This window comes from Crocuta crocuta, unplaced genomic scaffold (assembly GCF_008692635.1).
Source record: "Crocuta crocuta isolate KB4526 unplaced genomic scaffold, BGI_CrCroc_1.0 scaffold148, whole genome shotgun sequence".
Lineage (NCBI taxonomy): Eukaryota > Metazoa > Chordata > Mammalia > Carnivora > Hyaenidae > Crocuta > Crocuta crocuta.
The window spans coordinates 90,077-162,165 of NW_027532416.1; the positions used below are offsets into that span (position 1 = coordinate 90,077).

General features: G+C 36.3%; 1 long non-coding RNA gene across 1 annotated transcript; it reads right to left on the reverse strand.

Annotated features, from left to right (window-relative positions):
* Positions 1–20,486: 20,486 nt before the first annotated feature.
* Positions 20,487–37,629, reverse strand: LOC144243839 (uncharacterized). The gene is made up of 2 exons (XR_013338789.1): positions 37,579–37,629; positions 20,487–20,652 (listed from the first exon to the last, which is right to left on the reverse strand). It is a non-coding gene; the product is annotated as an uncharacterized LOC144243839 (long non-coding RNA).
* Between the last annotated feature and the right edge of the window lie 34,460 nt (positions 37,630–72,089).

Consider the following 72,089-nt stretch of genomic DNA (forward strand, 5'->3'; position numbering starts at 1 on the left):
TTGTTGTTTTCTCACGAGGATAATGATACCAGGATCCAAGCGAGATGTATCCTATTTTTCTGGGAAAGATGCCTCTTAAATGAACTAAAGGAAGCTCAGGGAAGATTGTAGGATGGGCCTATAGAGATGGCACAGCCATGATGGTAGAGCAGCCAAGCAGTCTGGACCACTCTGCCCAGACTGGAGAGAAATTCTCTTCAAGATGCCCTTCTAGCACCTTCTAAATCTGTCCCTTTCTTCTGATGATGTTAAAGCATTTCCCAAGACATTTCAGTCATTGCCATCCAACCTAGATCTGTTCAGCAAAATTTCCTGGTTCATGGTCATTTAAGGCCCAGGGTAGACATTGGATTCAAACTTGGTCATCTGAACTTGAGACATGCCTCTGCAATTTGGCCCTTGAGCTAAGAGTCAAGTAGACACAGTGTTCCTTGTTCATATCCTCTTGATGCTCCAGTTACACAGTAAGGCAGATACCGATGCTCTTCTCCACCTCCACTTCACATTGTTCAAATGCCCCACCTTTTCCTCTTTACTTCCCTTCCTCTTTTGCTTATAGCAAAAGGAGATATTGCTTCTTCTATTAGAGAACACATATACACTTCATTTTCGTTATCACTCAAGAGTTTAAAAACACAGAATTATAGGGGCTTTTTGTGTATGAGCTAAGGAAAAGGTTATAGATGTCAAACATTCTTAATATACTTGTTAATTGAACACATACATTCCCCCGAATCATCAAAGCTAACAGAAGGGACTGGTACTATATGTAATCCAAATACAATTTCTGTTTGGCTTTGAAAATTGTTCTGTTCTGACATTTGAATACTTGTGTACCTGAAGTTTGGGGAATTTAAAACAGGGAAGCAGCCATATGATACCTGGTGGTCAATGGCCTGTGGAAGACCAAATGATTTCTCAATCCCACCTCTTGCTACATGCCTCCCAGGGATGAGCAGAAATGCCTCCCACCCCAGGGCACAGCACCAGCTGGCCTGAAGCTATATCTACATTCTGTCATCAAATATGGCTCTCTCTCTGCTCATACTGAGCAGGACAGAAAATACAATGAGAGGGTCTCAACCAGAAAGAGAAAACCCAAACCATCTTGCACCTTCTATCCTCACTTCCATTCTTTCCTTAGTAACATGCATTAAATTCTCTTTGGGGGCATGAAGGTCATGGATGCTTACGATATTATCCCTGCCTTTAAAGATTTTGTTGTGTTTATTATCTATTTGATGTTTCAAAAATGAAAATTAATTACAACTCTACCCAAAATAATTTTCCAAATGCTTATTTGAAATGATCATTTGAATGATTCTTTGAAAAGGTTCAATCACTTTCCCAAGGCTGCACAAAGAGCAAAAGAGTAGCAGAAAGAGTTTAAGGACAGATAAAATCACCTAAAATTCAACTCTTATTCAGGCTGGCTTAAGTAATTATGGTGTATTCTTAGTAGAGAAAGGTTTAAGGGCTTTAATAAGAATGAGATATACATGTGCACATGAAAATATTCACATGCTATATTGTAGAAAGGAAAATACTGGTTATAATATCGTGTGTATGGCATTAGGTCTCTAACTAGTTTACTAACTAACTGAGACAATGTTATAACAGTGTGGGGAAAAAAGTCTGGTAGGAAGCCTGCCTCATTTTTAACAGTGGTCACCTCTGCAGGGGAATTGGTAGGTAGAGATGAGGAGCTTTTACTTTTTATCTTACTGCATTCAAAAAATAGTAGAGAAATGAATGATTTTTTGTTACTCCTTGTTTTTACTTTAATATTAAGAAGTAGAGGTTTTCTGCAACTCTTTGTGGTCTTATTATTTGAAAGTTTAAGATTTTTTTAAGGTCAAGTCATCGAAAACACATCTTTCTACTGTTAAGTTCCTAATAACTATCACATTCATAGTACTTCAATGAATAGGAGAGTTGTTTTGTATCCTGTGTTTTACTTCTTTTAGCTTTGCTCACTTAAAATTATTTTTGGAAGTTTGTACTGATGGCATTTACTTTAAATCTTTAAATTATTTTAATTTAGATTGAATTACATTTAAACACATTTTTAAGATACATTTAATAGCTACATAAGTCATGCAAAATAAGGCTGAAATTAAATTCATTAGGTTATAAGAAATGTGTATCACTGGGAGACTAAATTCAGAAGAACTTTCGGATTTGTAACTAACTTTAAGACAGGCGGCTGGGTGGCTCAGTCAGTTTAGCAACTGACTTCACATCAGGTCATGACCTCACGGTTGGTGAGTTCAAGCCCTGCATCAGGCTCTTTCTGGGCTTTCAGCACAGAGCCTGGAGCCTGCTCGAATTCTGTGCTCCCTCTCTCTCTGCCCCTCTCCTGCTGACATTCTGTTTCTCTCTCTCTCTCAAAAATAAACAAACATGAAACAAATTTTAAAAAAAAAACAACATGTGACAGGTAAAGTGACTTTTTGCAAGGATTTTCATATCGTATAAACTAGTCTTCAGAGGAATTGATTAAAAGGTTTTTTAATTGAGACCATTTTTAGAGCAGTTTTAGGTTCACAGCAAAACAGAGGGAAAGGTACAGAGATTTCCTATATTCACCTTTGGAATTGGATTTTTAAATAAGCTAATTTTATCAAAATGCCATTTCCAAAAGTATAACATAAAAAAGGGTGGAAAAGTATTGCTACAAATAATAGTTAAAACTTTTCCCTGGAGGTGCCTGGGTGGCTCAGTCGGTTAAGCGTCCGACTTCGGCTCAGGTGATAATCTCACGGTTTGTGGGTTGGAGCCCCGCATCGGTCTCTGTGCTGACAGCCAGCTCAGAGCCTAGAGGTTGTTTCAGATTCTGTATCTGCCTCTCTGACCCTCCCCTGCTCATGCTCGCTCACTCTCTCTGCCTCTCTCTCTCTCAGAAATAAATAAAACATTAAAAAAATAATAAAAAAAACTTTTCCCTGAAACCAATACTACATTATATGTTAACTAACTTGAATTTAAATTAAATTTTGGAAGAAAAAAACAAAACAAAACAACAAAAAGAAGACAAAACAAAAAAGTTGTTGAACACGTTATTTGGCAAGTACTGTTTTGAGTACATTTATTAACTATTTAATCCCCCACTATAAAACTATTATAATTCCTATTACCCTTCTATTGCAGATGAGAAAACAGGAACAGAAAAGTTAACTTCTCTAAGGATTCACAGCATAGCAAGGTTGTAGCAGGAAGAGATTTAAAGACTGATGAGATTGTAGATAGATTTATGAACCACGAGCCACTGGAAACTAAGAAGGGGAGGCCAACCACCCCCAGGGAATCCAGGAAAGTTCCTTAGACTAGATGCTGCCTTGTACCATGTGGGCTCTATGGTTAAGAGATGAACAAATGGATTTGCTATTTAGGCAGAGGAGGAGATTCCATTTAGAAAACTGAAGTGCAAGAAGATGGGCCACACCACAGGCAACCCACTTGAAGATAAAAACTGAAGTACAATATTATGGGTACTTCTGAAAAGAGAGAATGTTATTTATATTCAAACAGTTTTAAAATAAAAATTATTCTCAACTTTTCCTTTGTCTGTCAAGCCTATATTGAAGACCAGCTCTATCAGCAGCACTCTGTTCTGAATGCTGGGAGTTAGTGACGTATTCCACACAATCCCTGCCTACAAGTAGCTCACAGTGTAGGGATGGATAGTTGAGAATCTTAGAATAATGTTGTATAGTCATAGGTATTGTTATACATTAATAACAATGTGAGAGGTCTCTACCTGAGCAATAACTACCTGAAGTTGTTGTTTATAAATCTCCTGGGATAGATAGAACATATGCAGATATATTGGCTCATTCTGTTAAGCATCAGACTCGATATATGCTCAGGTCATGATCTTATCTTTTGGTTCATGAGATCAGGCCCTGCATCAGGATCTGTGCTTATAGTGTAGAGCCTGCTTGGAGTGCTCTCCCTACCTTCTCTCTCTCTGCCCCTCCCCTACTCATGTACATGTGCACTCTCTCTCTCGCTCTCTCACTCTCTTGCTCTCTCTCAAAATAAACTTTAAAAAAAAGTTGCAGAATTAACAGCTGAGACGGTACAGCCCAAATCTGTTTGTACTTTGTTATGCAGTTTCAAGTGCACATAGCATCATGTTACCTGTCTCCTTTCTTCTGAGCAACCTCTCTGCACAGTTGGATCCACCTCCTCTGCTGCTACTGTCACTGCTGCTGCTCTCAAATAGATAAAACTAGGCCAGACAGGGCTCCCAGGGGAAACAGATGAGCTTGTGTAAAGGAAGCCTAGGTAGAAGCCCGAGCTGTAGCTCAGTGCTGCAATCAGCCCAGCATTGATGGATGAGCATTTCTTTACAGCTTGGCCAGTGGGGCCCTGTGAGGAAAGTTCACCCTTTACTCACCACCATGTTATAAAGCCCAGCTCCTCTGCAGCACCAACCCCAGGCTGTCACCTGCCAGCATAGTTTGCTTCCCCTAATCCTCATTTAGGCTGATCTGCAATAATTTATCAGCTCTCTTGGGTACTCAGGCTTTCTTATATTATTTCAGTGGGTAAAATTGCAGGCAGACAAAAGAAATAATAGTATTTGATTTATTTAAAGTACAGTTGGAAAATTCTTGAGAGATTGTTTAAGTCAGTCTTCTCATTTTATAGATGAGACCCAGAAAGGTTAGCTGACTGTCATAAATTCACACAGCTTTTTGGTGGCTGAGTTCATGGTAGTCAAGTGATAGCTTCAGGGTCACTAATTTTCTACTGTATTTTAACTAACAATAATTTAGTAAAATTTTATGATTTTTTAAATTTTATGAAATAGGATAATTTTTCTGAAATTTCAGAACATAACTTAATAAGGACCATAGGTTTGGGACTTTTGAAACACAGGTGTGAGGGAAATTAGGCTGGGAAGGACCTGAGGATGGAAACCCGAGGTTAGTACCTGTGACAGCAAAGGGGCTATTAGAGATTCTTTCATTATTTGGACTTCTCTGCTCATACCATGGGTGATGAACTCTGTACTCAGAGTCAGGTATAGGACATAGGTCAACAGAATGGTCCCTTCTCAAGGCTGCATTAAGCTTACGTGAGTGGAGTCTGGATGGGTAGTGCTGTGGGGGTATTGACACGAACTCTCCTTTCCTGTTTCACATAAGGCCTAATACAATTGCTATTCCCCTTCATAAAGTCTTCCTGATCATAGGGTGGCAGATATTGATGTTAAAAGATATAAATCAATGTTAAATAAACATGGAAAATCATACCAGATTACTCCAGACAAAGGCATATTTACTTAAAGTGAGTTATTTCCAGAGACAGCCCATTCTGCAGCTGGATAATGTAATAGGAAGACATTAGCATGGTGGTCTGGCTCCTATAATGCTGACACGTGGCTCCCTCCAGGATGTAGTAGACCACCCATTGGAACTCTGAGCTCAGGACCTAGGAGTAGCTAGCCAAGAACATCTCTATTTGAAATCATTGGTCCTTTCTCTGAGTGCCTTCACCAAACAAACATTTATTATACACATACTCTATGTCCAGACTATCTTCAAACTAAGCATACTGAGCAGTTAAGAGATTTTGTTCACAACACCGTTATTTTAGAAAAATAATTATAGTGCAATATGATCAGTGATGGGCATTATAAAAAGGAAATAAAATAATTTTTAAAATGCTTAACAATGCCTTGTGCATGGTAGTTGCTCAATAAATACTTGTAGGAAAATTCTTGGTGAGGAGAGCGTAATTAGAAAAGCTTTGGGATGAGTTGGCATTTGAATTAAGCCAACTAATTAAAGCTAAGTATTTATGACCTACACCAATTAAAAGGCACCAAGCCGAACTCAATTTTATCTTTTTAGTGTACTGGGATCTTGGTTAAATGAAGCTAAGTTTGATGAATTTTTAAGACAAGGGTTACATCCCTTTCTTCTGCTTTTCCAGTGACCCTAGTGGGAGAGATGAGCCATCACCAACAGCAGGCCCTGTTGGCTGTCCTCAGTTAGGATGTCATTATCTCTACCTCCCTAGCACATCCAACTCCACTCAGTCCATTCCTGTCATTCACTCAGTGTGCATATACTTGGGAGGAAACAAAAAGCATTTTCCTTTCAAAAGCTGAGCTCTACTGTAGCCTACAGCATTGATCTTATATGTCATTATGAAACATTTGCCCTCCCTCACCTACACACCCTATAGGTGGGTGTGTATATACACACATACATACAATGGAATATTACTCATTGATCAAAAAGAATGAAACTTGCCATTTGCAACAATGTGGATAAGCTAGAATGTTTTATGCTAAGCAAAATAAGTCAGTCAGAGAAAGATAAAGAAAACAGATAAATACAGGAGAAGGAAAAGAAAAATAAATGAAAACAGAGAGGGATGCAAACCCCAAGCGACTCTTAAATACAGAGAACAGAGTTGCTGGCGGGGTGTAGGGTGGGGGGTTAGGTTAAATGAGTAATGGGCACTAAGGAGGCACTTGCTGGGATGAACACTGGGTGTTATACATAACTGATGAATTACCAAATTCTCCTGAAACCATTAGTATACTATATGTTAACTAACTTGAATTTAAATCTGATCTTTAAAATGCAAAAGAGTAAAAAGAGAGTTCCCACCCACAAGCTGTGAAAAAGATTATCTGAGAGCATATATGTAAAATGTTTCCTCTCTGAGATAGGAGAAGGCTTGCTTTTACCTCTTAAAATATGTAACCTGGTGGCATGGAGGAGGTGCCCCTCACTGATGATGCACATGAGAATTAGCTCCTCTCCCGCCATTGGGTTATTAAAGCAAATCAAAGATTTGCCCAACAGGAAAAAGGACACTAGTTAATGATCCAGTTTATGATCTCAAGGACTATTTTGCAAGCCACTTCACATTTCCTCATAAATGCTACTTCAGCTCAGATATTTTATTGTGATTTGCCATTGACTTCAAGGCTATGTCTTACTTATCTTTGCAACACATCAAGTGCCCTGAACTTGCAAAGTGTTTTTACTCAGCAGGTGCTTTGCAAGTGTTTGCTGAACACAGAAGGTCAGTGTGACATGGAAAAGGGATACAGTCATATGTATTCCTGAATTCAAATACATATTCCCTCACTTGCCAGGGAATTGGGCAATTTAAGTTCCCAAACTTTCCTTATCAGTCAAATAAGGGAAGCAATGTCAGACATTGACAACAGTGTCAATGTCAGATGATTAATTAAAATACATCAGCAAAGACATTATTAACAGCAATGCCAGGCACCTCATATAAGGCGAGTGTGTGTGTGTGTGTGTGTGTGTGTGTGTGTGTGTCTGTCTGTATGTTTACCCTTAGCTCATTTTTGTTTTGTCCTCTGAGATGAAAGAAGACCTTGAGATGTTTTGTTTTTTTCTTTTTGATCTCACTTGTCCTCAGTCACTCTCTGAAGTTGAACATGATATGAAAAGGCATCAGCTAGAATCTTCAGAAAATTTAACTATTTTCTCTGAGGCTATAATTCCTCAACTTCAAGATTGTGATGCAAATACTAATTTCACAGTGTTGCCGTGAGAATTAAATGAGATGGCATCTATGTTGTGACTCGCTCAGAGCAGTTGTTTAATTAATGGTAGCAATGATTATTAATGTTATCATTAAATGCATCTATGGCACTAACCCACCTCTTTCTTGATACAACTCTAGAATTGCTTGTCCGCATGAGAAATAATACTACCTCTTTTTAAAACTTGTCTGTTTTAGGCTGTCAAACACACACACACGCACGCATGCACAGAGAGAGAGAGAGAGATTTTTGCTTATTGGAGCAAGATTCAAATATCTTTTATTCTCTTGTGTTTGTTTATGTGCTCCACCTAATGAGTTACATTTATGCCCAAGGGCAAAATAAATGAAGAAATTTCTAACTCAAACATCAGAATCTGAGAAAACTTAAGAAGTACCCTGCTGTTTCCTGAATAAATACTCTGGAAAATAGAAAAAAGGACAAAAGTAGTCTCTTTCTCTAGGGTTTCCACTTAGCTACAGTATTTGGGAATGTCATCCTCTCTTGATTTCATCCTCAAAGGAGGTACTGTTAATACTAATAAAATAGGAAATATTTCTACTTCCATCATCCCAACATGGGGTCACTATGTCTAAAATTCAGGTATAATTAGTTACTTTTTTGTTATTTGTTATCTAGAAGGGAAACAGCTACAGCCATTATCAGTTGTTCAGGTACAGCTTAAAGTCAAAATTAGTCAACCAATTACATAATAGCCATGACCTTTCCTCTCTCCTACCTTCCTTCCTTCCCCTCTCTCTCCCATCCCATCCCATCCCATCCCATCCCCCCTCTCCCTCTTCTCTCACCCTTCTCTCCTGTTTGTATTTCTCTCCTCTCAGCCTCCCTTATTTTCCCCTCCCTCTCTCTCTCTCCTTTTTTTCTTCTCTGCTTTCCCTCCCTCCTTTTTTTTTCTTCAGTCTCTTCCATTCTCCTTTCTTCATTCTTCATTTCCTTTAAAATATGTACTGATTGTGACTATTTCAGCCTCTGTATAAGGTTGTTGGGATAAAAAGATAAGTACCCACAAAATTTCCACATACCATTAACCTTTTACAGTATCTATGAAGCACAATCAAGTAAAACACAATAAAATGAGCCATGCCTGCACTGAAAATTTGTTCAGTGCTTTGGAAAAAACAAATTAGAAGGAATTTTTTCTCCTTCATTTTAAGAGTGAAAGAGATTTCTGTAAGCTAGAAACAAGTATCTTTTTTTCTGATAAGAAAACAGACTCAGGAACTTACATGACTTGTCTGATAAGAATATGACAAGGTAATTAAGCCTTGCCCTTTATCAAAAGAATGAAAAGAAATAAGTGGGGAAATGATATATTTAAAAACACTTCACATGAAAAAGCAAGATCTCTATGATTGATACAAATATTTGTTCCCTAGGAGTTATCCTGTGCCTCAATATTTAAAATAGGTAATTTTTTTAAAAAAAAGAATATTAAATGAAGATTATCCTAGAAATAATAGAATTCTTCTCTTCAGAGGGTGTGCACTGTGGGGGTGGATGACAAATTTACCAGTATATTCTTTCTACTTTTGAGGCTGCACAATCTGTCTCCCTAATGCAATATAATTACCATCTAAAGTGACACACTGCATGAAGCATCTTGGCACGGAAGTGGAGCTTATTGTGTTCTGGAAATATTTACAGTCATATAAGTTAGATGCTGTCATGAACCAGTCTAAAACACTGTTTCAAATCCTCACACAGAATGTATTTAAAGCATTCCTTTTGGAACAAAGGACCCAGATGCCTTTGAGAACATACATCTGAGGTAGCAGATACCCTTGGTTGTCTACCTGACAGCCATTTTGCTCTTTCTTCATGGCTGACAGAACCCTCACTTTGCTTAGATTCAACCCTATATTCATGTGTTTCAATGGCTTTAGAGACGAAGTTCATCTCCTCATTAGTTTTTATTGAAGATGCTGATTCAAAAATGGGATGTATAGATATGTAGTAAACTTCCTGCTATCTGAGGAGAAAAAGAATCTACTTACCAGTATTTTTATTCAATCATTTATTTTAAAATGTTTACTGAAGGCTTACTATGTGTAGTTATGTACTAGGGCCTGAGGATGCAGGATGAATAAAACCAATCTCTAAGCACAAGTAGCTGATGGCTGGTAAAAAAGATAAAAATCAAAAGACACTTCTAATACAAAGAAAATAGCGTTATAGTGTGTTTTATATATACATATACTCTTTGTTATGTAGTGTTATATATATGCATATGTACTATATAGTTTATATTGTATATATATGTAAAATACTACATAACAAAGAGTATGTGTATATATAACATTATATATTATATAGCATTATATGTTATATATAATTCTATAACATATATATAAAACATTATATAACAAAGAGTATATGTATATATAAAACACACTATATGTGTGTGTGTGTATATATATATGTATATATATATAACACATCATATATGTGTTATAACACTGCTAGAGCAGCTCTTGAGAAGGGTATTTGACCTTGCCTTGGGGTTCAGGAAGAAGATGATTCCTGAGCTGAGAAATGAGAGTCCATTTTGGAATCATAGACTGTGTCAACTTTTATCAATTAGTAGTACTGGAAATACAATACTAAAAAGTATTCTAAGATTTATAGATTACGTTTCCAAACAAGATAGAGTAACAAGAAGTAGATTTAGCCCCTTAACTGAAAAACTAAAAGAATACAAAATATAGGAAATGACAGTTCTGAAAGGAGATATCTGTTAATGAAGGACAGCAATCTATAAGAAATAGGAAACAAATGAAACTAGTCCCACAATTGCCCCAGCTTCTACCTTGAGCGTGTGATCAGGTCATGAGGCATGGAAGGGGAAAACCCAGGCAATAATTTCCCAGAGGTGAGCAGATGGAGCTGGCAGTGTGGGAAAGAACAAGACCTGGGAAGGCAGAACTGGGAAGACAGAGCTTCAGGGAGAAAAAACTTCTTAGATCTGCAGAGGGATTCCCTGGAGCAGTCAATCGAGTACTGATCAGCTTATATGTGTGAGGAACTACCCAGGCCAGCGCACTAGGGTAATAACAAAAAAAAAAAAGAAAGAAAGAAATACTGCCTAGACTTCACTAGGCTAGAAAAAGTACTATTCCCCACAACCAGAATGGGAAAAGCTCATAATTCAGAGAATAACAGTTAAAGTACAAAGTCTTCTTTTGATAGCAGCAAAAAACTAGCCTAAGATTAAATACTGCTTGGACCCTAGCTAACAAAACCTAAATGCAAAACCTAAAAGAATTCAATTGTTCTGAAATCACTTTAACCACTAACCCAGATTAAAAAAAAAAAAAAACACTCAAGAATATATCTAGAAATTTAAAAAATATATTTATCTACCTCCTGATAAGATAGAATCCATAATGTCTAACATCCAATAAAAAACCACCATCTGGCAAAAAGAAAAATCGAGAAAATAAAACTCACAATGAGAAAAATCAATTGAAACTGACACAGAAATGATGCTTAGAGCAGTAGACAAAGACATTACAACTGTTAATATGATTTCATTCCACACGTCCAAGTAGCGAAAAGAAGGATTAAGCATGTTAAGTGTAGAAAATAAACCTGTAGGGATGAAATCTACATGTCTGGGATGAAAACACTCTGGATGGAGTTAATGGTCAATAGATATTGCCATAGATAGATACTGTGCAATAGATATTGCACAAGAAAAGGTCATTAGTGAACTTATTTTCATAGTAATTCAAACTATCCAGATTGAAATACACAGAGGAAAAAGCTGAAAGAAGAAAATAGAATAGTACATAAGCTAACTGGGAGGTAGTTGCCTATAATTAGTGTGTCTGAATAGGACAAAATAGTTTGGAGAAATAATGGCTATAAATTTTCCAAATTTAATAAAATGGTTCCCTCATATCCAAGAAGCTCAACAAACCCCAATCACAAAAAAATAAGGAAGGAAGGAAGGAAGGAAGGATGGAAGGAAGGAAGGAAGAAGGAAGGAAGGAAGGAAAGAAAACCATGAAGAAAACTTCACCAGGGAATGTGATAATCAAATTGCTTAAATGAATCATATAGAAAAAAATGTGAGAAGGGGATACTGAATAAAAGACAAATTATATTCAAGGAAATAAAGATAGTACTAAATTTCTTAACAGGAAAAAAAGCACAAGCTAGAACACAGTGGAATAGCGTCATTAAGATATGGAAAGAACAATTAAAACTGTGAACCCAGAATTTTTTACCCAATGAAAATATCTTTCAAAAACAAAGAAAATTAACATATTTTCAGATACAAAAAAGCTGAAGAGTTCATCATAAGAAGACACACACCACAAGGAATCTTGAATATAATACTTGAAGCAAAAGCACCATAATATCAGCTAGAAATCTGGGTTTACATAAAGGAAAGGTGATCACCGAAATGTAAGTATGTAAATATGATGATGACTTTTACATGTTATTTAAATATATTTAAGAAATAATGAAATGTTTAAAATAATATATTGTGGAGCTTATAGCATACACAAAAATAAAATGTGTGGCAACAATACAACAGTGGTTGGGAAGGAAAAGAGACATATTGTTGTCAGTTTCTTTTACTCCAGATGATATTGTGTAATATCACTGAAACGTAGACCATGATAAGTTAAAGATGTATACACACCCTAAAGCAACTGTTAAAGTAACACAACAGAGTTATAGCTAATAAGCCAACAAGGAGAAAACATCCAGAATCATAAAGCAAAGCAAAACCAAACAAAAAGAAGCAAATTAAAAAAACCCACAATTCCCAAAAAGTAAGGAACACAAAAAGAAGAGCAATTGGGACAAATAAAAAACAAATAGCAAAATGGCAAATTTAAACCCAACCATGTTAACAATCACATCAAATGCAAGTAGTGTAAACACCCCAATTAAAAGTCAGAGAGAGGGACTGGCTTTTAAAAACAAAAAAATAAAAACAAGATCCAACTACATGTTGCCTGCAAGACATTGCCTTTAATGTATAGAGACAAAAAAAAAAAAAAGTTAAAAGAAAACAGGAGGGAAAGATGTGCCAGGCTGCAACTAATGAGAGAAAACTAGAATGACTATATTAGTATCAGACAGATAACTCATAGCAAAAAATATTACCGGGGATGTAGAGGATGCAATGGGAGTCAATTAATCTGGTGGTAGACAACAGTCCTAAATTTTTATGCACCTAATAACAGAACTTCAAAATACTTGGGAAATAACTTGATAAAACTGCAAGGAGAAATAAATCTACAATTAAAAGTGAAGATAAATCCACAATTAAAATTGAAGATTTCAACACTACTCCATGAACAAGTAGACAGATAATTGATCAACTGGATAGAATATCAGTAAGCATATAGAAGATTTAGAAAACACTATAAACTAACTTGAATTACTTGACATTTATAGAACACTCCACCCCAAAACAGAATATGCATGATTTTCAAGTATAAATGAAACATTTATCAAAAAAGATTATATTCTGACCATAAAGCAAATCTCAATAAAATTAAAAGATTAATGTCATTCAAAGTATTTTAACTATGATGGAATTAAACTAAAAATGAATAATAGAAAGATAGCTGGAAAATTCACAAACATTGGGAAAGTAAACACACTTCTAAGAAAAGAATGAGTCAAAGAAGAAATCTAAAGGCAGATTCCAAAGTATTTTGAACTAAAAATGACAATGAAAATGCAACGTTATCAAAATCTTGGGATTCCCTAATGCAGTACTTGAAGGAAATATTGTAGTACTGACTATCTATAATGAATAGAAGAAAGCTTTCAAATCACCAATCTTAACTTCCACCTTAAAGAACCAGAAAAAGAGGGACACCTGGGTGGCTCAGTCAGTTAAGACTCCCACCTCGGCTCAGGTCATGATCTCGTGGTTTGTGGGTTCGAGTTCCGCATCAGGTTCTGTGCAGTCAGCTCAGAGCCTGGAGCCTGTTTCAGATTCTGTGTCTCCCTCTCTCTCTGCCCCTCCCCCACTCGTGCTCTGTCTCTGTTTCAAAAATAAGCAAAAACTATAATTAGAAAAAGAAGAGAAAAATCTTTAAATCTAAAGTACAAAAAAAGTCAAAGTAGATATCAATTAAATAAAGAAAAGCAATAGAGAAAATTCATGAAACCAAAAGCTAGTCTTTTAAGATCAATAAGGCCAGATATTATTCTGATACCCAAATCAGACAAAAGACATTAAATGAAAAGAAGCATTCTTTGTATATTTTTGATAGACTCTTTATCAAATATGTAATTTGTGAAGTAAAAAGTAATAAGTATTTGGTTACACATAGCAATATGGATGAATTTTAAAATAATTATGCTGAATAACAGAAGCTGGGGTGGGGGCGGGGGGGGTGGGGGCACAGNGGGGTGGGGGCGGGGGGGGGGGTGGCACAGAAGAAAAGAGTATCCACAATATATCCTAACAACAAATAAGGGTTAAGAGGGCAGAAGGAAAGACTAGTATGAGGAAATATTTGTGTTTGGCAAATATATTTATCATATTGATTTTAGTCATGGTTTCATGGTCATGTGGAAAACTCTGTCAAATTGTACAATTTGAACATATATATTATATAAATACATAATATGTTTATACCTCAATAAAAATGTTAAGAAACAATGAGGACTTTGAGGCTCCAAATGATTTTTAAATACAATAATGTTAGAAGCAAGTGGATATGTTTGAGTACCAAGATCTATAATGTATTATGTTGACCCTGAGGAATTGGAATACACTGAAGCATCCGTTGCTTCAGTAAGGTTAAATCATTTTCATTAGTTTTCAGTTGTGAGAATTTTGATGCATTCCTCTTTTTTCCAAGACGGCAATCCATACATGGTAAATTTTCTGATAAAACAGACATCTTAAAATGCTCCAGTCTTTTTAACATTATGGATAAGAAAGAGCTCAGCATCTTAATTAAGGCAATGTTGTCCCTGATTAACATGAATACGTAAGATGAGATCCTCATTATCTGCCTACATGTTATAAATTGCAAACTTCCCAAACATTTTCTTTAATTGAATCAATATGGGTTTGTGTGTTAGCATTTAAAAACCACACAAACTGCAACTCCGTTGAATCTAAAGAAATTATTTTTCCAGCAGATTGCTATATGACAGGCACAGTGCTAGGCACTAAAGAAATAAATGGGAGAAAAACACAGTCCCTAGAATTGAGAAAAAGGGAGATTATATTTGATTAAGAGTAAGAATGTGGGCCTAATTTTTCTTTGCTAACCACAGAAGTCAGTGTGCTCTGCTGAACACCAATTTAATGGAATTAAAAATTTGTTTGAAGCCTGAAATTTTCATAGAGTTACCAATTTAGTCACCATGGGAGTATTCATCCATATTAAGAGAAGGTGGAATGTGACCTGAATTTTGCATTCTGATGACACTATCTTAAGTACAAAACCCTCTCTGTGAGGTCAAGATTAGAAAGAGTAAGGGCACAGAACAATTTTTCTTACAAGAGCAAGCTCTAGGCTTCTAGGTCTGCTTGATAACAAGGCTTTGATCTTTCTCATTTTGTTAATCTGTAAATCCAATCACACTCCTTTGAGCACACAAATCTCATTCCCTCTCATGAGCATGGCATCTCTCTGAACTGCTATATGTCTAGGCAGAAACATTCCCTAAAAGAATTCATGTTAAGTCTCATGACTTGGATTTATTGTTACAAACTGCATTTTAATGTTAAAAGAAGACAGCCAGAATACGATAGCTACTGCAAATTTTGTGTATAATTTAGATAGACTATTTGAATCAGTAAATCACATATTTTTCCTTAACATAGCATATCATTCTATATATGTATGTGCATTCATGTTATTAACATTTCCACCAAGAAACAAATGTTGTCAAATTTAACCCACTGTATTATATTTATAAAGGTTTCCAGAATTATAGCAGAGCAGAAACACAGCATTTACAATGGAAAATAGAAACAAATCATTGAACTGGATTTCCAATTAGTTATTAAGGAAATGGACTTATTCAAATGACATTGATTCAACTTACTAGCTTTTTAAAAACAATATTACTTCAGTCATTATACAAAAATATATTGCCTGTGAAAAAAATTAAAATGTTGGAAATTTGAAAAGTGTCATATTGGAAATTTTACCATGTCAGAAATTGCCTGAAGGATAATCTTTAAATTATAGTGGAATAAGAGGAAAGAGCATAGAAAAATGAGTATCATAGTGGAAATTATTGAAAATATTGTCCGTATAAAAATTTAAACCTTTGAATAGAAGTAAATGTCTGAAAGAAAATCAAATAAAACAACATAATGGACCAAAAAATAAGCTTCTATCTAAAAAATGTCAATAATATTTGCAATATGCAACAACTAATTTCTTAATTGTAACCTAAAAAGTCTTGCAAATCAGTAAGAAAAAGACAAACCAACTAAAAAGAAATAGGAAAGAGGCCAAGATTAAGAATAGGCAGTTTACATAGAAAGAAACACAAATAACTCATAAACAAATGATATTCTACTTTAGACATAGTAAAAGAAATAGAGATTAAAATATTAAGATTCTGTCTTTCACATATCAGATGGGAAAGACTTGAAGTTTTGATAATACACAGTGTTGAAAATGATGTGGAGAAATAAGTGCCGTTTGTGGAAGTGCAAATAGAGAAGTTCTTTGGAAGAAAACAGCTGTACTGACTAAAACATAAAACTATACATAACTATTTAACAATCTTAGTTTTAGAAATTTACCTAGACATGTTCATACATACAGAAAGATATATGTAAAAATGATTATTAGAGCTATATTTTAAAAAACAAATCTGAAAATAAAATTGCTTCTATAAATCCGGGAGTATTTACAGAAATTGTGTTACATCTATATAAAGCAATATGATGCAGCTATTAATGAGGTATATCTGTAGGTGTTAAAATGAGCAGAACTCAAGACATATCATTGAATGAATAAAATCAAAGTAGAGAAAAACATGTATAAAACATTTTTATTTGCATGAACATAAAGAGGCTCCAGACACTTATATCTATACAGCCATGACAAAATTTTGGAAGAATACATCAGAAACTATTGATGGCCCTACCTCTCAAAAGATTGATTGGAGCTCTAAGATGGCAGGAAGGCATCTCCTTTTGTAGAACTTTCTATACTACTTGGATTCTTTTTCTTATATGTATGTTGTGTTTTTAGAATATAATTTAATAATTTAAATTTAACATATAATGAAAATATGTTTAAAGTATCACCGCATTGAAGATTTTAACTTTTGATGTCAGAATAATGATATCCATTGGTTAAGTGCTTGTTGTGTCAAACACTGTTATGTTGTTTTTTTTTTTTTTTATTCATTTTCTGACAGACAGAGAGAGACAGCACAAGGAGGGGCACAGAGAGAGAGAGAGAGAAACACAGGATCTGAAGCAGGCTCCAGCTTCTGAGCCATCAGCACAGAGCCCGACGTGGGGCTCAAACCCACAAACTATTAGATCATCACCTGAGATGAAGTCAGATGTTTAACCAACGGAGCCACCCAGGTGCCCCTGTTATGTGGGTTAAAATCACTATTTCTAGACTTCACAACAACTATGAGGTAGCAGTTATTTCCATCTTCACTAAATGTCTCATAAAAATTCACATAACTGATAAGTGCTATGCATTTACTCCATCCAAAAGTGTCATTAACCGAATGAGCTGGAAGTTTGAATTTTTAAAGGCCAGTGCTAGGATCTAGCACATTTGTGCAAATAGGAATAATTTGCTATATTCCTGAAGCTTTATTGGTTCATTTATTTGATTTTTAAAATGTTCATTGGAGGGAGAGGACACCTAATTCTAGTATGATGCCATAGCTGGTAATGGTCTAGTCCTCCTGTCGTGAACAACTATAACACTGGATAAAACATATGAAATATTTTTTTCAGAAATTGTGCAATAGGCAGCACAAATCCAAGATCACCAACAAAGGGAAACAAATGACCTGAACCTCACAGTTGTCCAAGTGTTCTCAGAAGCATGTTCTTGTCCTTAGCACTTGGAGCAAGAGACCAAGAAGGGCACAGTTATCTTGCTGAGCTAGAGAAATGGAGATACTGTGGGAGACTGGAATTTGCAGGCAGAGTATCATCAAGGAGACAACTGTGCAGAAAAAGGGAGCTCTAGATGATTGCATAAGACTCCCATTTATGCAGCATTATGACTGCATAAGACTCCTCTTGGCTGAATACAAAGCTATGCAGCATAGGGTGAGACTGAGAAAGGCCAAACAGAGAACAGTTACCAGGAAGCTAAGAAGTCAATGGATATTTCAAAATATAGACATGATTAGAGACATTTGAGTTCCAACTACCCAGAGTAGTAAGACTTTGTTGAATACTTCAGATAATTGACTCTTTGGAAAGGCCACATCTCAAGATTAGCTCCTTTACCCTAACCTTAACAAATCTTACAGACAAGTCTCAAAATGGTCAAGCTGATAAACAAGTAAATTAAGAGCCTGCAAGCAAAAAACTTAACTCTCTTTAAGACAAAAATACAGTGTCTACAACATCTAGAATTAAATAAAATATCAACAGGCATTCAGAGAAACAGGAAAATGTGACCCCAAATCAGGAGAAAAATCAATGACATAAGGAAATGCAGAAATGACAAAGAAGATGGAATTAGCTGACCAGGACAAAACAGCTACTATAAATATGTTCAGAAATACATGAGCATAAGAAATAATGGTTGAATTTTTTTCAGTTTCCATGAAAGATAAAAATGAATGGATGCAAGATCCAGCAAGCCCCAAACAATATAACCAAGAAAGCCACACCAATGTGTGTCATAATCAAAATGTTACAAAGCAATAAGAAAAAGCAATAATAAAAAAGTAACAAGCAAGGAGAAAGGAAATAATAAAGATAACAGCAAAAAATCCATAAACAGAAAATAGAGAAAATTAACATAGCCAAAGTTGGTTCTTTGAAAATAATAATGAACTAATAAACTTTTTCTTAGAGAAACTAAGAAAAGACAAAATGGATTAACAATATAAGAAATGGACAAAAGCACATCACTATATATATGGTACAGACATTAAAAGACATGTTAACAGAATTCCTGAAAAATTTAATGCCAATAAATTTGGTAACTTAGATAAAACGGGTAAAAGTTCTTTAAAAACATAAGCTATCAAATCCTACCCCAAAAGAAAGAAAATATGAATAACATTTATCTATTAAAGAAATTAAATTTATAGTTCTACATAAATTGCCCACAAAGAAACTTATAGGTCCAGATTTATTTGTTGGTAAATTCTAACTAATATTTAAGGAATAGAGTAATCTTACACAAAATCTTTCAGAAAATAGAACACGAGGAAACATTTTCCATCTCATTTTATGAGGCTTCATTGCCTGATACCAAAATCAAATAAAGAATTTATAGGTAAAATCTGTCACAGATCAATATCGTCAAGAATATAGGTAATAATCCTTTACAAAATATGAACAAATAGAGACCCAAATAGAAGGTAATAACTCAAAACTCAAAAACAACTTAAAATTTTCCCAGGTCTGCAAGCTTGATTTACAGTAAAGAAAAAAATAACAGCATAACTCAGTCTATCAAAATAAAAGGGGAAAAACTCATATAGCCAGTTCCAAATTAAAAAAAAGAAAAATTAGAAGGTTAAAAAGGCAAAATTTCATATTCACTTATGAAAAGACTCAATACACTAGACATAAAAATAAACTTTCTAAAGCTGATAAAGAGCATGTACAAAAAAATCACAATTATCATCATTTTTAAAGATTTTACTTAAATTCCAGTTAATATACAATGTAATGTTAGTTTCAGGTATACAACATAGTGACTCAACACTTCCATATAACACCTGGTGCTCATCACAAAAAGTGCACTTCTTAATCTCCACCATCTATTTCACCTATCCCCTCACCCACCTCTCCTCTGGTACTCATCACTTTGTTCTCAATAGATAAGGTTCATTTCTTGGTTGTCCTCTCTCTTTTTGTTTTTCCTTTTGCTCATTTGTTTCTTAAATTCCACATGTGAGTGAAATCATATGGTATTTGTCTTTCTCTGACTGACTTATTTTGCTTAGCATAATACTCTCTAGCCCCGAACACATCATTGCAAATGGCAAGATTTCATTCTTTTTTAATGGCTAATATTCCATTGTCTGTGTGTGTGTGTGTGTGTACCACTTCTTTTCTTAAAAAGTTTATTTGATTTATTTTGAGAGAGTTCACACTCATGTGACCAGGGAATGGGACAGAGAGACAGGGAGAGAGAATCCCAAGCAGGCTCTGCAGTCTCAGTGGAGAGCCCCATGCCAACCCACAAACCATGAGATCATGACCCATGCAAAATCAATAGTTATTGTCTCAATCGACTGAGCCACCAGGCACCCCTATACCACTTTTTAATCTATTCATCAGTGTTGATGGACACTTGGGCTGTTTCCATAATTTGGCAATTGTAAATAATGCTCCTATACGTATTGGAGTGTGTATCCCTTTCATTTAGTCTTTTTGTATTCTTTGGCATTAGTATCATCCTTAACAGTGGAAGACTGAATGCTTTCCTATAAGATAGGGAATAAAGCAAGGATATCCATTTTATGTTTATCCAACATGGCATTAGAGATTCCAACTAATGCAATTAGTCAAGAAAAAGAAAGACATAATATTTGAAAAGATGAATAAAATCATCTTTATTCACAAACTACATCTTGTTCATGTAGGATATCTTAAGGGATCTATTGAAAAAAATCCCTCTCAGAATTATTAAATTGTAATCAATTATTAAAGTGTGTATAAATTATAAATGATATTTAGAATGATTTAAATAAATAATTATTAAGTGTATTGAGAATTACTAAAGTATAAATGGGAAAGTCATAGAATACAAAATTAATAAAATTTGTGTACATACACATAGATGATATATATATATTGTGATCAAACAAATTATTCATGTATTTTCCCATGGTCCAATCTTCACGCTTTCTTTGGTTGATGGCTTTGTTGAAATCTCTCTTCTCTTTGCATTACATTCCTCACATGCCTGGAGGTAAAAAAGGAAAAATCAGCAAAACACAGTAACATATTCAATGTAGTAAGTGATTTTAGACACTACATAAGCCAAATTCTACAGCGTTAATATGGTTTTAGTCAAACTGTGAGTGAACTGAAAGACTTTCCTGTTTGGTTATAATTACTAATGTCCCAAAGTCCTCTTCATAATAGAATGATACTTTTAAGATTCTTAGAGTAATTACATTGTTCTAGTATGATTTACTTTTAAGCTGAATATGTGAAAACTGTCCCTCTCTTAGAATCCCTGATCTTATGTGCCTATTTATTAACTTCCTTGCAAGTCAGCATATCTGCTGTTCTGTTGAGTGGAGGAGAATGAATTGTTTAGCAGCCTTGGGAAATATGCTTCCCTGTGTTTACAGGCTGATGCTTAGAGTTGTGGTTGATAAAAGTTGAATGAGACTAGCGGAAGGATAAAAGTCTTTAGGGAAAACATTTTACACTTTCCTTATGGGATGCTGAGCTACAAATTCTCCAAAACAATCTAGAAAAGGAAATTAGAGCCCCATTAATCTTTGTGGAGTCTGGGAATTAAATAGCCTTGTAATTTTTGAGCATTTAACTGAGACTGTATTATATGCCAGCCCTGTGCAAAGATCAGAAAAACATAGATGCATAATATAAAAACCTTTTTCTGAAGTTATTTCATCTATACTGGTCTTCAGTCCTTGGTACATGTTAATCACTTGGGAAGTTTAATAAATATTTATGAAGAGGACACATCCTACATGAAATAAACCCTTATCTCTGGGAACAAGGATCAAGTATCTACAATTTTTTAAAAGTGTTTTTGTTTGTTTGTTTTGAGAGAGCGGGGAGCAGAGAGAGAGGGAGAGAGAGAGCACACGCGAGAGCGAGCAGGGGAGGAACAGAGAGAGAAGGAGACACAGAATCCAAACCAGGCTCCAGGCTCTGAGATGTCAGCAGAGAGCACAACACGGGGCTCAAACTCACAAACTGAGATAATGACCTGAGCCAATGTCAGACAGTTAACCCACTGAGCCACCCAGGTGCTCCCAAGCATCTACAGTCTTAAAAGCATCTCTGTTCAGAATGGCTGCACCAGTTTACATTCCCACCAACATTCTAATGTGCAAACAGGATGGCTAAGGGGGAAAGTACAGGCAGGCTAGAGGAAATAGGACTAGAGCCCTTCCAAAAAAAACAAAAACAAAAGCTGTGTTAGTTGATGTAGAGAAAGATTCTGCATGAATTTTGAAGGCTCACAGAAGTCAGGTAAAAACGAAATGAGAGTTCTAGAGAGTATACCATAAAGGATTTGGATGGGAATTAATAAAAGACAGGTATTTGGATAATATGCATGAGAAAAGAAGATAAAAGATGAGAAAGGAGAAAATGCCAGAGATTCTCCAGCACCCCCACTGCCATTTTTTTCCTCTTTTTTCCCCTGTTGGTAACAGAGAACGTAGGAGAGATTAAAATTAGATGAATATTGGGAACAGCGAATTCTAGCTAATGTATCAGACAGAAGGTAACATTTAGAGCAAGAAAACTTGCTGGTAAAGATGAGTATTCAGGAAGGGAACAATACCGTCTTTAGGCACTTGCTGAAATGTTATTTGTTGTTTTCTGAGCAAGCTTATTGGTATAGTGCATTATGGCCTGTTAAGACAATAAGTGCTCTTAAAATTTTGTTTCCTATCCAGATTGGTGGGGGCGGGGTCTTGGAGAGCCTGTGAAGTTTTGTCTTGTCTGTATCAATTTTTACACCATGAGAGGGTTAGCTGAGGACAAGGATAGGCTTTGGGACCTTAGCATATGCTGTGTTCTTTCTCTAGAAAGTTTTAGCTTACTCCCACTTCACAGTCTTCTTTCCCCCAGGTAACTCCAATCTGTCATAACTCCTCTCAATTTTCCTGTCCTTCAAGTAGATCATTCCTAACTCACCTGACCAGGTTGATTACTCAGTTATTCAGTGCCAGTCTCCTGTATCCCTTTCCTTCTTATCTCTGTTGCCACTGCCATTTGACTTTTATTTTTAAGATACCTTTTTTTTTTTTTTAATTATAAGCACTTCTGCATGGGTGAAAGTTTCATGGTATAGTGACCATGTCTGTTTTCCTCACCATAATACCTCTACATCTAGCTCAATATTTCTACAAGGACTCAATAAATGCTTGTTGAATGAATGAATAGATATTGGCCATTGGGAAGAAGAGGAGTAGAAAGAGAGACACGCCTGTTGCAGTGGTGTGCCAACTGCGATACTGCCAGGGAAAAAAGAGTTTTGCTTTGACATTGTTTTCAAATGTTCGCTCTTTACATGAGGGAGCCTAACCAAATCATACGACCAACATCATGACTTTGGGCAGTTATATCCTATGTAAACTTTTTTTCCCCACTGTGAGAAGTTGCAGTGGAGAGTTTATGCTCTGGTGTCTTAGGAGAGAAACTATCTATGATGGAACCTCAGGGGAATCCAAGTGCCCTGGATGAGTCAATCCTATCTCTCCCACAAAGGACATAGGGGTAGGGAGGGATGGCAGTGCCCCTTCTCAGATGCTAGTTGTCCTAAAAGTTTCCTTCCAACCAAACTATATAGCAATGAAGATACAGGAGTTTTCTTAAAATAATAGTAGTAAAAAAAACATGTACATAGAACATATACATAGTGTAATATAGTTCGTATAAAATGTTACAGCTGTTCTTTTTTTAAAAAATTATTTCAAAGCTTTTCAAATAGCCATTATTAAGAAATGGAAACCAGCTTAGGGAAGTTAAGTTTTTCCAAAGTTATTTAGCTAGCAAATGTCATTTTTCATACATGTACAGGACTTCCACCTGTGCGTTTCCTCTGCATTTGAAAGGCATTCTTTCCATGTCATCAGAGTGTCAAAAACTCATAGCATCTTATAGAGATGTTTCTTGATTCTTAGGGGCCATGCCCCCATCTCTGTACCCAGTACAGTAATCCCCAACACAGTGTTGCTCACTAGTAAGCATCCTGCTTTATTTGAGTATCAGCAGCAATAGGCACTTTATTCTTTCCTCAGGCTGCGTATTCATTTTTATGGGGTTTAATTATTATCTGCCTCCATACAAATGTCTAGTATCAGCAAATGTTGGTAACCCAATTCCTGTCTAAGTGTTAGTGGCAGGCATCATTCCTGTGCGTATTTTCATTAAAAAAAACCAACAACTTCCAGAAAAAANTATATATTTATATATTTAATATTTAATATAAATATATTTAATATTTATATATTTATATATATATAAACGTGATAGCAGGAATCAGTAAGGGTTATATTTGGGTCATGCTGCCCTCTGGAGACTCTCAGTTCTTACTACATGAGGAAACTCCTATCTGTCATGTGGCTGCATCCTTGGCACCTTCTCCTGGCACCTGTCTTAGATATAATCTCACCATGGTGGAATGTAGTAACAGAAATTATACCATAACTATTAAGACAAGGATGTCTTAAAACACCTACACGTGTAATTGGGATCTAGTAAGAAACTAACATTCCCCATCTCACTAAGTTTTAAAAAACGGCAGCAAGACAAAAATAGTATGCCTTCTTAAAACTTTTGTTTTTTAGTTTATTTTTGACAGAGCATGAGTGGGGGAGGGGCAGAGAGAGAGGGAGACACAGAATAGGAAACAGGCTCCAGGCTCTGAGCTGTCAGCACAGAGCCCGATGTGGGACTTGAACCCACTAACCGTGAGATCTGACCTGAATCGAAGTCAGACGCTTAACCGACTGAGCCACCCAGATGCCCCTTAAAACTCTTGAAATAAGATGGAAGAACAAACTGAGAGTTGATGATGGGAGGTAGGTGGGAGATGGGCTAGATGGCGTTGAACATTAAGGAGCGTACTTATTATGGTTTTCCCTGCGTATTGTATATAAGTGATGAATCACTGAATTCTATTCCTGAAACCAGTATTGTGCTATAACTAGATTTAAAAAAAAAAATTGAAAAGAGGGGTGCCTGGGTGGCTCAGTTGGTTGAGCGTCTGGCTTCACCATGATCTCATGGTTCGTGGGTTCGAGTCCCGCATTGGGCACTATGCTGACAGCTTAGAGCATGGAGCCTGTCTTTGGATTCTGTGTCTTCCCCTCTCTCTGACCCTCCCTTGCTCATGCTGTCTCTCTCTCAAAAAAAATTTTTTTTTTAATTTTAAAAAATTGAAAAGAAAAATAGATACAGCTGTTTACTCATTGATTTAGTCCTTCAACAAATATTTCTTAAGCATGTAATACATGCCACATGTTAAGCATGGTGCTGAGGATATAGTAATGAGCAAAACCAGTCATACATCTGCAGTTGTATAGTCCATAGTCTAGAAGGGAGCCAGATACTCATTTTAAAGACTGGAAGTAAGTGTGAAATTATACCTGAGGTTTATAGTCTCAAAGATTGATTTTGCATGTTGAAGTTATTCAGGAAAAGTGACTCTGAGGAGTTGATTGGTCTGAGATGTGAAGAAGACTAGAAACATATCAAGGCAAAAGTAGAGAACAAGGGTAAGAGAAAGCTTTTCCCTCCATAAAGGTAGCAGCATGTGCAAAGGCCCTGTGGTTGGTCAGAACATGATACATTCCGGAAATGAAAGAGTAGTGCATTTGAAGAATGGGAATTGAATGGGATCATACTGCCTGATGAAGCCTTTTCCTGGTGAAGGTCGGGTATTCATTTCAGCTTGGTCCAAGTTTTTACTGTCTCTACTGAGTTGGTAACTTGGAGGTTTTTCATATATCCAGTTGAATAGTTGGGATATTTCTCTGTGTCTCTCTCTCTCTTCTCTATGTGTCTCTCTCTTCACTCTCTGTCTATCTCTCTGTCTCTCCCTGTGTGTGCGTCTGTCTCTCTTTACCTCTGGGAACTATAACATAGGTCCATAGATTAAAAAAATTAAAGATCATTCAATTCTGAGATAGAAAATAGAGATTATTTTTAGTTCTAGTCCTTATAGATTCATGGTGGCTGCTTGTAATCACATTAAAACAAAGATTCTGAGTCATGTCTTTGCCAAATCCCATCTTCCCCCTTCCTGTCTCTAACTCAGTTCTAGTGTTTGACTACCCTCCTTTCCTGCCTTTGTTTTGGAAAGTAAGAAAAGCTATTTTCTACTGCTGCTGAAAAGTACTTTGAGATCCCCTTTCCTCTTGTACATTAACAGTGGATGAGGACACCATATATGGCATTTACACTGACAGGTAATTCTGCCTTGAGTGAATTCTAGAGCTATTTCTTCTTTTTCAGCTCTTAAAAACAATTGCATATGGATGAGTGCTTTGCAAATATATACACAATTTAGGCAAATGTGTACATTTAGGAATTTAGAAATTTGAAAGGAAACCCTTCCATTTATCAACATTTCTGTTGTTTTTCAGTTTCATTAAAAGACAACAGCAACAATAAACCTACAGAAGAATTTTTAAAAAAACACCTACCTTAACACTATTCAATATTAACTTCAGATTTTTACGTTCTGGAAATCTGGTAGCAGAACTTGATTTCATCTATGGCATGCTACCCAAGAAAATAAAATATTGAGAAGCTGGAGATTGCTAGAGGCATGAAAAATACCAGTGTTTGCAAAAACTTACAATAGTGAAATATTTATAATCTTCCCAAATGGAATATTAATACAGGTATGAGCAGGTAGAGCTTTGGGGTCAGATCTGAAGGCATATTGGCTGTTCCATGATTTTTGACATATGGGAGAAGTTACAAGAATGATGCCAATTTTTGTGATTTACATCAGTCTTTGGGCAAGTTTGAAGAATTATTTCACATGCATATTGACATATGTTCATTCTATTCACTTTAAAATTATTGAACTTCCCAATTGATTAAAAAAATATATACTCTTCTAAGCTATCTAGTTACTCAGATGTCTGCATTTAAAAGGCAAAAGGAAAGGGCTCCTGAGTGGCCCAGTTGGTTAAGCATCTGGCTTCAGCTCAGGTCATGATCTCACAGTTCATGGGTTTGAGCCCCACATTGGGCTCTGTGCTGACAGCTAGCTCAGAGCCTGGAGCCTGTTTCTGATTCTGTGTCTCCCTCTCTTTCTGACCCTCCCCTGCTCACACTGTCTCTTTCTCTCAGAAATAAATAAAACATTTTAAAAAATTTAAAAACGACAGAAGGAAGATCAGTAAGATTGTCTTCAAATAAAAGATATATATGGAGTCTTTCCACAAGCAAGTAAACTATTAATGAATTATGATAGTGCCTGAAACAGAGTGGATAAAGCCAACCTAGATACACACAGAAGAATATGCTAGCTCTATTGAGTGCCTAATATGTGCTGGGCAATTTGCTGCATACTTTGTACATATTAGCCTCTTTGATATTCACAAAGAAACTGCACACATAATATCCCAGCCTGGATTACAAAGGAGGAAATTGAAGGTCAGTAGGATAAGTCACTTGTGTGACATGCATATCTGAGATTTGAACCCATGTCTGTCTGACTTAAAGATGTCTTCTCTGTTTTCCATAGCCTGTAAATATTGGTTGAAGAGACGACTAATTCTCTGTACTTTTTCTGTTTCCTAGCTCAATACACACAGGAGAATTTTGCTTTAGATATTTTTCAGCAACTGTGTTTTGAGCTTAATGGAGAATTTGGGGCTCAAACTCTTCTGTCATAGTTCTCAGCAGAGAGCAATATGTTTGATGTAATGTGTCTGCACCCAATTTGAAACGGTTTTCTTTCTCCTAGATGTGTTGACCCAAATTCCAGCAAACATTCCCTCCTGATTTCAAATTAGATTTTTCCTCCTCATAATGTACTACTTTGGGTACAGACATCTTGTGGTCTAGCGTATGAGAGACTCTTACAAAAGGTGTCCAGAGAAGGATTTAATGGTCCCTTGGCATAGTCTCCTTTTAAATGTCTGGGTGGAAATGGTGGGCCAGAGATCTCATGGCCAGCAGTGCTCCTGCAGCTGGTACCTGACTGCACCAGGGTTTTAATTCAGGTCTGTCTGACTTTAATCTCTCACTCTCTTTTGCCAATTCCTAATGACTAGGACTCAGTCTTGTATTTTGATATATCTTCCTAAGTATTTGGTACAGGCTTGATTACATGACATTTATCTAAATAAATAGCATTTAAAATTTTTTTTTGATTTTTTTTTTTTTATTTCTGAGAGAGAGAGAGAGCATAAATGGGGGAGGGTCAGAGAGAGAGGGAGACACAGAATCTGAAACAGACTCCTGGCTCTGAGCTGGCTGTCAGCACAGAGCCTGACACGGGGCTTGGACCCACAAACTGTGAGATCATGACCTGAGCTGAAGTCAGACGCTTAACCAACTGAGCCACCCAGGTGCCCCATAAATAGCATTTTAAAAAAGCCATCTGAATGATTAACTGACTCTCAAAATAATAAGCAGGCTTAAATAATTTAGAAGGCAAGGGGGGAAGAAAATAACATGTACAGAGACACAGATAGGTATGAGGACATAGTTTGTGCAAGATGTCTTTTTTGAAAACTTCATTTGTACCTTAATTTATAGCACTCATCATAATCTGCTTTGCCTCTACAATAAGTGCAAGTCTGCCTTCTTAACTAGGTTGTCAGCATGCTCCATGTTTCATTTCTGTGTAGCTCAAGTGACCAGCACAAACTAGGCTTTCTCACTGTGCTTATTGCATGGGTTAGAATTACAGATGTAGGGCAAAACAGAGCAGTTCACACTGCCCTTTCCTGAAGATAAGTGGTGTAGTAGAAGGAGGATGAGCTTTGCAGTTAGGGAGATTCTCCATCGTCTAGCTGTGTGCCATTGTCTAGTTGCTCATCTGTGTAACGAAGTTACTAATACTTGTTTTGCTGAGAGGTTGAGAGAACTAAATGAAAAACTTGACAGGGTTTCCCATCAGAAAGTTGAATTGAAATAGATTTCAGTGCTCCCTGCCATACCCTCTTCTCTGGCTCCTCAGAGCAAAGGCCTAAGGAGTCCGGCTATCAGTGAGCCAGATTTTCCTCTCAGCACTCCATGCAAGGACTGCAGGCCTGCATTTCCTTCAGTTATTTTTCAGCTCCCAATTGTCTACTGCATTTGACTACAAGAATAGAGCTATTTTAAAGTCTTCATCCCCCCCAGCTCCCATCCCATCATTTGTGCTATGTTTGACTCTCATCTAATATGGACAGGAGTGTTTCATGCCTTCATTTTAGCAACCACCCTCTTAAGGCAAACAAGCTGGTTTCTTTCCAAGTCCCTGCTAGAGCAATTCACCCCTGATTCATACCTGGGGGTGCTTTTATTCTTCTCTTTAAACAAACTCATTCTATTCTCCAAGCACCCATTTCATTTGAACTCCATCAGCCCTACAAAACAGGGCCAGAGGGTGCTAGCAAAATGGCACATTTCTTTTGCAAAAATTGAAATGACTTAATACATTGATAACTGGAGCCTGCTCCAGGAGGCTCATTTGTAATCAGAGCTATAATTCACTCTTCTTTCCAGAGAAAAGAAATGAAATATGTTTATAGTTCTAGCTCTTTAACAGTACTAAACATTTTATCTACGTGACCTTCTCAACTACTATGGTGAGTAAGATATACATATGAATATACACATTACATATGTAATATATACACATATGTATGTATACATGTGTGTATGTGTGTATATATTATATATATTCACACATAAAAATGTAATTTTATATATGTTATTCAACATGTTTCACACACAATAGCAGACGTACTTAATATTTTTTAATATCAAGAAAACATATGTTAACACTTAACATTATTTATTTTGAGACAGAGAAAGAGTGCATGTGTGAGTGGGGGAGGGCCAGAGAACAGGAAAAGTGAGAATCACAAGCAGGCCCTCCACTGTTAGTGCATAGCCCAAAATGGGGTTGATCCCATGACTTAGATCATGACCTGAAACAAAACCAAGAGTCAGATGCTTAACTGACTGAGCCACCCAGGTGTCTTCCCTGTTATTATTTTAACACTGTTGCCCCAAACTTGAATATTTGAATATGAAATGAGCATAATCACTGCCAGAGAAGACAATAAGGTACTGAGGGTATTTCTTTAACCAACAGAGCAGAAATATGTTCATATAATCATGGTACATCTATCTCCAAGTGATCCTTTTAAGAGGCAGCACATTTGATACAATAGTTTTACCATGCATCCATAATATGTTAGATTTATTTATAGCGAATCTGCTGCATTATCATTATTATAAGAATTACCATTAAAGTGGCTGGTACAGTAAATACCTATTGGTTTGGGCTGTCACACAAAACTCCTTTACTCTGAGAATAGCATGTCCTTTCTCTGCAGAACTGTTTCTTCCTCCCTCACACCCCACCACTCACCCTCATTGGCCCTCCTGTGTTAGAAGTAGGATTATCTTGTTATCAACACTCTGCCTCCTGACCACAATTGATTGGTCCAACAAAGGGCTAAGCTAGGCCCTCCTGACCTTAGCTAGGCCAATCAAATCCCTTCCCCACATACTTTTTTAAAAACTAGAACTGGAAAAAGGACTAAGTCACCTTTAGTAACTAAAACTCTAAGAATTACAAGATTTTGAAGCTGCCGGTGTGGTATTTCCTGACTTATGAAATAATTGATCTTCAGTAAGAGAGAAGTAGAGTAGAGCACTGAGAAAAGATGAAAAGTGCACTGGTACCTAAGAGCTAGCTGCATCTCTGCCACTAATACCTCCATCAACATTACAGAACAGCAGGTTATATACGGAGCATCTGTAGAGCAGCATACTAAGTGTTTTATGCTCATCAGCTCATGATGTAAGATTACAAATCTTACACCATGGTCTTTAACTTCCATAAGTATGCCAGGATGATTGAACATGGAAACAGATAATTTCAATAATATTTATAAGATATGTTAGAGTTTTATAATACTGAGCAAAGGTGAGAAATATTGGGCTGACTTAGTGGAGACATTGATCAGGACTTTCTTGAAGGAAATGTTATCCAAGCTAAGTCTTAAAGGATGAATAGAACTGAATTCAACAAAGAAATGGGGATATAAGATGTCCTTGAATAATGCATGAAGTCAAGAAACAGTGCCAAGAATTGCCAAAGATTTCACCAAGAAGTGAGATAGTGGGATCCGAGTCAAAGCGGGATTAGTTCAGAAGAGCCTGACTGGCCATGTTCTGAGTAGATTCCGCTAGTAATTAACTAACTTCTAAAAGGCTTCTGAGTAGGCAAATAACATGTTAGCTTTTCAGTTTAAGTTGATTACTACCATATTATTATTATGGTGAAGTATGAATTTAAGGGACACAAAAGTAAGGAAAACCAGTGGGACAGATGTTACAACAGTCCAGGAGAAATATTAACAGACTTATAAATAGGATAGTGATAGTAAAAATGGTAAAGTAAACGTTTAAGACCCAGTAATTAGTTAGATGAGGGGAAGAGGTTAATAGTGAGGAAATTAAAAAGTCAGATTCCAAGATGTCACAGAGGTTCAGCCAAGATCCCGCTCCCTCCTCAGAGACTGAGCTGGTCTTATTATTCCCAGGTCCATGGTCATCAGGGTGGTCATACTGCGCATGGAAGTTCAAGCATTTCCTGGATGCCCATTGCTATTGTTTCTTCCCACCCAAGTATTCTTTATTAAATACATATTAATAATCTACTATGTAGGTACCAGGGATATGAGGTGTGTAAATTATGACTCCTGCCTTTAAGGAGCTCAAAAATGGGAGACAAGTAGGCAGACAAAGTATCATACGACAGAAGATATTATTCAGATGTGTACAAAAGGCTGTGAGAAAAGAAAAAATATATCATTGTATTATAAAGGCTTTATAAATGAAAGAATGTTTGATAGCCTAGATTCTAAGTTTTAGTGGGGCAAGAAATTGTATTCTTTCTGTTTACTCCTACATTCTTGGTGCTTAGCTATACTATTTTCTAACAAGTGCTTCAAAACATTAATATACATATAACATACAGACTCAGAATCTTGGATTATTCATTTGAACATCTGGGTAGCACATTCACTGGGTTAAGAAGACCTTTGTAACCAGAAAAATTGTCCCAATTTATAGTTTAAATATACAATGGAAATGCTTAGCAAAAGATAAGAAAACAGGACTGTTCTAATCTCCAGAAGCTTTTTGTTCTCATATTGTGCTTAAATATCACTTACTTTTAGCTAGTAAGTAAAGCAAAGCACAAAACCCAATTCAGCTTGTTCACCACTACATAATCTCCCTGATTAATTAGCAGATGGTGAGCAACCATGTTGAGTGGTATTCATTCTTCCTCTATGCCTCTAATAAATATGGCAAAAAACTATTGGAATCAAGGTCAGGATTATAAATCTATATATTTTCTTGGTACCAAAGCACCAGACTGAATTTCCTCCTTTTGTCTGCATTCTTGGGGATATCTGATAGATGTCTGGTAACTTGGCAATGATGAAGTGCAATAAAAGAATGAAACAAGGATAAATGCAAATGTTCTATGGCTATCTCAAGCCAAGAACTTCCCTAACTGACACTCCTAGCATTCCTGCTTAATGATTTTTCCTTAAAGGAAGTAAAAGTTTAGGGTTTTTACTCTTTCCTGCTAGACACACAGTAAACAAACAGTCTAGATGAGAGAGAGAGAGCAGATCAGGGCTGGCTTCATAGGCATGTGATCTGTGCAACTGACTTAGAAGGACCCCACTCTTGGTTTAACATTTTGCTGTACTCCTAGAAGGCAGGTAATTTTTCATCTTCACTTTTCTGTATCTAATACCTAGAATAGTGTCTTGTACATACAAGGTCTTTAACAAATATTTGTTAGATGAATGAAAATAGAACATTGTATCATTTATAATTTATATAAATTTCATATAGTTATTATAACCAATACTCATTGTGCTTTTAATATTATGAAGTTTTCTCAGTTACTGGAATTATAAAGGAAAGGTATGATATCTGCCGTTAAATATTCTGGCAACAAAAATAATAGAAAGACGAATATATATATGCACACAATCACACACAGAGTACAGAATGGTGTCATTTATGAAGGTAATATGATATAAAAGAAAGAGTATAAGCTTCAGATTAGTGCCTAGGTGGCTCAGTCAGTTAAGCATCCAACTCTTGATTTTGGCTCAGGTCATGATCTCACAGTTCATGGGTTCAAGCCCCACAGCTCCATGCTGATGGTGTGGAACCTGCTTGGAATCCTCTTTCTCTCCTTCTCTCTGCCTTTCCCCCACTCATACGCACACTCTCGCTCTCTTTCTCTCTCTTTCAAAATAAATAAACGAACTTAAAAAAGAATATGAGCTTTAGAATCAGAAGAATCTGGGTTCAAATCCAGGCCCTACTTCTTAGCTACTGTGTCAGCTTGGAAAGCTTATTTGGCTTCTGTGTGCTTTTACAAAATTAGAGATCATACTTTTGTTTCAGAAATGTTATGAGGCTTATATAATAAATGCAAACAACCTCACACATTGTAGGTGCTCACAATTCTATCATTATTAATATTATTATCAATGTAGGGGCATCTGGGTGGCCCAGTCAATTAAATGTCTGACTCCTGGTTTTGGCTCAGGTTATGATCTTGCAGTTTGTGAGTTCAAGCCCTGCATTGATCTCTGGGCTGATGGTGTGGAGCCTGCTTGGAATTCTCTCTCTCCCCCTCTCTCCACCCCTCTCCTGCTCCCACTGTCTCTGTGTCTTTCAAAATAAGCAAATAAATAAACCTAAAAAATGTCCTTATCAATGTACACACATATGGGAAAAAATTTGGGTTGAACAAATGAGGAGCAGCTTTTCAGATTACTTGATCTTGATCTGATTCTTGAAAAATGAGAAGAAATAAGGTGGGCAAAAATAGCAAATAATTAATCCTGAGCAGAGGAAAAAGGATGTGTGCTTGGTAGGTTATGGATGTTCATGTCAAGTAGTTCTGTTTGGCTCCAGCAAAGTAGAAGCCACGTGCAGGAGTCAGTCAGCAAGCAGACGGAGGATGGACTGAGCTAAGGGACTCCTCTGCCTGTGCCTTCTTTCTTCTTTTGTACTGCCTGGGCAGGGGGCACTTCAGTGATTTCCTTACCTAATAACCAACAATTCTTTCATTTGGAGAAAAACATGAGGTGATATTCTTTTTCACGCCCATATTTTCAAACTTTAAAAACAATTGTTGGCAAGAGGAAAACAAAGCTATTAGTGAGTGTACTTTCCCTTTAGAGATACATGAGAGCTAATATGGGAGAAATCCTTTCCTTGAAGTAGTGTTATCTGCTCTGAGCAGATACTTGCAGACAGCACTAATTATCTGTTGCATCTCCTCCTCGGAAGTCTCTCCCATGCTTTCATTGTCCTTATGTTCTATCAGTCAGATGGTACAGTACTTAGTTCCACCTTTTAGGCAACCAATACATTGGAATAAATATATGAGAAGTTAGTTATAATATTTAGGACAAAAAAATTCTTGAAATAATCCAAGTCTCTTTTCCCCTCCTCCCCTTATAGCAGTGGTAGGCCTGACTCATTGCATGATGCCAGGAGCGAGGAAGGAGTAGGTAGGGAAGTCTTTTCTCTAAACACCTTGCTCTTGAAGGTTTATCAGAAGGCAACTGATGAAGAAAAGATGAAAATTAGGGTATCAATGATACTTTTACATATACAATGGTTCATTCCTCCTAATCCCTCAAGGAGTACATTATTATCCTTATTCAACAAAGAGAAAACTGAGGCTCTGAGAAACTATGCTTAATGCAAAGTCACAGAGATAGGGGTAGGACAGGCATTTAGACACAAGTTTGTTTAACTCTAAAGCTGATGTTCTTTTCATTATCACAGTGTTCTCTCATTTCCCTGGATGTTCAAAGCTTACTGTATTTCATCAATTCCAAAACACTTTTTTTAACATTATGAGTCTATATGAAAAGGGAATACATAATGTTTTACAATTTCTGTTAGCAAAAGAGAGTTTTAACTGTATGTTATTGTCTATGTGTGCACAACCTTGCATGTTGTTGTTAAGACATCATTTGATAATTGCAGTCCCTTGATGCTTTTACCAACAAGTCATTTAAGGGACATTTAATGAAGGAATATGAGTTTTATTTGTTTGCTGAAACCCTTCTTGATGCATGATAAAATCAAGAAATTGCTACCATTAACACATGCAGAATGAGAGTCTGGGGCTTGGGAGAAAATCTCACAGAAAATATTAGTGCACTTTTCAGAAACACTGCATGGCCAATGCCATTGATAGCACAAGAATATTCTACAGAAAAGCAGTAATTAAAACATTCTTAGGCCAAACTTATTCAGAATAGTCAAACTGGTTTTGCTTATATTGTCATTGTATTTTGGCTTATATTTCCATTTTCCTTTATTTTCATATTATGTAAGACTGCTATATGATAAAAATCTATGTTCAAAACACTCCACAAGGTCCCTAGGTCTATTCCTGAGTTTGTTGTCTGCCTTTAGTCAGGTGTGTTTCAAAGAAAAAAGGTCTGGCTATGACAAGACTAGCCACCATGTTTTTGAGATCCTATTGTGTTTCAAGTATTGTGCTTCAGCATAAATTATATCTTTTAATCCTAACAACAGTTTTGTCAAGTAGTTATTATCATCCTGATTTTACAGAAGAGGAAATAAGAATTAGAGTGGTATGTAATTTGCCCACATTCATACCACGTGGATTTTTAACCCAGGGTTTTCATCCTCAGCAATCTTGTTGTTAAACATCACCTTCTTTACTTTTCAAGTAGTTTCTGGGCATGACATTAGAGGTATAGCACTTAGCAGAGTACATGCAAATACTAGTCAATTTCTGGCTAATTAAGTAACAAGTTTCTATTTTGCCTACTGAAGGAAGAAGGCAAGCATGCCCAGAGGAACAGTGAATGACTGACTGAAGACTCCCAATTTTTTCTTGGTATAGCACAGTGGGATCAGGCAGACTTTAGAGGCAAACATACCCAAGGTTTGAATCTCTAATAAGCCACTCATGGACTGCAAGAACTTGGCAAGTCATGTAGCCTCTCAGAGTCTCATTTTTATGTAAAAAGTGTATGATAATCACAAGTCAGCAGGGTTTTTGATTGCCTTAGAGGAGATGATGAATGTGATTTTGTCCCACTTAGCACACTGACTAGCACAAAGTCGCCACGGGAAGACAATTCTCTTTTCCCATTTCACAGAGTTAGTTTTGGGCTGAATATCTAGTCTAATTTTAGCCCTGTTCATTTTTTCAAGAAAGTTAAACTAGCTAAGGAAAATTATTTTCTATTTCTTCTGCTCCAAAACTGGCAGCACATGTAATCTTTTATTTATTCAACACATATCCATTCAGCACAGTAATGCACCACACAGTGTGCCAGCCGTCAGTATAAAAAGAAAAACAACAGGAGTTTGGACATCAGGATAACTTCTGAGAGCCCTGGCTCCACTACATGGTATGATCTTGGACAATCAGCTCATGTTGCTGAACCTCACCTGGTTTATATAAAGTGAATAACAATATCATTTCCCCAGGGCAGTTATCAGAATGAGAGGAGATCATCATAACAAAAGTGTTTTTCACTAGGAAGGAGTTGGTGTAGTAGCTAGTTCCTCTGACCCTGTTAGTCTTGAGTAGAATCAAATACCAGTTAGAATCAAACTCTTTTGACTAGTTGCAAACTAAATGATGGTTATGTTGGCAAATGCTTCACAATGGGTTCTTTGGGTAGGATAGGGGGAATCTTTGGTGTAGCATTTGATGATTTCCATGATGTAAATCTTTACAGGCTGCTCCAGCCCACCACTGACAAATGTTTCTCTTGCCTAGCCTTAACAGCACGCAGGCCCATCGCTTGATTTCCCATGTAAAGTAGCATATTCACAGGTCCTAAGGATTTGGGTGTGGACATCTTTAGGGGAGCGTTTTCTCACCTATCACAAATGGCAATCATTTATTATGCTTTCTGTGTATTACCTTGTCCTCTCAGCAATATCACTTTATACAGCCTCATCCCCATTTTGCAGATGAGGAAACTGTGGCTCAGAGAGATGAACTTGCCAAAAGTGGCCTAGGCAGCCAGTGTCATACTGAGATTTGAACTGAAGTCATTTGATTCCTGAGTCTGAGTTTTTATCCACCACCCTCTGCTGTCTCCCCTGTCAAGGATTCAGTAAACCGGCTCCCTGGTTTAGCAGAGAATTTCCATGGAAACAGTTGGGTTGCTGTGGTGGTGGTGGAGGGGGGTTTATTCTGAGGTGCATGACATGATTTAGAGTGGATGCTAAAAGTAAAAACTGCTTTGGGTGGCATATCCAGCCAGTGGTGACCTCCTGCAGCAATCAGAGTAAAATCCACTAAGTGTTTCTAGGCTTTAGCTAGGGTGATTTCATGAAGCTTTGTCCACCACAGTCACACATAGAGAAACAAATGTAAACAAACAAACAAACTGGAAATTAAATGAGTCTTCTCTAAATAGCTGTACTGGAGCTTCAAACTGTCTTACGAAGCAATAAAAACAGGGAAAAATAGAGTATATTCCACCTTTAATCTCAGCCAGATTTATTATCATCTTAGGAAGAAAGGGAAAGCTTAGAAAAACAATGTCTCATAAAGCTATTTTCTGAAAAATAACCTAGACACTCCTTAAGGAAACAGGTTACCTGAGTTTCCATGATAATTGTCCATGATACTGAGATTCTATGGCCAAAAGGAAAAAGCGGCCATGGGAGAGAGACGAAAATGAGCACAGCTGTAGAAATGTCTTGTTTCAAGATCATATCCTATTCTAATTGTCCGTTTACAGTTCAGACCTCACTCCCCATTACGTTTTGAGGACAGGATCTAACTTACTCAGTTTGTATACATATCATGTAGCCTAATGTTTAGCAAGAAGTAGGTGCTTCATCAATGTTGGTAGACTGCAGTTGAATACTATATTACCTTGGTACAGTGGTTCTCAAATGCAATCTCTGGGTAGGTAGACCTAGAATCACCGGAGGGGATCTGAAAAATATAAGTTACCTATGTTTATCATAAAGATTCTCAAATATAAGATCTACAATGGAGTCCAGATGTTTGCATTTTTATAAAGCCATGCAGGGGGTTCCAAAGTGCACCCAAGTTTTTAGAACCACAGTTATTTCTACACAAATCCACAGGCAGCATGCTAAGACTCATATTTGTCAAAAGCTATACTTTATCCCTTACCAAAAAGCATAAGAATAACTGTTTTCACTCATCATGGGCCTCCTATGTGCCCCAAACTGGGTCAGGGGAAGTCAGGAATACCAGAATGATGACTTTATCTCTGAAACATAAAATTATTTTAGAAAACTAAAGATATCGGGGCGCCTGGGTGGCTTAGTCGGTTAAGCGTCCGACTTTCACTTAGGTCATGATCTCACGGTTCGTGGGTTCGAGCCCCGCGTCGGGCTCTGTGCTGACTGCCGGCTCAGAGCCTGGAGCCTGTTTCAGTCTGTGACTCCCTCTCTCTCTGACCCTCCCCTGCTCACGCTGTCTCTCTCTCTCTCCTAGAAATAAATAAAAAACATTAAAAAAAATTTTTTTAAAAAGAAAACTAAAGATATCTTTACAATTCAAATCCATTTCATTGTCTGATGGACTGGTAAGTAACTAAGGAAATGTCAAGTAATAACCTCTGTTAAAGGGGAAGGATGAAAGAGTATTGATTTGACTCCAGAACAATGGAAACTTATGGCAGGGAAGGAAGATTAGTATCAGTTCCTGCTGAAGGTAGTGCTGCCTGATCAGACCCCGTCCAGCAGCAGTGTTCTCGCTATGGACACAGGGGCATGAGCGGCAACATGAGCACCACTCACAGGATTTGGCTGTTATTTTAGCAGGGGAGAAATATGGTTCTGGCTTTTATTATTGAAGTGACAAGAATGTGACCACAAAGCCAGAACAGAAAATGGGGGAAAACAGAAGAAAAAAAACTTGATGGCAAAACTTGGAGCTCATAAGAGACAACCCACTAATAATTCTTAAATACCTGCAACCAGAGAGATATTGTTGTCATTATGGACCTATTCTTACTCATAGCATGGCTAAAGAAACATTGGTTATACTTTATAGATATAAAGAAAAGAATAATATGTGACAAGATGTAGTCTCTAAATTCAGTGTGTATTTGTGCCCAGAAGATAAGGACAAAAATAAAAATAATATGAAATGAATAAAAAATTAAAGTAGAAAGATGAAAAGGCAATGTAAGATCCAGAATTACTAACAAGTGGATAAGCATCCAATACCTTAGTGCCTAGTCTGGAATCTGTCTCTTTCTTTTAAAGTTTAATTATTTATTTTCAGAGAGAGAGAACGAGCAGGGGAGGGGCAGAGAAAGGCAGAGACAGAATTCCAAGCAGTCTCCATACTGTCAGTGCAGAGCCCAATGTGGGACTTGATGCAGAGCTCAAGCTCACAAACTGTGAGGTCATGATTTGCACTGAGATCAAAACCTGAATGCTTAACTGACTGAGCCACCCATGTGACCCTGGAGTCTGTCTTTTAAGTCAACACTCTATCCACAAAATATGGCTCAGTAAATGTCCTGAGCTCTGAAATGAGGCCATAAGGGACAGCGATTCCCCCCACAGAGCCCACATTGTTTCCTTCCCTCCAGCATCTTCTATGTGCCAGTGTTCTTATGTATTGAGGATACCATTAAAATAAGACAACATCCCTGCTTTACTTTTCACCATAGCACTCAATGATAGTTGGTGTTTTATTTTAAATTTGTTATTTTAAATTTTCTGCAGTATATGCCCCTTACAAAAATAAACTCCTTGAGGGAAAGGACCTTTCTTGTTCACCACTGAATTTTTTTTCTCATATCTTTTTTTTTTTTTTACAAATAGTTTATTGTCAAATTAGTTTCCACATAACACCCAGTGCTCCTCCCCACAAGTGCCTTCCTCCATGCCCCTCTCCCCCCCTCCCCCCCCACATCCATCAGTCCTCAGTTTTTGTCAGCATTCAAGAGTGTCTCATGTTTTACCTCTCTCCCTTTCCCCACCATTTCCCCTCTTCTTCTCCCCCATGGTCCTCAGTTAAGCTCCTCCTAATCCTCCTATACGTGCAAACATATGATATTTGTCCTTCTCTGCCTGACTTATTTCGCTCAGCATAACACCCTCAAGGTCCATCCATGTTGCTACACATGGCCAGATTTCATTGTTTCTCATTGCCATGTAGTATTCCATGGTATANTCAGTGTCTTGTTCACCACTGAATTCTTGATGCCTTTTGTAAACACTACTTTCAACTATTATTTTAATAGATGAAGAAATCGCAGAGTAAGTGAACAATATATGTGGGCATAAAGTGAATAAACAGGAAACTTTGAGATTCTTTTCAACTACTATCATGGGGGATAGCTTATCAAGCATAAAACATAGAATTGCTGGTCATATAAGATATATATTTTCTCTTTTCTTTTTTTTTAAAATAGTTTATTGTCAAGTTGGTTTCCATATAACACCCAGTGCTCATCCCCACAAGTGCACTCCTCNTTTTTATTTTCATACCAAACAGAAAATGACTCTTCACACCAAAATGGAATCTCCCATCTTAAAATAATGTATTAGTCAGTATAGTCTAGGAAAAATGTAGTAAAAATGAACTTGACAATTTAGTCACTTAACACAATAAAGTATAACTTGTTTTCATATCTCTGTCCCTTGAGCGGTTCTCCTATAAGCTGTGACTTGGGGATCTAAACTGTTTTCATATGTGTCCCCATCATCTTGAACTCTTTTCAAAGCTTTAAAATGCAAATATATAGGGGCACCTTGCTGGTTCACTTAAGCCTCCAACTCTTGATTTCTGCACAGGTCATGATCTCACGATTTTTGAGTTTGAGCCCCACATTGGGCTCTGCCCTGACAGCACAGAGCCTGCTTGGGATTCTCTGTCTCCCTCTCTCTCTGTTTCTCTCTTTCTCTCTCTCTCAAAACAAATAAATATTTTAAAAAGTAATATAAAGTAGGGACAGACAGAGTAGGGAGGCTATGTGTGACATGTCATGGTCAGGACCTGAAGTGCTATTGCTTTCATCCATATTCTGTGTGATCTCATCCAGTTGTAAGAGGTCTATACATGGTAGTCATATTGTATGCCAAGGAGGAAAATCAAGTGGTTTGGTGAACATATGGCATTGTTTCATGTAACATTTCCAACACTGAGTTTAAAAACAAGAGGAGTGTTGGTATTTCTAGCCATAGCCAAGAGGTATAGAAAACACAGACAGGAAATAGCCCAAAGAAATCCTTTAATAAAAATCCAATAATCAGACATTAATTAACTCAGTCGCTAGGTTTTCATGAAGTTATTATTATTTCATGAAGTTATTTGTACACTATTGCCACTCTCTTATAGCTAATAGTCTACAAGGGAAGATAAATGAGCCATTATGATGAAGTAAGATGAGTGCCTTAATAGAGAAATATAGCATGTTGTGGGAAAATTATAATATTTAACTAATTGCTAATATTTTAATGTTTACCTCATATATAGCACCTTAAAGATATTATTGTATTTCTTTTTTACAATGCTAAGACATAGGCATTGTTATTGTTTTATGGATGGGTAAAGGCTTAGAGAACAAATGGCAATTGGCTCATGGTCACACAGTAATTGATTCACTTTGCATAACTGAATAAACAATGATTAGCCCTAGTAATGAAAGTTTTTAAAGCAAGAACTGGATGGTTTTGCCCAATTATGTCATGTGGAATAAAAATAATGTAGAACTCCCAAAAGAAAATCCACATGCGATGAGCATTGAGACTATTCCATGACAACGCAGATTCTCACCAGCTCCTTACTGAAGAGCCAGAGATGGCAGATAACCCATTATATACACCCCTTTAGTCTGCTGCACAGAGCACTAAAAATAAAGCTCACAGAGTTACCATTCCAGAGTGTGGGTCCTACCTTTTTAAACAAATATTTTTGGGTTTTTTTGCAGTCCCAATTTAAAAAATCATCTCAGTCACTGCAAAACTCTCTCTTCTTCCCTCTCTCCCTCCCTGTCTCTGTCTTCCTCCCCCTCTCTCCCTTCCTATCTCTCTCTCTCTTCCTATCTCTCTCTCTCTCTCTCTCTCTCACTCTCTCTCTCTCTCTAGTTTATCTTATCCCCTTCCTTCCCTCTCTTCATCTATAGAGAAGTGAAGCAAAGCAGAGCAAAGAAAAGCAGGTGCTCCCTCTGAAATCTGTCCCTTATGCTGGGATGTGCTATGCCCTGGAAATGTGGATACATATTCACATAAACACATAAAAAATATTTGTGAGCACTTACAGTCCCATTCCAAGTAAATAAGAAATTTTACACTTAGCTCAAGTAATTTGTTGTTTTAGTGATTGATGTAGGAATTAGTAAACAATGTAATTTATATTTATGATATTCTTAATATAAAAACCATTATCCTCCCATAATAAGAAAGCAAAACAAAAATATCTCGAGTTCTGCCTATCTTTAGTATGACCTGTTTCCTCACCCCTCCAAGTACTTTGCCAGAATTTAAATTCCTAGGCAATATAAGTTTCCCACTGAGGCAAAAAAAAAAAAAAAAAAAAAAAAAATAAAAAATNATAATTGCCCTGCAAATTAGAGAAGCCAGCTAGGAGAGGATACTCAACTTGGATATTTTCCATTGTGATAATGTGGAAATAACCAATTTAATGAGAATAGTATAATGAGGCAAGGTAACAATTTCATCCTTGAGTCAGTCTCATTTTTCTCTCCATGGGATGGATTAAAGAGGTGGATTGAGCAAGAAGCTCACCTGGCGAACCCACTGTTTTTGCAGATGTAAGTGGCATGCAGCTGGCTTTAACTGCTGCGATTTGCTTACCCACATGTGGTAGTACATGAAATAAAGAGGAGCTGAAAGTGGGGAGTGGGAAATGCAATTTTTAGCACAGCCTCACTGTCAGCAATGGGAATTGCTTTTCTAACACTGAGATTATCCTTGATGAAAACATTCTTCGACATGTTCAACATTGCCTTGGGATAAATTCTTCCAGAAACCATGGACCGCTTCCTCTTCATTTTTCAGTTTTATGGCATTTTATTGTCTGCTTTATGGAATGTTGTGAAGCTTTTGCACAGTCCTCTGCTGTTTTCTGTGCTGCATAACCGGGTGTTCACAAGTAAGAGACTGAGATCATTTAATTCAAATTAAATACTTCTTTGAGCATGTGTTAGGCATTGGGGATACAAGAACAATTAAATTTTTTTTTAAAAAAGAGTATAATGGTCAAAGCCTAGGTTTTAGTCAGGCAAAATGAGTCCTTAGCTTACACCTACCTCATGCCAGTTGTGGGATTGTGGGGAATTGATTTAAATTCTCTCAGGCTCTATGCAGAATGGGAATAGTAACCTTTATATGCACCATGGTATAAGAATAAGTAATGAATGCAGAGTGTCTGAAACAGAGTAGAGTCTGTAGTATGGAGCTATTATAATAGACATTGGTCATGAACTAAGAAAAGGATAAAATTAGTGGGGAATCTGGGAGTACAGGATTATATAGAAGGAGAGTGTGGCTTCATCGCTACTAAGTTGACCTGGTTGGTAAAGTGGGCCTCACTGTAGATATCAGCTATGAGGATGAAACTACTTTAGGAAGACCACACAGGTAGCTGAGAGGAGCTCATTCAGTAAGATTGGTGGGGAGAGACAAGAAGAAGATAGATTGTGCTCTATACTTAGGATTTGTGCATTTTTCTCTATGTTTATTTCTATGGAATTGAAATTGTACCTTAAAAATGCCCAGGATTTTTTAATGGACTAATTTATGGTTTTTATTGGAAGACACTAAAAAGAATTTAAAGTGTAGGTGTGTGTGTGTGTGTGTGTGTGTGTGTGTGCGTGTGTAGGTGTGTGTGTGTGTACACCTTTGTATGTACACCACAAACTTCTGGATCAAGTTCAAAATCCAGGCACATAGCACAAGCTTCGGGATTTGTTTTGTAAAATTAGTCTGTTTCTATTAGTCTATTGTGAAGCCTGACATCTTACCTAAGTTGAGTTAGCTAAGTTTTTTTTTTAATGTTTTATTTATTTCTAGGGGAGAGAGAGAGACAGCGTGAGCAGGGGAGGGTCAGAGAGAGAGGGAGTCACAGACTGAAACAGGCTCCAGGCTCTGAGCTGACAGTCAGCACAGAGCCCGATGCGGGGCTTGAACCCACGAACTGTGAGATCATGACCTAAGCGAAAGTCGGACGCTTAACAAACTAAGCCACACAGGCGCCCCGTGAGTTAGCTAAATTCTGATCACTGCTTTATAAGAGCTGATGGCAGAAGGTGGGGAGGGGCTGTTGAGAATAGATCACAGTCTGCTTTTCTGGAATCTAGACATTTCACAGCTTGTCCTGAAGGCAGTCAGAATACGCAATGACATGCTTTGACAAACAGACTAACAACAAACTGGAATCATATTTGGACACTCAGGTGAAATCAGCTAAACATAAAAATGATTTTCTCAAAATTGTTTAGTTTAATATTTACATATTGTATGTTAAACTGAATGTTTGGATCCAGATTAAAGTTTGGAACAAATGGAATAACTTGTATATAAATATGGTTATAAAACAATTTTAACATTTTGCATAATAAAGTAAAACACAACATAATACTATGAATAGTATAAAAAATTCAATTACATAAAATACAGCAATGAATGGTTGCATTACAAATGAAAAACCATAGTTTTTATTTGGTCTGAGCAAAAAATACAAACATACAGACTATGACAGTTATTCTGTACACAAACATCAGACTAAGAAAAGTCCCATATGATTTTGAGGTTGTCACTTTCAAGAGTGTGAATAATAATCAGTCCCAAATAAATATTTACTTTAAAAGGCTAAATAATATCATTACTAATCCAAACCAACGCTTCTAATTTTAGAAAGGTCTAAATTGGCTTGGACAGAGGACTAGAGCAGTTGTGTTACATCTTTGCTGAAGTTATTTTCCTTTTGCAACTTATGTGGGCATCTTTTTTTTTATGTGGAATGTTATTAGCAAATACAAATAGAATGCTGTCTTATCTCAGAAACACTAACAAAAAACAAGAATAAAGAAATATGAAAGTCAAAAAAAGCCAGAGGAGCCAAGGCCATAAGTAGAGAAAAGTGGTGGGGCCCCGGTGACAATAGGTATGTAGATCCTGCAATGATTTATTTTTTATGATTTTTTTATTTGACATAAGGCATTAAAAAACTGAATTAAGAATAAAAGTGAGCACACTAGCTACATCATAAACATAAAGTCCATTTCAGCTTTGCTTTACAATACTTTATAACCCCCTATACAGCAATGTTTCTGACCCATTGTCATGATGACTCATGGAGGAAGATGTTCATATGTCTGACATTCCTGGCATACACAGATTTTTTTCATAGAATTATAAAAGCTTTCATGAGGAAGTACAGTAAACAGCCCCATAGAAATATTTTCTTTTTGATGAAGCACTCATAAAAAATATTTACTGTGAGCATGTGAACAATAAAATCAGTCCCAAATAAGTACTTAAGAGGATAAATAATATCATGTCTAATCTAAATTAAAGTTATTAATTTCAGAAAGGTCTTTCCCACCCCCAGACTTCTATTCCACAGGTATTCTTAAGATGAACAATTTTATATTATTTCAGGATAAGCACATAATTTATTTTGTTAAAATTATAATGGATAGAATTTCTGACTTTTTAAATGTTTATTTTGAGAGAGAAAGAAAGAGAGCAAGCAGGAGAGAGGCAAAGAGAGAGGGAGAGAGAGAATCCCAAGCAGCCTCCATGCCGTCAGGCTGTCAGCGCAGAGCCCATTGCAGGACTTGCTCCCATGAACTGCGAGATCATGACCTGAGCTGAAACCAAGAGCCAGACACTTAACTGAGCCATCCAGGTCCCCCTAGAATTTCTGACTTTTAACACATATTATTTAATACTTATTTTTTCCATGGTGTTATCTCATTCTAGTTGCCTTTGATTTCGTAACAGGTACATGCTTTTGTGAATTTAGTTAAGAAAATATCCTGCACATCTCCCTCACCATAGACATCAAAGAAGTGGGTGCCAATTGTTTGAGCTGTGTTGCATAGATAGTAAGATTGTAGCTTACAGGCTGTCTCCCATTCAAGAAAGGATAACAATACAAACAATTATGAAGTTATTAGAGATAATCCTCAATGTACCCCCAATGGTTCTTTTTAAATCTTTCACATATACTTGAACTTAACAAAAATCATTGAAAACAGCAGGAAACATATACCTGGTATAAAACTTTATAAGAATAACACTCTTAACATTGCTGCTCTGGTACATCCAAAACTATAACTATTCCATATTCCAAAGAGAATCAGTACTTTCATTAGTTCAGTTCTGCCTACAGAAGTTTTATACTACAGGGAGCAGGGCACTAATTTGAAGTAAATGTTCATGGTTCACAGTCAGGCTCTGCAGCTAAGTGACCATGAGTGGTCATTTGGCTTCTTAAGAATATTAAAAGAGATACTGTATTAGGTGCTTATCCCAGTGCTTGGAGCTTAATAAGTAATCTAAAAAATAGTAGCTGAACTTATTATTTTGTTGATGAAAGTGAATTATCATGTAGCAGAAAATAGTAAAGGACTGTTTGCCAGAAGAATGGCAAGTTATAGCAATAGTGACATTTAAAATAGTTGCTTTTATGGTTTTACTTTCCTGGACTCTGATAGAAGAGTAAGAGCCGGGTAAGACACTGGAAATAGTGAATTAACAATTATGTCTCAGGTTTGGACTCATTTCAGTTTATTCCCATTATGAAGCTCTGAAGTATGAACAAGTCTAATAGTCTTTATCTTAGTTTGGGGCAGGGGAGGCAGCCTTTGCCACTCCCTCAAGCACTCAGTCACTGGCCACAATAAAATGATCTAAAGGAACTGGGACTGAAGTGGGGTGCATTCCTGCCTGGTAGAGGCAATTCTTTAGAGAAAGAGGCAATATTTGCGGTAGCTGGGGTGGTGCATCAGCCAGTCAAAGGAATATGGGCAGAGCACCAACAATATGACCTCCATGACTATCATGCTTCCTCAGTGGAGAATACTCAATAGCAAAGAAGCCTTCTGCCAGAGTGCATGGCCTAATTGTATGCCTACTGTCCAAATTTTCTTTTCTTTTCTCTCTCTTTCTCTCCCCCCATCCCCAATCTGGATCGGTCTTTAATTTCTGTCATCATATTCTCTGACCCATAATATCCTCCATTTCCAAACACTCCATGTCAGATTGTTCATTTACTTGTTATCTGCCTTGACTTATGTACTGCATAGAGTTTCAGCATCTTTGTCCACAGCTCAAGTGTTAGGCCTTTTAAAGTGTGAGACACTGCAGACAGTACTGGGCAAGGCAACATAACTGGGGTTTTAAGCCCATCTGTACCACTTACTAGTTCAGTGAACTGAGCTCTGTGTCTTAGTTTCTTCATCTGTGAAATAGAAATAATAATGTAAGCTTACCTCTTAGAATTCTTTGATAATTCAATAAGCCAATATGTTTACAGCACTTATAAAAGCATCTATACAGGATAGGCACTAGTTAAATATTAAGTATTCACAGTCACGAAGTACAAAGTCACATCTGTACAAGGTACAGAGGCTTTTTCAACTTCAGATTCTATCAATTATGTTTTTAATTCTCTGGTTATTACCAAATTGCCAAATTGTTACTGCCCACATTTGTGCTGTTTGGAATATAAGGTTCAATTCTTCCTAAATGTCAGGAAGCTTTACTAATGTCTTCTGCCTATTGACAATTTCCAGAAAAGCCTTAAGGGTGCTCTCTGTGGCTATACTAAAGAGGTTTGGTTTCTAGTGAGGCAATGGATGACTTTTAGATCAAGGATTGCCTAGAGGACCTTTCCCCATTGAAGCTCTTCCTTTCTACAGAATTTAGCTTTCATCTCATCTCATTCTACTGTCTCTCAGGCTCCAGAGACTGAGACTAAAATTACCTCATGGAGATAAAATTTTAGTCTTTAAAAATAATATGTATCTCTACCTTGCCTACTGTAGTATTAGTTTAATCCTGAAAATTACCCTGAGATATATTACCTTCATTGACTTAGAAACTAAAGCTTGGAGGCATTCAATTCACACAAAAGGTCACAAAGCAGATTTTAGTGTTTAACTGTTTCTTATTTACTGCTTGTGCATTACCTGAGCTGCTACCACATGCAATAATCCCCCAAGGAGAGATCCCAGGAAACACACACTTTAACAAAGAAAAGATTACCCAAGCCAGGCTCTGAAGCATCTGTTGTCTCATTCCTTACCAAAGTTTATATTCAGAGGAAAATAGATATTAATCTTTTCTGTTATCAAAACAATTAATGACTTTTGAATGACGTTTTTAGTGAGTAAAGATAGGATAAATGTCACTTTGTGATTAAAGTGTATTGTCATTTCCATGATCACCAGATTCCTGATTCCTCCTCCGTTTACATCTTGAAATTTTGGAAGTTTTCACAGATGGAACACACTAGGGAAAGCACTCGGCTGTAGTTGTTGCTCAGAGCATTGCACCACTTCATAATGGTGACTCTGAGCAGTTGTCAGACCTCACCATGCTGCTCTTTCTTCTGTCAAATTAAGTCTAATTATATTGACTCTTTATAGGATTGTAGAGAACAATAAGATATGTGTAAAAGTGCATACGTAAATGTCAGTCACTATTATTATAGATGGTCCTGAGAAGATAGAGGGAATCTTGGTTTATGAATAAGTATTAGCTAAGGACTTGCAATATCTTTGGATAATTGGAGGACTCATGATTTTAATCAGAAAACTATTAGATGAATACATATATGGGCCATTCTATATGATGATTGGCCTAGATTCTTTAAAAATTCACTGTCATTAGACTAAAAATGTCAGGAACTTTGCAATAAAGAATACTAAAGAGGTAAGGCACCTAAATTCTATGTGTGATTCTCTCAGTTGGATCCCAAATTTGAAAGGGGAAAAATAAAGATACAACAGTGATTCTTAAACTTGAATGTGTTTAGAGCCACTGGGATCTTGTTAAATGAGTAGACTCTGAGGTTCTGCATTTCTAACAAGCTCCCAGGTAATAAAGTGTCTGTCCAATCTGCAGACTGCACTTTACGTAGTAAGGGCTAAATAGACATTATTGGAACAATGGGGAAATTTAAATATGCCATATATTAGACAGTATGTCCATGATAAAGTGAAATAAAAGTTTTATGTGGGAGAATGTGATTATTTTTAGAAGATTCCTGTTGAATTATTCAGTGTAAAGATATTATGATATGTGAAACCTACTTTCAAAAGGTTTGAGGGGAAAAAAGTGTATGTGTCCAAGTGGGGAATGGGGAGAGGAACAAATGGGGCAAAATATTAACAATTTGTCATTTTAGTGGAAGATCTATACTTTGAGATTTCTCAAAACTAATATATTTGGGGAAATAATATGGCTCCTTTCTATGGTAATTTCCACCAAGATTTCAAGATCTCATCCTGTCTCATAGTAAAACCTGAAACTTCTTTACCTCCAGTGTTCTCTCCCTTTTTAATTAGGAACCTACCCACAGAAGTTTTTTCTCAGAGTAGGAATTTATCTTCTGGGTGAATTGGTTCATAGTTACTTCTATTTGTAAAGAAACACAAGTCAAGAAAGCTATAGAAAGCAGTGGTGTTGAAGGTAACTCACGTGGAGAGATATTGCCTGCTGAATAGCATCAGTGCTTGTCAGGGAGCTTGCCACATATTAAAGGTAATGCACATCTGAAGACCCAGAAATCTTGGTATTTATTTCTTGTCGAACTCCTTTATCAATATCCTGGTAATATTCAGCGACTCTCAGTCTCTCTTCCTCCATCTCTACTCCCTTCAGGCTTTGTATATCCTTGTTCTTTCTCCAACTTGGTTGTAAATTCTGGCTCCACTGTTTCAGATAACTTTCTAGACATACTCTCCTGGAACTTTCAAATGTGCACTACATTACCATTAACTATAGGCACCATGATGCACACCACATCATGATCTATTCATTTCATAAGTGGAAGTCTGTACCTCCAAATCCCCTTTATCCATCTTGCCCACTCCCCACCCCTCTCTGTCATGGTAACCACCACTCTGTTCTTGGTAACCATGGGTTTTGTTTTGCTTTGTTTTGTCTTTTAGATTCCACATATAAGTGAGATCAGAAGATACTTGTCTTTCTCTGCTTGACTTTTTTTTTTTTTTTTTTTTTTTTTTTTTTTTTTTTTGTTTTTTTTTTTTTTTTTTTTTTTTTTGCTTTTGCTAAGCTTAGGAACCGAAAGGGCCATCCATGTTGTGGTAAATGGCAGGGTTTTCTTCTTTTTTATGGTTGAGTGTCTTTCTTTGCTACAAGGTAGTGACCACTTCCAGGTATGGAACCTTCTAACATCCATTGTATATTATTTAAATAATAAAATCAAAATGACCTTTGTTGGAATCTCCTCCATGACTCTTCCATGTTATTGATAATGACCTGTTTGATCCCATGAGAATCATGGCTTTTGCTTAATTTAGAACGAAGAGAGACATTATTTTCTACTGACTATTAGATACAATACAATGTGGAAACTGCTGCCACTTTTCTGCTACCACCTCACTGGGAATGGAGCCAAAATAAGGAAGCAGAGACAAGAAGTAGATAGAGAAGAAAGTCCTATTGACTTAATGTCAATCCCTGAAACAAGATGTTTGTGATGCCGGCTCGAAATACCCCTGGACTTTATAGTTATGTGAAACAGTAAATTTCCTTTTTCTGCCTAAACCATTTGAGGTCAGCACAACCAAAAGATAGCTTGTTGATACTGATAGATACCTAAAATTATTAGCGTCAGACTTTGAGGGTATTTTATTTTACAGTTAAAATTATAGATATTGACAAATTGCCCTTCCATAGACTCTACCAACCAAGACACAACAAACCCTTCTCCACAATTTTATCTTTTGATAAAATGTAGTAAAAATATATATATATCTTTTTAATTTGAATGATCTGATAACTAGAAAATTGATCATTTTTCATAGATGTTTGAGCATTTATAATTTTCTCCTATGGCTTTATTATACATACATTTTTCCTTTTTTTTTAAATTAGGTCATTTATATGATTTTCAGATGTTCTTCATATATCCTATAGATCAATCCTTTATTATATAAGGTGAATATATTTCTTCTAAACTATCCCTTTCCTTGAAACATTATTTATGGTATTCTCATATAGATGTTTTAAAATTTTATTAGTGACATCTGCTAATCATTTTCTCTATAGTTGATACATTTTTCTCTTGTTTAGAGGTTCTTCCCAAAAGCATATTAAGTGACTTAAGTTTTTTAAATTTTACATTATCCTTTATTTTTAAATTTTAATTTACTATTTGCTTTTTGAAACATTAAAATATTTTTAAAGTTTTATTTGCTATTTTCTTGATATTGTTGACACACAATGTTACATTAGTTTTAGGTGTACAACATAGTTATTTAACAACTCTATAGTTTATGCTATGTTCACCATAAGTGTAGCTACTGTCTTTTACCATAGGCCAGTACAATACCATTGACTATTCATTTGTTGTGAGATAATATATAGTAAATAACCAGTTGCTACATACATACATATTTGTTAAATAGTTCATTCTTTCCCAGTGATTTAAAATGTTATTTTCATCATTTGTTATATTCTTATACCTAAGTGTGTTGTTTGATTTTACTCTGCTTCACTAATCTATGTTATATTTTTACTTTTTGAACACCACACAAATTTTATTAATCATATCCCTTGTTTTATGACATATTGCCAACATTGGTATATAGATTACATGGTTTCATTTATTTGGTTGGTTTGGCAATTTAAACACCTGCAAATCCATCACTGAGAGCAAAATCCAGGACTTTGACAATGACCTACATCTAACTATTTGATTATCTTCTTCCAATATTTTTTTAAAAAGTTTTTATTTAAATTTCAGTTAGTTAACATACATTGTAATATTAGTTTCAGGTGTACAATATAGTGATTCAATAGTTCAATACAATACCCTGTGCTCATCACAACAAATGCACTCTTTAATCTCTATTACCTTTTTAACCCATCCCCCAGACACCTTCCTTCTGGTAACCATCAATTTGTTTTTCTACATTTAAGAGTCTTTTTCTTGATTTGCCTCTCTCTCTTTTCTTTCCCCCTTTTCTCATTTGTTTTGTTGCTTAAATTCCATATATGAGTGAAATCTCTAACTTACTTAACTTAACATTTTACTCTCCAATTCTAGCCATCTCATTGAAAATGTCAAGATTTCATGGCTGAGTAATATTCATGTATATATAAATGGAATAATATNATAAAATTCCAATGTATATAATTTTACTTATATGTTTATATATATAATTTATATATATATCTTCTTTGTCCATTCATCAGTGTCAATGGACACTTGGGTTATCTCCATAATTTGACCATTGTAGATAATGCTGCTATAAACATTAGGGTGCATATATCCCTTTGAATTAGTATTTTTGAATTGTTGGGGTAAATACCTAGCGGTTCAATTGCTGGATCATAGGATAGTGCTGTTTTTAACTTTTTGAGGAAGGTCCATACTGTTTTCCACAGTGGCTACACCAGTTTACATTTCCACGAACAGAGTAGGTAGGTTCCCCCTTCTTAATAACCACACCAACACCTGTTGCTTTTTTTCTGTTTCTGATTTAAGCCATTCTGTCAGGTATGAGGTGATATCTAATTGTAATTTTGATTTGCATTTCCCTGGCGATCAGTGATGATGAGCATCATTACATTTTAATGTGTCAGTTGGCCATCTATAGGTCATTTTTGGAAAAATGTCTATTCTTGTATTCTGCCCATTTTTAATTGGTTTATTCATTTCGGGGATGTTGAGTTTTACAAGTTCTTTATATATTTGGATACTAACTCTTTATCAGATATGTTCTTTGCAAATATCTTCTCCCATTCCGTAGCTTGACTTTTAGGTTTATTGATTGTTTGTTTGTTTTTTTCCACTGTGCAGAAGCTTTTATTTTGATGAAGTCCCAATAGTTTATTTTTGTTTTTCTTTCCCTTGCCTCAGGAAATATATCTATAAAGAAGTTGCTACTGCTGATGACAAAGACATTATTGCCTGTGTTCTCCTTTAGGATTTTTATGGTTTCAGGTCTCACATTTAGGTCTTTAATCCACTTTGACTTTATTTTTGTGAATGGCATAAGAAAGTAATCCAGTTTTATTCTTTTGCATGTTGCTCTCCAGTTTTACTAATACCATTTGTTGAAAAGACTGTCTTTTTCCCCCTTGGATATTCTTTCTTGCTTTGTTGTAGAATAATTGACCATATAATTGTGGTTATATTTCTGGGTTTTCTATTCTGTTCTATTGATCTATATCTATTTTTGTACCAATACCATACTGTTTTGATTATTACATCTTTTTAATATAATTTGAAGTTTGGAATTGTGATGCCTCTAGCTATGCTTTTCTTTTTCAAGATTGCTTTAGCTATTCACAGTCTTTTGTAATTCCATACAAATCTTAGGATTATTTGTCCTAGTTCTGTGAAAAATACTGTTGGTATTTTCTTAGAGAGGGTGAGAGAGAGTCTTAAGCAGGATCCACACTCAGTATGCAGCCTAACATAGGACTTGATCCCATAACCCTGGGATCATGACTTGAGCCTAAATCAAGAGTCAGATGCTCAACTGACTGAGCCACCCAAGTGCACCACCTATTGGTATTTTGATAGAGATTGCATTAAATGTGTAGATTGCTGTAGGTAGTAACATCATTTTAACAATATTTGTTCTTCAGATCTATGAACATGGATCATTTCTTTGTGTCATCTTCAATTTCTTTCATACACATTTTATAGTTTTCACAGTACAAGTTTTTCATCTCTTTGGTTAAGTTTATTCTTAAGTATTTTAGTCTTTTTTGTGCAATTGTAAATGAGATTGTTTCCTTAATTTCTCTTTCTGCTGCTTCATTATTGGTGTATAGAAATGCAACAGATTTCTGTACATTGATTTTGCATCCTAAGACTTGACTGAATTTGTTAATCAGTTTAATCAGTTTTTTTGTGGTATCTTTAAGTTTTCTATATATAATAATATGTTATATGCAAATAGTGTAAGTTTGACTTCTTCCTTGCTGACTTGAATACCTATTATTTCTTTCTCTTGTCTGATTGCTGTGGCTAGGACTTCCAGTACTGTGTTGAATAACAATGGTGAGAGAGGACATCCCTGTCTTGTTTCTGATCATAGAGGAAAAGCTTTCAGCTTTTTCCCCTTGAGGATGATATTAGCTGTGGGTTTGTTATATATATGGCCTTTATTATGTTGAGGTGTGTTCCCTCTAAATCCACTTTGTTGAAGATTTTTATCATGAATGGATGCTTTTTCTATATCTATTGAATGGTTATGTGGTTCTCATCCTATTCTTTTATTAATATGATATATCTAATTGATTGAGTTACAAATATTGAACCACTCTTGCAACGCAGGCATAAATCCCACATGATTGTGGTAAATGATTCTTTTACTGTATTGTTGGATTCAGTTCACTAGTATTTTATTGTGAATATTTGCATCTGTGTTCATCAGGGATATTGGCCTATAGTTCTCTTGTTTAGTGATGCCTTTGTCTGGTTTTGATATCAAGGTAATGCTGGCTTCATAGAGTGAATTTGGAAGTTTTCCTTCCTTTTCTATTTTTATTTTTTGGAATAGTTTGAGAAGAATAGGTATTAACTCTTCTTTAAATGTTTGGTAGAATTCACCTGTGAAGCCATTTGGTCGTTGGCTTTTGTTTCTTGGGAGTTTTTTGGTTACTAATTCAATTTTATTGCTGATAATTTTTCAAATATTATATTTCTTCCTGATTCAGTTTTGGGAGGTTATATGTTTCTAGGAATTTACCCATTTCTGCTTGGTTGTCCAATTTGTTGGCATATAATTTTTCATAATATTACCTTTGTATTCCTTTGTATTTCTGTGCTTTTGTTGGCATATCTTCTCTTTAATTTCTGATTTTGTGTCATTCCCTTTCTTTCTCTCCTTTATTTTTTATTTTTATTTTTTATTTTTCATGAGTCATGCTAAAGGTTTATCAATTTTGTTGGTCATTACAAAGACCCAGCTCATGGTTTATATGATCTGTTATATTATTATTTTACTTTCTATTTCATTTATTTCTTCTCTAATCTTTATTATTTCCTTCCTCCTACCGGTTTGGGTTTTGTTTGTTCTTCTTGTTTGCTCCTTTAGGTGTAAGGTTAGGTTGCTTATTTGACATTTTTTCTTGCTTCTTGAGGTAGCCTATAATGCTATAAACTTCCCTCTTAGAACTGCTTTTGCTGCATCCAAAAGATTTGGGGCCATTCATTATATTTTCACTTTCATTTGTTTCCATTATTTTTAAATTTCTTCTGTGATTTCCTGGTTTAATAGCATGTAATATAGCCTCCATGTATTTCTGGTCTTTCCATTTTTTTTTCTTGTGGGTTGACTTCTAGTTTCATAGCATTGTGGTCAGAAAAGGTGCATGATATGGCTTCAATCTCTTTGTATTTGTTGAGGTCTGTTTTGTGACCTAATATGTGATCTAATCTAAAGAATGTCCCATGTGCACTTGAAAATAATATGTTTTCTGCTGTTTGGGGATGGCATGTTCTGAATATATCTGTTAAGTGCATTTGGTACATTTTGTCATTCAAAGGCATTGTTTCCTTGTTGATTTTTCTGTTACTTTATCATCTATTGTAAATGGGGTGTTAAATTTCTCTAATAAGTTATATTATTATCAATTAGTGTTTTTATGTTTGTTGTTATTTAATGTAATTTATAAATATACCTTATATATTTATGTATATATAAATATATACACATATTTTATCTTCTTGGGTTGTTTTCTTTATGATTGTAAAGTGTCCCTCTTTGTCTATTTTTATAATCTTTTATTTTAATTTTTTTACATTTATTTATTTTTGAGAGACAGAGTAAGACAGAGCGTGAGCAGGGGAGGGGCAGAGAGAAAAGGCGACACAGAATCTGAAACAGGCTCCAGGCTCTGAGCAAGCATTCAGCACAGAGACTGATGCAGGGCTCAAACTCACCAACTGTGACATCATGACCTGAGCCCACGTTGGAGGCTCAACCGACTGAGCCACTCAGGTGCCCCTATTTTTACAATCATTAAAATCTAGTTTTTCTAATATAAGTATTGCTACTCCCATTTTCTTTTGACATCTATTTTCATGATGTTTGTTTTTCTATCCTCTCACTTTCAATCTGCAAGTGTCTTTAGGCATAAAATGAGTCTCTTGTAGGTAGCATATAGATGGGTTTTGCTTCCTTTTTTTAAAAAATCTATTCTGACACCCTATGTCTTTTGATTGGAGCGTTTAATCCACTTTCATTCAGAGTAATTATTGATAGATATATATTTAATGTCATTTTTTACTTGTTTTGTCATTGTGGAGATTTTCTCTGTTCTTTTCTTTGTCACTTTTGTTCTCTCTTTCCACCCAAAGGGACCCCTTTATTATTTCTTGGAGGGCTGCTTTAGTGGTCATGAACTCCTTTAGTTTTTGTGTGGGAAACTTTTTTTTATCTCTCCTATTTTGAATGGTAGCCTTGCTGGATAGAGTGTTGCCAGCTGCAGATTTTCCCATTCATCATGTTGAATATATCATGCCACTCCCTTCTGGTTTGCCAAGTTTCTGTTGGGAAACCTCCAGCTAGCCTTATGGGTTTTAAGTCTTCTTTTGTCTTGATTATTTTTATGGGTTTTTTTTCCTTTATCATTATAGTTTACAAATTTAACTACAATATGTTTTTCTGTTGGCTTGCTTTTTTTGTTGTTTGTTTGTTTTAATTTTTTTAATGTTTTATTTATTTCTGAGAGAGAGAGAGAGAGAGTAGGGGAGGGTCAGAGAGAGGAAGATGCAGAATCTGAACCAGGGTTCAGGCTCTGAGCTGGCAGTCAGCACAGAGCCTGAAGTGGGGCTTGAGACCACAAACTGTGAGATCCTGACCTGAGCCAAAGTCGGACACTTAACCAACTGAGCCACCCAGACACCCCTGGCCTGCTTTTATTGATTTTGATGGGAGTTCTCTGTGTCTCATGGATCTGGATGTCTGTTTCCTTCTCCAGATGAGGGAGAATTTTATTTCTTCAAATAAATTTCTTCAAATAAATTTTCCATAATTTCATCAAATTAATTTTCTGGTACCTTTTTTCTGTCTTCTTGGACTCCTATAGTATGAATATTTTTATGTTTGATGGTGTCAATGAGTTCCCTAAGTCTCTCTCATGTTCCATAATTCTTTCTCTCTTTTGTTCATTATTTTCCATTATTTTTGTCTCCTTTTTTTAAAATATTTTTTTAATGCTTTATTTATTTCTGAGAGAGAGAGAGAGACAGCATGAGCAGGGGAGGGTCAGAGAGAGAGGAAGACACAGAATCTGAAACAGGCTCCAGGCTCTGAGTTGGCAGTCAGCACAGAGCCCGACACGGGGCTCGAACCCACAAACTGTGAGATCATGACCTGAGCTGAAGTTGGACACAACCGACTGAGCCACGAGGCACCCCTATTTTTGTCTCCTAAGTCACTAATTTGTTCCTCTGTTTCTTCCATCCTACTGTCCATTGCATCAAGCCTATTTCCAAACTCGTTTATCACATTTTCATCCCTAATTGATTCTTTAATTCTTTTATCTCTGTTTTATGGTTCTAGTTGATGTCTTATTTTCTCAAGTCCAGTGAATATTCTTTTTTTATTATTAAATATTTTTAATGTTTATTTATTTTTGAGAGAGAGGGAGACAGAGCGAGAATGGAGGAGTGGGAAGAAGAGAGAGAGGGAGAGACAGAATCCAAAGCAGGCTCCAGGCTCTGAGATGTCAGCATAGAGCCTGATGCAGGGCTTGAACTTACAGATCACAAGATCATGACTTGAGCTGAAGTCAGACACTAACTGACTGAGGCACACAGGTGTCCCAGTCCAGTGAGTATTCTTACGTTTGTTGCTTTAAATTCTCCATCAGGCATGTTAGTTATATCTGTTTTGCTTAGACCCTAGGTTGTGACCTTATCTTGTTCTTTAATCTGAGATAAAATCCTCCATCTCAGCATTCTATCTACATCTCTGCCTTCTTCTCTGTTAGAAAAGCCAGTTACATATCCTGCTTCTGAAAGTAATGGCTTTATGAAGAAGAGGTCATGTAGTGCCCAGGTCCTGCTGCTTTAGGGATTGTCTCTGGTGTGTGCTACATGTACTCTGCTATTGTGTTTTGGCTGCTCTATCCTTCAGGCAATTGTCTGCAGAGTCTCTCCTTTCCTGCTGTGGACAGTGTTGGGTCCTTGGCCTGCATGTGACCAGTTTTAACCAGGTGGGCACTGGTCTGCTGTCACCTCTACCAGAACTGAGGCCCTGTAGAACTCTGGTCAGGAGACATGGTGTGAGAATGGGTTTGTGATTGTCTTCTGGTGTAGAGGCCTGGCACAGTGGTACTGAGGCAAGATTGCCTGAGAAGGGAAGTCCCACCAGAGTGCAGGATGGTAAGGCCTGGTGTAAGCAAGTTAGGCAGCCAGTATTGGTTCTGTACTGCTTCCCACAGGTGGCTCTTCTTTAGGTTGAGAGGTAGGGGAGGGAAATGGCACTGGCCAGCTCTTTTCTTCCCAGAGAGGCATCTCCATGAACACTGCTTCTTAGGGGCACATTCCCAGAAGGGAAAAAAATCCTGCCCCCTGCCCCGTGTGCCCCAGGCAGTCTTCAGATCACTATTTCCATGTTCTCTTACCCTGGGTTGTGTTCCTGTCTTCTCTCCAGAAGCAGTGCAGTTCCCTCTGGGCTCTATCTTAGCCAAGCCTGGTGAACTTTAAAACTTCAGGCTTTAGGACCTGCCGGTTTAAAGAACTCACAAAATTCAACCTCTCTTGTGTTCTAAGCCAAACACTTTGGGGAAGCATTCTTTTTGTGCAATCTCCTGGGTGCTTCTCTCTCCTTTACCCTTCTCTGCGACCAGGATTCCCTTCACTCTACAGCACCTGTAATCTATTTCTACCTTAAACTGTGTCTCCATACTTCCTACCTTCTTTGATATGGCCTCTTCCATCCCTTTAGTTGTGAAGTTTGTTCTGTCAGTCTTCAGTTTGACTTCTTTTCTTTTTTTTTTTTTAATATTTTTATTTATTTCTGGGAGAGAGAGAGAGAGACAGCGTGAGCAGGGGAGGGTCAGAGAGAGAGGGAGACACAGACTCTGAAATAAGCTCCAGGCTCTGAGCTGGCAGTCAGCACAGAGCCCGACGCGGGGCTCAAACCCACGAACTGTGAGATCATGGCCCAAGCAAAAGTCGGACGCTTAACCGACTAAGTCACCCGGGCGCCCCAGTTTGACTTCTGGGATATTTGGATGATTTGATAGTTATCTTGGTGTGTTCCTTACAGGATGTGAGACTAGGGTCCTCCTACTCTGCTACCATCTTCCTCTCCTTCATTTCCCTCTACCTTGTTTCCTGCCAACCTATCATTCTTTTGCTTTCTTTGTAAATACTACATGTGCTTTATAAATTCTATATGTATTCTATAATTATTTTTTTATTTTAATGTGTTACCTTTTATACAATGGTACCAGAAATACCCTTAGGATTTGCAGGGCCTTGGAGAAATTTTTTGTGGGATCTCTGTCTAAAAATAATTTAAATCACTCCAAATACACATGTAGAAAACTACTGGCTGTCTAATCTTATGTGATCCCATGAATGAAATACCTTTCTGGCCTGTAGGAGCAATCCATTTTTCAGATTATCCTCCTGGAACCAGGGCCCTGCCATTGAGCCTTAGGAGGACACCATAGGCATGAGTCTGCAGCTCCAAAACATTTTGTCAACTCACCATAGAGGGTCAGAGAGTTCCCTAAAGAAGAAAAAAGTTAACCAAGGTCCACAGGTTTAGTCTGGTATAAGGATGCATTTGGGATGAGTCTGATCCTACTTATTGGAGGGGAACTTAGAAAATTTTGAGAAAGTCCCTCTAAAGCATTGAGTTCTTTGATGCTAGGTCCCAGGGCAAGCACCCCTTTTTTGCCTAGATCTAAGGGTAGTATTGACATGTGTAAAGTTTTCTTTTGGACATATAGCCAGGAATAAAGTAGGTTATATAGGGGCGCCTGGGTGCTCTGTCGGTTAAGCATCTGACTTCGGCTCAAGTCACGATCTCTCGGTTTGTGTGTTCAAGCCCGACGTCAGGCTCTGTGCTGACAGCTAACTCAGAGCCTGGAGCCTGCTTCAGATTCTGTGTCTCCCTCTCTCTCTCTGGCCCTCCCTTGTTCACGCTATCTCTTCTCTCTCAGAAATAAATAAAACATTTTTTAAAAATAAAAAAATAAAGTAGGTTATATAAATACTCAAAATTAGGAGATAATGCCACATATTTTTACAATGTAGCTGCACTACCTGTGTTCCTTACCAGCATGTGAACCTGTGAGTGAATGTTCTTTGTCTCCAAACCTTCTCTAACACCTGGCAATGTTAGAGTTTTTAATTTTTGGCAGACCGGTATAAAATATATTTCAATATAGTTTTGATTGGCATTTATGTAAATAATAACATGCTAAACATATCTTTCTATGTTTATGTGTTGCTTCACCTGTGAAATGTCTGTTCATGTCTTTGGAATTATGATTTTTTTCTTATTAAAGTTTATTTATATTTCCTTTATGAATTATTGACATTAAGTCTTTATTGGTGGGAAAATTGCTAATATCTCCATTTATAATTTGCCTATCCATGTTTGTTTAGTTGCTTATAAATCATAATTGGGTATTTTAATACAGACATAATTAGATATTTTCCTTTTATATTGAATAATCTTGTTATTTTGCTTAAAAATATTTTTCCAAAGTTGATCTAAAAGATATTTAGTTATATATTGTACTAAGGGTTTTAAAGTTTATTATATTTATTAATTCATCCTGGACAGGAGTCAGAAATCTTTTCCACAAAGGGCTAGATAGTAAATCCTTTTGGTTTTTAAAACCACATGATTTCTCTTTCAACTCTGATGTTGTAACATGAAAGAAGTTATAAGCAATACATAAATTAATGCATGTGCCTGTGTTCCAGTAAAACCTTATTTATAAGAAGAGGCCGGAGCTTGGATTTGGCCCATGGACCATTGCTTGCCAACCTTTGATCTAGTGTTTTTACTTTTATAAATAATGTGGAGCAGGGAACTAATATCTTTTTATATAGATTTAGCAATTAATTTTCAGTCATTCAGCAGTTCTACTTTACCTCACTGATCTGATATGCAACCTTAATCACATATCAGAATTCATATATATGCATCTCTATGGACTCTGTTCTATGTCATTAATACATTTTTCCTATACCATTATCATATTTTCTTGATTAATATAGCTTCATAGAAATTTATATATCTTATAGGGAAAATGTTATTTCCTTCTCTTATTTTTCATAAGTGTTTAGCTATCCTTGACCCTTACTCTTCATCTAAAAGTAGATTATATCCTTTCCTTGTCAAATGAAATATTTACCTACTAGGCTAAAATATAACTTAGAACTTAAGTCAAGTACAGTAAATCATGATGATGACTTCATGACAATTCTATTCCCATTTTATTTAGAAGCAGTTATTCACAGGTTATACTCTAGTGGGAACAAGGCATTCTAATTATAAATTTGAATTATTTCAATTATTCCCAGGTGTGATGAAAAGTTTTTTCAATAATAAATTTATCTAAAGCTTTTGGTTTTTGTTATTATTTTCAGATACTAAAGTCTATATAAGATTTATTAAAATAAGTGTGCCTAGTTGCTGAAAAAAAAAACCTTGAAATCTTAATCGTTTACTATAATAAAATCGTTTACCTCTTCATAGTCCAATGTAAGGTGGTAAGAGCTGTACTCCATGTGGTCATTCAGGAGCCCAGACTCTTTCCGTGTCATGTGAACTCCATCTTTAACATAACATTTTTGTAGGACAGGAGAAGAGAATGCGGAGAATCATCTAGATGGTATTGTGTGTCAGTCATGGAACACATCACTTCCACTCAATTCTGTCAGTCAGAATGTAGCTTATTATGCCAAATTTACTGCTAATAGTTAGGATATGCAATCTTACTGTTTGATCAGGAAGAAATGAAATAAATTTTATAAATTTATAGCACTCTCTGCCACAGATGATCTCTTACATATCACAATGTATGTTTTTAATTGTTTTAAGTGTGTATTTAAGTGCATCATGGTGTTTTATAAAATTATGGCGACTTTTAGAAAATCATTAGTTTAAAAAATTGAAGGGACACTTAATCAAGTATTGGAAAGGTCTGTGAATGTTTTACTACCAATTGCATATTTCCCTATACAAAACATATAAAAAACATAGAAAAATATGAAAAACAGAGCTGCTGAACAAATATGCTGAGGTTATACTAACTCACTAGTAGAACTATAAGAATTATTTATGTTTGTTTAAAAGATAAGTGTGAAAAAAAATCTAAGTATCTATTACAACTGGAATGTAGAAGGTATTTTCTATGTAGGAAAAGACTAAATGCCAACACCTTCATTTCTATTTTTATTTCATAGGTTAGGAGTTTATTTTATAAAACTCTTTTAAAACTTTTCTTCTGTGATATCTTTGAAAGTAGGTATAAAACATTATTTATAGTCATATTTTAAAACTCTACCTTCTCTACTTTCCATATTAACTTTAATAACTTGAATAGATCAAACTGAAACCATGGTTTACAGTAAATAATGTCTCCAATGTCATGACAGAAAAACTTATTTGTTACTTCCTAATAACTTAATGACGCTGACATTGCCACTGCTCTGAGTGGATTTATAGCCTCAGAAAGCCAGTAGAAGTCTACCGGGGTATTACTGAAATGGAACAGAAAGAGATTATTGAAGAAAAAGATCACCAAGGAAAACTATGCTTTTCCCTGGGTGTTTCACCCAAAGACTTTTTGGAAACATTCGTATATATTGAATAAATCATGAAAAATTTTACAAGAGATTAATTTTGATGAGATCTGAGTCTTCAGAGCAATGGAACAATACAGATTTGCTCTGCTTACTAATAGAAACATTTTCTAATAAAAAAGAGGGAATTATAAGTCCAAATTTCAATAAGCTTATAATTTTAAGGAATCTCAGCAAGTCCAACAAACACAAAATGCCCACAGAAAAACATTACACTATAACTTTCTGTATTAACTGAGTTTTTTTACATAATTAAAAAATGTTTGTAAACAAAGTGTTTTATTTTTAATGCAGTTATTTTTTTAATTAATTTTGGTGCTTCTATGGCATAAAATGTTTTTTTGTAAATAGAAGGTCAATTATAAAATTTTGCTACTAGGAATAAAATATTTCACTTATGGCTTTACTTCTGGATGTTACCCATAAAAAAAGTCAAAAACCAAGGGAAGATAAATGGCTTCCTACTGCATGCTCAGTTTTCTCAAAATTCATATTTCAGTAGCAACTTTATGTGCTGAAAATGAAACATTTCCCCATTCACTATCACTGTTAAGTTTGTTCCATAGAAAGGCAAGATAAGAAAACAAAACTTGAGTCAAAAGAAAGTAGATACTTTCTTGGAGATTGAGGATCAATCTCCTAGATCCTCACAGCCAACACTTTTCTATGTGTACAAAGAACAAATTGGGCTTGAATATTACTAAGATACCACATTTTCAGTTAAGTTGTATACAGTCAACTGAAATTCTTCATTTACCAGCTGTGGTTGGCAGAATAATACTTCCGCAAAGATGTCCACATGCTAATCTCTAGAACCTGTGAATACATTACCCTACAAGACAAAAGAGACTTTGCAGATGTGATCATGGTTCAGGACCTTGAGATGGACCATCCAGGTGGATCCTATCTAACACATGAGCCATTAAAAGCAGATAACATTTCCTTGCTGTGGAGAGAGATGCAATGGGAGAAGGACTCTGCTATTAGTAGCTTTGAAGATGGAGTAAGAGGACATGAACTTGGGCAGCCTCTAGAAACTGAATATGTCCTCAGCCAACAGCCATTAAGAAACAAAGGGGGAAAGGAGTGGAGGGGTGTCATCAATTCTGCCTACAACCTAAATGATCAGAATTGGATCTTTTCCTAGAGCCTCTCAAAAGGAATGCAGAAGCTCTACTGACACCTTGGTGTTAAGCTGGTGAGGCTCCTGTGATACTTCTGGCATACAGAATTGTAAGATAATAAAGTTGTATTGTTTTAAGACAGTAAGTTTCTGATTTGTTTCAGCAGCCATAGGAAAATAATATACAAGCACTGCAATCCCATTCAAGACATTCCTGAATTGGAGATTCAAATTTTTGGCAGTTCCATCTTCTATTGTTCTCATTTCACAAATATCTGCTCCAATCAGAATTTTGGTTCCTAGACTATAGCATTCATTTTATGCTTCTACACTTTTGCCCTTGTTACCACTTCTGCCTTAAATAAAATGTCATGTCTTTTGTGCAACCTAAACAAATCTTCTAAGGTATAGCTGACCAGTCCCTTTTTTTAATCCAAATGTGTGTTCTACTCCACCTGTGATACCACAACTATTACCTGTTAATTTTAATAATTTAATTTTAATAGGCAGATTTTAAAAATTTACCTCACAATTGTTAAAAGTGTTTTTCTAGATATGTCTCTTGAGACCAAAAAAAAAAAAAAAGCAAAAATAAACTAGTAGGACTACATCAAAATAAAAAGCTTCTGCACAGTAGGTAAACATCATGCAGGAGTGGTCTCAGAAAAACAAAGTATGAATGACAGGAGTCTTTTTTTTTTCTTTTTAAGGAATGGCATTTTGAAAAAAAATTTTACATTTATTTACTTTTGAGAGGCAGAGTGAGACAGAATGCAAGTGGAGGAGGGGCAGAGAGAGAAGGAGACGCAGAATCTGAAGCAGCTCCAGGCTCTGAGCAAATGTTCAGTACAGATCCCAATAGGGGTCTCGAACCCACGAACCGTGAGATTATGACCTGAGCTGAAATCAAACGCATAACTGACTGAGCCACCCAGGCGTCCCTGGAGTCTTCTTGGTAGGATGAAATACAAAGAGGGGAGTGAACTCACAGTGCTATTTACTGCTGGCTTCCCTTAAGCAAAGCCTCCTTATCTGTGTACTAAGGAACAGGCCACATTCCAAGAGCATTTCACTCAAGTCCTCTCGGATTGTTTTCAACCCTGCAATCTTGAGTTTTCTCTGAGATCTTGGACCCTGAGTGGGTATGTGCCTGTGGTCGTGACACTGCTCCATTTCCCACACACGACCATGTGTGATTTATTCTCAGGATGCAAAAGTGGTTCAATATTCACAAGTCAATCAATGTGATACATCACATCAACAAGAGAAAGGATAAAAACTATATTGTCATTTCAATAGATACGAAAGAGGCATTTGACAAAGTACAATATTCATTCATGACAAAAATTCTCAACAAAGTAGTTTTAGAGAAAACATACCTCAACATAATAAAGGCCAGGTACAGAAACGTACAGTCAGCATCATACTCAGTGGTGAAAAACTGAGAGTTTTCCCCCTAAGATCAGGAATAAGACAAGGATGTCCACTTCAACCATTTTTATTCAACTTAGTACTGAAAGTCCTAGCCACCTCAATTAGATGAGTGAACAGAATAGAAGGCATCCAAATTGATACAGAAGCAAAACCTTCACTATTTGCAGAAGACATATACTATATATAGACTCCACCAAAAAGCTACTAGAACTAATAAACAAATTCAGTAAATTATAGGATGCAAATCCAATATAGAAATCTGTTGCATTTCTGTATACTAATAATGCAACATCAGAAAGAGAATTAAGGAACAATCCCATTTACAATTGCACCAAAAGGAATAAAATACCTAGGAATAAACTTAACCAAGGAGGTGAAAGACCTGTACTAATGGATTAAGGACCTAAATGTGAGACCTGAAACCATAAGTATCACAGGCAGTCAATTCTCTGACATTGGCCATAGCAGCATTTTTCTAGATATGTCTCCTGAGACAAGTTAAAAAAAAAAAGGCAAAATAAAGTAGTAGGACTATATCAAAATAAAAAGCGTCTGCACAGCAAAAGAAACAATCAACACAACTAAAAGACAACCTATTGAACGAGATAAAATATTTACAGTTAACATATCCAATAGAGTTAGTATCCCAAATATATAAAGAGCATATACATATTAACCCCCCCCCAAAAAAAACCCAAATAAGCCAATTAAAAATCAGCCCAAGACATGGACGGATAATTCTCCAAAGAAAANAAGAGTTAGTATCCAAAATATATAAAGAGCATATACATATTAACCCCCCCCCCAAAAAAAAACCCAAATAAGCCAATTAAAAATCAGCCCAAGACATGGACGGATAATTCTCCAAAGAAAATATACAGATGGTCAAAGACACATGAAAAGATGCTCAATATCACTAATCAAGGAGATACAAATCAAAACCAGAATGAGATATTATCTCACATTTGTTAGAATGGCTAAAATCTACAACACAAGAAACAACAGGTGTTATTGAGGATGTGGAGTAAAAGTAACTCTTATACACTGTTGGTGGGAATACAAACTGTTGCAACCACTATGGAAAACAGTATGGACATTCCTCAAAAATTGAAAATAAGATTACCTTATGATCCAGTAATTCCACTAGTGGATAGTTCCTCAAAGGCTAGTTTGAAAGGTATATGCACTTTTATGTCTATTGCAGTAATATTCACAATAGCCAAATTATGGAATCAGCTCAAGTGTCCATATAGATGAATCAATAAGGGAGGAGTGGTATATATGTATATATGCACACACATTTACATACACAACATATATATACAATATATATAATATATGTATAAAATGGAATATTACTGAGCAATAAAACAGAACAAAATCTTGCCATTTGCAACATTATGGGTGGATCCATAGGGTATAGTGTTAAGCTAAATAAGTCAGTCAGAGAAAGTTAAATACTATGTGATTGCTCTCATATGTAGAATTTAAGAAACAAAACAATGAACAAAGGAAAAAATGAGGCAAACTCAAAACCCAACTCTTCATTATATAGAACAAATAGATGGCTACCAGAGGACAGTTCAGTGGGGGGAATGGGTGAAGTAGGTGAAAGGGATTAAGAGCACACTTATCTTGATGAGCACTGAGTAATGTATAGAATTGTCAAATCACTATACTGTACAGCTGAAATTAATATAACACTCTGTGTTAATTATACTCAATGTTAATTATAATTAAAACACATTTTAAAAAGAAAGATACATTAGGACCAGAAACAAACATTATTTTCTTAAAAATATTTTGCTCAGGATCTTTTCAAACATAATTTCAGCAGCAAATTTTCCTTGATATTGTTGTTTCCAACAACTGTAAAATGGAAAAAAAAACAAAAATGAAATGATTAGGAGGAGACATAAGTGAATTTCGGTCAATTGACCATTCCAGGTGGTAGGGTTCCTCAGAGGGACCCAAGTTCTGTGCAGAGAGCTCCACATGGCAAAGTTAATCTTGGGATTAAGATATGACAACTTTGACCTCATGTGAATTTTTTAAATTTAGAAAATGGAAACTATCCTCCCTTTCCAGCTATGTAGCATCAGTTTTTCTTACTTGGTGTTTCAATGCCATTATGTCTAAACTGTGTTCATATGTAGGTAATAACTGAGAAAGAGTGAGGTAAGGCAAGTGACCCAGATAATTCAGACCAAGCAAACAAACAACAAGAAGAAGTTGACCTCTAATCAACGCATTTAGCCATGAAATGCCATTCTAACCACTGTCTGTAGGTAGTAAAGGCTCTGTGAATTGTGGGAAAAAATAACTGTGATTCACTTTCATATAAAATGGTATAGCTTTGGGGCACCTGGATGGCTCAATCAGTTGAGTGTCTGATTTTGATTCAGGTCATGATCTCACAGTTTGTGAGTCTGAACCCTGCAGGGGGCACGCTGCTATCAGTGCAGAGCCTGCTTTGGATCCTCTGCCCCTTCTCTCTCTGCCCCTCCCTCATTTGCATTCTGTCTCTCAAAAATAAACATTTTAAAAATAGTCAAAATAAAATAAAACAGTATAGCTTCTATGATGTTGAAATCAGTTCAGTTCATTTTCATTAACACCTACTGTGCCATGCAATAAATGCATGTCATGCTAAATGCTGAAGTTAGCAAAACACAGCCTCTACATTCAAAGGGTTGACAATTTAGTTGTGGGGTGTTGGAGAAGGAAAATAGGGGACGAATAGGTGCTCTCATGTTAACAGATACTAAATTCAGTCTCAGAAGTGGTCTTATTATTATTTTCCATTGAAGGAGGTACAGGAAATTTCTGTGAGACTGTATCTTTTCCAGAGGAAAGGCTGGAGATGCATGCTGCCTTAATGTCTAATTGCATCCCGCTCCTATACCCCCACATCTGAAGCTATTACCCCAACCATGAAATGCAGACCCTCAAAGATAGATTAGTTTTAATGGGTGCATTTGAATTTTACCAATAATGATGAATTTCCACATAGCTCAATGAAAAGAACAAGCCCTCTGATGCTCCAAGATGCAGGTGAGATGTGTTTTGGAAATCAATAGAAGCAATAAGTTAAAATTCTTAAGATTGAATACAAAGAAGTACATTTAACACTTTGATGGTAGGATGCAGGAATTGTTGGTGTGTGTGTGTGTGTGTGTGTGTGTATGTGTGTCTGTGTGTTGGTGCTGGGTTGGATCATCAGAATTCTTAATTTTTTGTGACAAATTTTGGGAGATGGGAGTAAAAATTAAAAATGTATATATGTGGTGCCTAAAATATTTTGACTAGCAATCCGAGACTGCAAAGTTGAGTGAGACTTTGAGCCACCAAAAAGAGGCAGTTCCCAGGGGGCTTTGTCACTCCTCACTACCTCTCACCCCATCACCCCTGCACCCACCTCCCACATACACTTCTTTAGGAGGATTATATGTGAAGAAAGGGAAGTATAGTTAAAAGCAACAGACTTATATGGATTCAGTGAGGGATTTGAGACCTCTAAATTTATAAAATGTGCATATGTGTGTGTTAAAGAGAGAGGCAAGGAAAGCGACTTTTTCCATTTCTAGGAAAAATCAGCTATTATAGAATGATGTTCCTGGGGAAAGAGGCTGCAGCAGAACTGATAATATTTTGCTGAATCAGTGCTTTGGTACTTTAGTTGTGATTTATTTTATGAAGACTTGGTACTTTTGCAGACAAAAAAATTGAGCAAGTTATTTTGCTAACTTTGAAAGATTTTAATATAGGATGTGTGTGTGTTTGTGTGTGTGTGAGAGAGAAAGAGAGAGAAGATACATGTACTTAAAAGGAAGTGTGCACAGTGAAGCAGAATTTTTTTAAGAGAATAGCCATTTAAAAGATGATTGCTATTTCTGTTGATAATGGTGGAATTATCAAGCCACCTATGATAAGAATGTTACTGGTTTTTAAAAATGTTTATTTATTTTGAGGGAGGGAGAGGGAGAGAGAGAGTGCACACCCATGCGTGCTCAGCATGAGTCAGGGGACAGACGGAGATAGAGGAGAGGGAAAATTCCAAGTAGGCTCCATGCTGTCAGCACAGCCCTATGGGGGTTCGATCTCATGAATTGTGAGATCATGATTGGAGCTGAAACAAGAGTCGGATGTTTAAGGACCCTATGGTTATAGAAAGCAAAGTGAGTACCCACATATTATTGGGGCTGGTGTGTGTTGGGAGGGGGGCGGGGGGAAGAAGATCCTTTTTTGACTCTGGGAGATTCTAGGATTTAAATCTTGTTTGAAGATGAAGTTCCAGGATACTTACTTATTCCTCATTTATTTGACAATTTTTTCATGGAAGTTTCTAGAAGGAAAGATGGAGATTATCATATTCATGATAAAGAAGGGGTGAGCTCTCTGGTTTCAACACCAGCACCTATATTGTTGGATAGGAAGGTAAAGGGTAGATGGCTGGTGCTGAAACCCCTTCTGAAGCATCACACTGACACCATAAAGCATCTATATTACTTACCCAAACCATGAGCTGTTTGAAAGTGGAAATATGAGAGAAGATTGCTATTAATAATTATACCAGGAAAAGAGGCATAAATTGAGACTGTTCTGGGCAAACTGGGGTGCAAACCCCTAGATATTTGAGCCAGATTGATGGGGCACTGTGTCTCTGTTGCTACGGCACCTTTCTGCAGTACACTGAACTTAGTACCAATGTATGGACTTCCTGATTTGAAGTTCATGCTCTGTGGTGGTGAAAGTCATGATATTGGGTCCCTTTGACTTGTGAGGAATACAAAGTATTGCTGGGATTTGATTAAGCCCTGGTGTGAGAAACTGGAACTCATTCCTTAGCCCACAGTAAAAAATACCTTGTAACTAGTGGTCTAGAGACACCATTTTTATCAGCATAAAAGAGGACCTAACTTACAAATACAGCAACATTAATGTTGGAATCAATGCTTGACTATGTGAATCAAAAATTAAATTAATGGTAACATTGTATGTCACTATGCAATAACTTAATAACTCCTTTCCTTCGTAAGGTATGCACTGATTTTCTGATAAAAAAATTTTTTTTGTTGTTTCTAAACAGTCCAAAGCCTTTTCAGTCTCAGGTGTGGACCTGATGGGTTGGTGCCTTGGTTAGGCTTTACTGTTTTTCCTGGTAGCCTGGAGAGATAAGAAACTTTAAAGCTTTCTGAACGTGAATTGAACATTCATTAGCATGCAAAACAAAAGCATTTCTAAATTTGGTGTTTATTATTTTAAGCCTTTGTTGGCAGGATCTTGTTGTGGAAAACAGAAGCATGTGAGGATATTTTTGAGGTTTTTGAATGGGAGATACATAGAATGATAAAACATAAATAAAAGTAAAACTATAAATTATAAAAGGAATGATGCTGAGATAGTCAATTAATTAGGCTTACTTAATAAAGTAATTTTAATCACCATTCCTTTCTTGTTCATTATCAGAAGAAATACTGACTTCCAAAATTTTTAGGAGGAAAAACTTGTTTTTTCCATTATTATATATCACCAGACCAGGAGAAATTGGGAGAGGGGGCCAAAGACTGCAGACTAACATTAAGGATACACCTAATTGAGTATCAAGAAACCTCTGGGAGGGGCAATTGAATGCTGGCTGTCCTTCGGTACCTTCTCTACCATTGTTTCTCTGAACTTGCTAAGTAGTAGGTGATCTATTCCTCTAGATGGTAAAGCTACAAACTAGGGGTAAGATAGGAAGGAGATGGATCAAATTTAGATGAGAAGCACAACTAGGTATAAGAAATTGAGGGTTCATTGGCTACCCTTTTCTGTTTTAAAAAAGTGGAAAAAATTAAGTTAGGAAATCATTATAATAGAATAAAGATTTATTAGATTTAATTGTGTACCTTGATGTTTAGAGACTTATTTATTAGAGATTGTTGGGCTCTGGTGAAGGATTTTTTTTTCCTCCTAGCACTTTTATTCTTCCCTACATTCTAGTCTTCAGGGGAAATAATGTAGATATGTTGGTCTCAGGAACTGACATTATTTATTGCCTCCCAGTGAAAGTACTGGTCTTGTCCTCCTTTTAGTTTCCATTTCACCTTGATGTGGGGCTGACTGCTCAGGTTAAATTGATAGTGTAACTAGATAGAGGATTATTTTTAAACCAAGAATCCAAGCATCCTCTACATGAGCTTTGCCCCGCTGCAGCCCCCTATACACCTGCTCCACACTCCCACCAACTTTCCCTACTCACCCTCTATAGGAAACATACAGTGGTGTCCCCAGGGGAAGTGTATTCCAAGAAGACATTGCCAATCTCACAGTGAAACCCTAGGTCTGCAGTTCCAGCTTTGAGTAACAAATTCAACTTCTTTGCTTGACCTTAAGACTATCATTCAGCTTTTTGGTTTCCTTTTGTGTCACATTTTATGTTTTGTCTTTCATGAAATATGTCCGTTTCATGTAATTTGTCACATTTTTAGCCCAAAATTCTCTTATTCTTTTAATGTGTAGAGTCTGTGGTGACAAATCCTACAAGAAATATTCATTGCTGATATTGTTGGTTTGTATCGTCCCTCCTTCTTATCCCAAAAATTCTAGCCACAGGATCATTAATTTTGTTGATTTCTCTCAGAGAACTAGATTTCTAATTAGTTGATTTTCTCTATTATATATCTCTTTTTAATATAATTTATTTCTGCTCTTTATTAACTTTCTTTTACTGACTTTGTTTTTGCTTTAGTTGTTCCTTCAGGTGAAGTTTTACATTGATTGTGGATCTTTCTTCTTTCCTAATATATGAATATTAAATTTTCCACTT